Raw genomic sequence first — 60,291 nt, 5'->3', positions numbered from 1 at the left:
CCTGTCTATTGAACATTGACTGAATGCAGTGTTCAGCCACACTATTACTGGAAAGGGTTTGTCATTTGAAAAATAGTTGGTAATAAAGCCCAAGAGGCTCATGCCCCGACCTATGTCTCATATAGATTCCCACTGCACGGGGCGATTGAAGCTGAACGGCCATGCGTAATTTCCTGGAGGCAGCCTCTGTGTCGTGACTGTGCTGTGTGTTGGTGTTGCAGTCCTGACGCATTGAAGAATTGGCCATATTCAGGCTTTCTCTTCACGCTTGCTCACTCCTGCTATCAGATGTGAAATCTTAGAGGACTCTCCCTCGCTCACACTCGCTGAGTCTGTGCTGAGCTGATTTGTGCTGTAGAGGCGGCAGACTTTGGTCTAATCTTCACTGCAACACGAGTAGAAGTGTAGCAAGTTCAGTTAGCTGTACTGAAATGAAGGTTACAAGACTTGTCAAAAATCACTGAGGTCAAAGAAAAGAAAGGGCAGTGTTGATACTGAAGATTTAGTGTGGTACTCCTCTGAATACTGCTGGTTCTTATCAGTCCTAAACAACTAAAGCTGTAGGATTTCATAAAAATCACAGATAATTTATATATCATTCATTCCTTACCGCCTGAAATCTCAAACAGTCACTACTTTTATCAAAGCTAAATATGTATAAATTAAAGATCTCTCATACTCATCAATTCTGGCTTTGGTAGAACTCTGGATCAACTACTTTACAAGTTTACTGCTGGGTTTCATATTTGGTTAGGCTAAGGAGCTTGTAGAAAGCCCAGTCTTGTAGCTGCATCTTTTGCTGTCCTACTAGCATAGCTCTTGGGATAGTTGTCATTCAGACTATACATCAGTATCCGTTATACTGCCATTAAACTTTGTACTTCTTCAGGGGATACATTCTTCTTAGTCTGGTGGTCTTTCATCTAAAGCTACCATCAGGTCTTTTAGGTCAGGTTTTTAGTTTGTCAATATCTGAAGAACTAACACCAAATCCCAACAGGCATCAACTGTGAAGCACTTTGAGGCCCCTTTAAATGTATGAGTTCTTCATGCTGCCCCGTTGTTAAATCATCAAGCCTGCCTGGACTCAGATCCAGACTTGATCAAATCAAATGATGCACTGTCCAGGGTTCCCACGCTTCCTGGAAAACCTGGAAAACAGTTGACCAGTTTTCCAGTACTGGAAAACACCTGGAAAATGGGAGAAAAAGTAAAATGTCCTGGAAAATCACATATAGTCCTGGAAAATTATTCCAACATGGCTGCGTGTGACCTGACCCGATTAACAAAACACATCCCCATTCCCTGAAAGTTGAGTGCACTCTGTGCTGGAAAAGACAGCGACACTGTGCAACTTTTTTCACATCTTTTCTCCTTCACTTCATAATCATGCATTCACAGAAAACGGGGGTATATTGTTTATGTTTTATGGTACATTAACCTTGTAGAGTGCTCTTTTGATTCAAAGAGTCTTATATTTAAGTTATAGTGTGACCAGTGGAGTCGGGCAGAGAGCTTGGGGGTCTGTGCCTCACAACTTTCTCTGCAGGCTGAGAGCTCAATTACCGTACTCTAGCTCAGTTGTTCTCAAAGTGGGGTCCACGAACCATAGCGGGGGGTCCGTGAAATAATTTGAATACATTTCTAATGAATTATAAAATTGTGCTGTGTCATTACAAAAAAAGCATACACCATTGTTATGATACCATTTTGGGACCCTCTGTTTTAAAGTATACAGGTGGTATTTAGTTGATTCAAATTGAAGTGTTATCTGTTTATCACTATTCACGTTTTACAATACAAATAGTTCCAAGGTAAACTAAGGGTGCAAATGGTAGTTAGCATGTGCTTTAGTGATGGGAAGTTCAGCTCTTTTCAGAGAGCCGGCTCTCTTAACTCGGCTCCCAAAGAAGAGCCGGCTCTTTTGACTCCCGAACGGCTCTTAATTTAGGATCTTTTGTAGCCGTATGTTTTACCTTAACTTTGCAAAAATAATGGTTTGTGTTGAAAACCCTTTTACGTACAGTGTTTTTATGAGAAGACTTATAATTGACCAATTTTGTGCATTTATTCTGTTACAAAACGATTCTTATTAGGGTTAGGGTTAGGATTAGGGTTAGGGTTAGGATAAGGGTTAGGGTTAGGATTAGGGTTAGGGTTAGGATAAGGGTTAGGGTTGTGATTAGGGTTGTGATTAGGGTTGTGTTTAGGGTTGTGTTTAGGGCTCGGGTTAGGATTAGGGTAAGGATTAGGGTTAGGATTAGGGTTATGATTAGGGTTACTATTAGGGTTAGGGTTAGGATTAGGGTAAGGATTAGGGTTAGGGTAAGGATTAGGGTTGGGGTTAGGATTAAGGTTAGGGTTAGGATAAGGGTTAGGGTTAGGGTTAGGATAAGGGTTAGGATTAGGGTTAGGATAAGGGTAAGGATTAGGATTAGAGTTAGGCTTGTGATTAGGGTTTTGATTAGGGGTAGGGTAACGTTTAGGGTTAGGGTTAGGATCAGGGTTAGGATTAGGGTTAGGGTTGTGATTAGGGTTAGGATTAGGGTTGGGATTAGGGCTAGGGTTAGGGTTAGGGTTAGGGTTATGATTAGTGTTACGATTAGGGTTAGGATTAGGGTAAGGATTAGGGTTAGGGTTAGGATTAGGGTTAGGATTAGGGTTAGGATTAGGGTTAGGGTTAAGGTTAGGGTTAGGATTAGGATTAGGGTTAAGGTTATGATTAGGGTTAGCAATATGATTAGGGTTATGGTTATGGTTAGGGTTATGATTAGGGTTAGGGTTAGGATTAGGATTAGGGTTAGGGTTAGGATAAGGGTTAGGATTAGGGTTAGGGTAAGGATTAGGGTTAGAATTAGGGTTAGGATTAGGATTATGACTAGGGATACGATTAGGGTTAAGATTAGGGTTAGGGTTGTGATTAGGGTTAGGGTTAGGATTAGGATTAGGGTTAGGGTTAGGATAAGGGTTAGGATTAGGGTTAGGGTAAGGATTAGGGTTAGGATTAGGGTAAGGATTAGGGTTAGGATTAGGGTTAGGATTAGGGTTAGGATTAGGGTTAGGGTTAAGGTTAGGGTTAGGGTTATGATTAGGGTTAGGGTTAGGATTAGGATTAGGGTTAGGGTTAGGATAAGGGTTAGGATTAGGGTTAGGGTAAGGATTAGGGTTAGGATTAGGGTTAGGATTAGGGTTAGGATTAGGGTTAGGGTTAAGGTTAGGGTTAGGGTTATGATTAGGGTTAGGATTAGGATTAGGGTTAGGGTTAGGATAAGGGTTAGGATTAGGGTTAGGGTAAGGGTTAGGGTTGTGATTAGGGTTAGGGTTATGATTAGGATTATGACTAGGGATACGATTAGGGTTGGGATTAGGGTTAGGATTAGGGTTAGGGTTAGGGTTAGGGTTAAAACTAGAACTAAACCCAAGCAAACCCAACCAGATCTGACCCAGAACCATACCAGAACTGAACCAAAACAGAACCAGAACAGAACCGAACCAGAAACGTACCAGAACTGAACCAGAATCGCACCAGAACCGTACCAGAACCAAAGCAGAACCAAACCAGAACCATACCTGAACTGTACCAGAACCAGAACCGTACCAGAACCGAACAAGAACCGAACCCGAACAGAACCAGAACATAACAGAACCAGAAACGTACCAGAACCGAACCAGAACAGAACCGAACCAGAACTGAACCAGAACCGCACCAGAACCAAACCAGAACCGAACCAGAACCATACCATAACCGTACCAGAACCAGAACCGTACCAGAACCGAACAAGAACCGAACCAGAACAGAACCAGAACAGAACCAGAAACGTACCAGAACCGAACCAGATCCGAACCAGAACCGAACCACAACCGAACCAGAACTAAACCAGAACAGAACCGAACCAGAAACGTACCAGAACCGAACCAGAACCGAACCAAAACCGTACCAGAACTGAACCAGAACTGAACCAGAACTGAACCAGAACAGAACTGAACCAGAAACATACCAGAACCGTCCCAGAACCCTACCAGAACTGAATCGAACCAGAACCATACCTGAACCGTACCAGAACCAGAGCCGTACCAGAACCGAACAAGAACAGAACCAGAACAGAACCAGAACAGAACAGAACCAGAACCGTACCGGAACCGAACCAGATCCGAACCAGAACCGAACCAGAACCGAACCAGAACTGAACCAGAACAGAACCGAACCAGAAACGTACCAGAACCGAACCAGAACCGAACCAAAACCGTCCCAGAACCCTACCAGAACTGAATCGAACCAGAACCTAACTCAAGCAAACAGAAACAGAACCAACTCAAGCAAACTGAACCAGAACCAAACTAGCGTAAACATTATTAATGTCCTTAGGTTGGCATTGAGAGAAATCCGATGCGTCAGCTTGGATGGGCTGATCCAATTTCTCCTCCTAGGGTTAGGGTTGGTATTAGGGTTAGGATTAGGGTAAGGATTAGGGTTATGATTAGGGTTAGGGTTAGGATTAGGGTTAGGGTTAGGATTAGGATTGTGATTAGGGTTAGGGTTAGGATTAGGGTTGGGGTTAGGGTTATGATTAGGGTAAGGGTTAGGATTAGGGTTGGGGTTAGGATTAGGGTTAGGATTAGGGTTGTGATTAGGGTTAGGGTTAGGATTAGGGTTGGGGTTAGAGTTAGGGTTAGGATTAGGGTTTGGGTTAGGGTTGGGGTTGGGGTTAGGATTAGGGTTAGGATTAGGGTTGTGATTAGGGTAAGGGTTAGGATTAGGGTTGTGATTAGGGTAAGGGTTAGGGTTATGATTAGGGTTAGGGTTAGGTTAAGGATTAGGATTAGGGTTAGGGTCATGATTAGGGTTGTGTTTAGGGTTAGGGTCAGGGTTATGTATAGGGTTAGGATTAGGGTTAGGATTAGGGTTAGTAGCAGGATTAGGGTTAGGGTTTTGATTAGGGTTAAGAATAGGGTTAGGGTTAAGATTAGGGTTAGGATTAGGGTTATGATTAGGGTTAGGATTAGGGTTAGGACTAGGATTAGGGTTAGGATTAGGGTTAGGATTAGGGTTAGGGTTAGGGTTAGGGTTAGGATTAGGGTTAGGGTTAGGGTCATGGTAAGGATTAGGGTTAGGGTTTTGATTAGGGTTAGGATTAGGATTAGGGTTAAGATTAGGAATAGGATTAGGGTTATGATTAGGGTTAGGATTAGGGTTAGGATTAGGATTAGGGTTAGGATTAGGGTTAGGTTTAGGGTTAGGGTTATGATTAGGGTTAGGTTTAGGGTTAGGGTCATGGTAAGGATTAGGGTTAGGGTTAGGATTAGGGTTAGGTTTAGGGTTAGGGTTATGATTAGGGTTAGGTTTAGGGTTAGGGTCATGGTTAGGATTAGGGTTAGGATTAGGATTAGGGTTAGGATTAGGGTTAGGTTTAGGGTTAGGGTCACGGTAAGGATTAGGGTTAGGGTTAGGGTTAGGGTTAGGATTAGGGTTGGGGTTAGGATCAGGGTTAGGATTAGGGTTGCGATTAGGGTTGTGTTTAGGGCTAGGGTTAGGGTTGTGGTTAGGGTTAGGGTTAGGATTAGGTTTAGGGTTAGGGTTAAAACAAGATCTAAACCCAAGCAAACCCAACCAGATCCGAATATGAACTGAACCAGACCCGAACCAGACTCGAACCAGAAACGTACCAGAACTGAACCAGAACAGAACCGAACCAGACACGTACCAGAACCGTACCAGAACCGTACCAAAACTGAACCGAACCAGAACCAAACTCAAGCAAACAGAACCACAACCAACTCATTCAAACAGAACCAGAACCAGAACCAGAACTCAATCAAACAGAACCAGAACCAAATTTAAGCACACAGAACCAGAACCAACTCAATCAAACAGAACCAGAACCAGAACCAAACTCAATCAAACAGAACCAGAACCAAACTCAAGCAAACAGAACCAGAACCAACTCAAGCAAACAGAATCAAACCCAATCAAACAGAACCAGAACCAAACTTGAGCAAACATTATTAATGTCCTCAGGTTGGCATTGAGAAAAATCCGATGCCTCAGCTTGGATGGGCTGATCCGATTTCTCCTGTCAGTGAGTATTTGCCCGGTCTTCAAGAAGACTCTCTCTGAAGGAACAGATGTAGCCAGGATACACAGCCTCCCCTCCATCACCTGTATCCTATCTCCTCACATGTGATTGGCTGCATGGCTGCCATGCTGACCATTCAAAACAAAGTTTTGCTGTGAGCAGAGCTGGGGCTGAACACTGTGAGAGCTAAGCAGTGAAAGGAAAAAACTGGGAGCTGACTCTCGATCGAGCCGGCTCTTCTGATTTACTATAAAGCATCGGCTCTCAGAGCCGCAGCTTTTGATCATGACACATCACTAATGTGCTTAATCTGTGTTACAATTATGAGGGGGCCTTGGACAATTTTCTCACCTGTAAGGGGTCCCTGGCTCCAAAAAGTTTGAGAACCCCTGCTCTAGCTAGCAGGAGTGATAAATCCCGATAGTGAAAACAAACGGAACAAAAAGAGCGACACAGCTGCAACGAAACTCCACATTGTAGACATCGCTGATCATAATAGACATCACCATGCAGGAAGACAGTTTACATTTTTTAAACCTCTGAGAGATCTTCAAATACAGAGTGCATCTTTACACTGGTGTGATTTTTTTCAGAGTTTACGGTAACTCAAATAAAAAAACGTGACATTTGCTTTGTTTTATATCGACCACTTAGCAGGATGAATATCATGATTAAGCAGGTATATTTTGAGTTGAGTTGAGAAACATTTGTGGCCATTTTTGTCATTCAGTTCTATTTAGGTCATTAATGCACTGATCCTCTGATCATCATTATTATTTAATTATTTCAGTAAGGCAAGACCTTATTTTTTAGAACACAAAGCAGGGGAAGACACTGGAGAAGACGCTTTCCATTATTAAAATGTTACAGGTTTGTGATGGGATGTTTTTATCTTTAATGCTTGTCAATGAAATACTTACATGTCCAACTGTACAGTGAGAGTTATTAGTCATTGTGAGCACTTTACTTGTCCATAGGTTGGGAATCAATCTTCCCAATGTGATTACAATTGTCAGGAACGGGGGATTGGATCCAGCACTAAGTCTGTATGGGAATCGATTCAGCTGTACGTGTCAAATCAGCATGCTACCTTCTAAAAATGTGTCTTTATAGCTCAATTTGTAAACAGGAAATATGGTACCAGTAAGACTATAATGTTGGTTTATTACACTGTCCCCTTATCCTTAACACATGACAGCCTTTAAATTTGTTCCATCAGTCCTTGTGAACTGTTCAGAGAAATATGGAGGTCAAAGGCGATCTGAAAGCATTAGACTGACCAGCAGAGGTTGAGTATCGGGCCACTCGAAACAGTCTTTGCAACCGATCTGTCAAAGAGGACCTCATAAAGCTTGGAGCATGAATTTCCTATATATCAAATTACAGTCTAATTTCTATTCTAAAAAATATCTGCAAAAACGGACGTCCCTCCACTGACCTCCAAAAACTCTGATATGTTCAGAACTCAGCTGCCCGGTTACTCACCCACTCCTGCTCCAGAGCTTACATCACACTTGTCCTTCAGCACCTCCACTGGCTTCCAAATCCACTTCAAGATCCTGCTCAATCCCTCAATAACCTCGGCCCCTAATAGCTGACTGACCTCATCAAGCGTCACTCCCCATCTCACCGCCTCAGATCCTCAGATGCTAATCTCCTGTCCCCCACCACCAAGACCAAGCACCGCTCCCTGGGGGACAGAGCCTTTGCCATCGCTGCCCCGAATCTCTGGAACTCTCTCCCTCCAAACATCCGCAACTCTGACTCTCTTCAATCATTTAAAAACACCTCACAATCTACTTGTTCAAAAAAGCATACAACACGTGGCCTCTTCTACCTCCCTATTGCTGCTTTTTGTATTTTATTTTCATTTTTCATACTTCATGTAAAGCATATTTGAGTACTTAATGAAGCGCTATATAAGTCCTATCAGTTATTATTATTTGGATCAATTTATGTAACATACATTAAAGTTCATGTGAGCAAAAAAATCCTGAAATAAAGTCAATCCAGAGGCAGTCTGTCGCTGACAAGACTGATGACCAGTAATAAATGCTGTGGACTGGAAAATGACCAGCAACAATCCTGAAACCTGCATTTAATTTCCTGTTCATGAGATGATATATTAGTGCTGGTTAGTCACTGTAAGCTCCACGATGCTAGCTTTATTAAATCTCAGTAAAAGACACACCAAAAAATGCTCGCACAGCAGCATAGTTTGACTAAACTTTTATTAACCAGAGGAACACACTCAAATGTTAGCAACTCAAAGTCAAATGGTGAAATAATAAAATAAACGAGTCCAACACTTCGTAACCCTTAAAAGATTAGAAATTCATGTCAAATTTTAAAACAAGTGAAAAGCAAATCTGGTTTACACCACCATCTCTTACAGAGGTGACAGTCGAATAAACACATTTAAATACACAGGAAACAATAGTTGGCCCTTCGGTTGATGGTCAAAACAAAAGGCATAAATGTTAGCTCTACCTGTGAATGAATACAAGCTCAATGTCTACATATCAAGTTGAACAGATTAGACTCCGACATAAAGCAGCAGTAATCCCTTGCATTTCATTTCAGCCATACACTCAGTAAAATGGGTTTTCTCTGTCATGCCTGCAGGACCCGAGCATTATCACATACAGCTCGAGAAAGTCCCACTAGATCTCTATACACACTCATTTCAATTTCAATGTACGATACTCGAATAGAGCTCTTCTCATTCACGCTTATCTCCCTTTATGTTTTGTTTCATACGCAGTCTATGAAATCATATTCAGTGTTGGTGAGATAAAAGCAACTCAACCCATAAAATGATAGACATTTGTATCCCCCAATTCTCTGCTGCAGCAAAGTGGCTTCTGCCTATATGTTGAGAGCACTGCAGTCAGGGGGTCCAGAGTCAATATTATCATGTTGTGGCTGCAGCAGCTGTTGCCATTACAGACTCTTAAGCGCTTTCTCTGTCAGTGGGAGTCCTCTTTCAGAGCAGAGCGCACTCTGGATTCTAGCTGGTTTGCTGTGGGCCGAGCATCAGGGTTCGAGTCGAGCATTTCTAAAAGCAGGGTGCATACAGCTGGACCAGGGGGGGGTGGCAGCGGGGGGGCTCTCTTAAACTTCATAGGGATACATAGCTGAAGGTCAGCGTTCTCCCACAAAGCTTCCCCCAGTGGCATCAACCAGCGACCCTTACACACGTAAGCACCTACAGGAGAAACACAAGGGAGAACACAGTTATATCATCATGCTGGAGGTTCCTGACTGCCAGCAACAGCAGACGCCACGGGGAGCCGGTTGATTACACTGATTGTGGGCCACGCATGTTTCTGCGCCTACTGTTGTGACATATTTCAAGAAACTGCAAACAGAGCCCAAATACCCTTGAGGTGAAGACAAACATTTTGAGAACATACTGGGGCACTTAGGCTCAGAAAACATTTTGACTACGCAGGAGTAATTCAATAACAATCAGATAACAATTAAGGAAAGATAAAACACACAGTTAGAGGCTAGAGCTGTCTTAAAAACAAGACACTTCAAACGTCAATACTTGGTGGTGCCCAATGAAAGAAGACCAAAAAAGGCCCTTAACCATGGTGAATATGTTCGAATCATCAGATACTCTTTTCATTTAATTAATTGATCTCAGTCTCTCAACCAAACTCTTTTCTATTTCTAAAGCACCTTTCATTCATTCATTCATTCATGCATGCATGCAGCTCAAAGTGCTTTACAAAAAGAACAGAGGCAGAAAACAACAGCAACAGATACAAGGCTAAAACAAGACAGAGGAATGTGCTGTTAAACACTTATTTTATTTATTTTATTTTGAGGTATTTTTTATAATCACCATCTACTCTTTTGTTTTAGTCTTTTTATTATTCTAGCCCTCTCTCTCTTCTATTGTGAAGCACTTGTTGCATGCTTGTATGTATAAAAGGTGAGATATAAATAAAGTGGAGTTGATTAACAGGGTAGCTTAAAAACCATGCACCCACTGCTGAGGTGTGCAGTGTGGAGTAAGTGTAAGTGTGGAAGCCTTTGATACCTCTCCATAACTATCTCACAAAACAGGAAAGACTAGAATATTAATTGGATCTTAGAAACGGGTCAAAGTGGAAGAAGTACCAAGATGAACTTTCTCGTCTCTTTTCATGACGGGATCAAAGTGAAGTCTTTGGAGTTTTGTTTCTGATAAGAACAAATAGGAAAGATAAAACTTAATAAACTTGAGCTGGTCATATTTCATCATTTGACATTATGAGGTGATGATTAATTGAAAATATCAGGAGATTAATAAGGAGAATTAAAATGATCAGCTAAACTCCATAAATGAAAGAGGATTATCTGTGTGCATAATTGAAATGCATCAGGTCTCAGGACCAAACTTTCTTACAGCCCTTCAGTTCTTTAGTACTGTATCACTGTTGGTAACACAACAGCCATGCAAAAAGTTTCATTGTCCCCCTGATAATGGTCGGCACTGAACCTTGACCTGAACACTTGAGTCCTGGTGAAAAGCCAGTAATAACTCTCTAACCTGATCGCGCACAAGGCCAACAAGAGCTTCAAAAAGCACACACATAATGTCATGATGTCCTACTCCCTTACTGAATTCCCTCCTCTCCTCAGCCTATTCAAATAATTGAGTGGGTCTTGAAAAAGAATATAGAAAAATAATGAACCATTTTATCTCTCTGTGACGAGCCATCTCCTCTCCCAATTTCTCTCTGACAGACAATTGTGATCAGGCTTCTAAATTCCATTTTGCTTTTTTGTCTTTATTTGAATCCACTGAAACCTTTCCCTGACCATCCAATCAGAACGATTTGATTCAGCCTAATGGAGTATCAGTGACTCAGGAAGGTTCTCAGGCAATAAACTTGTGGATGATTGCCCATAAGTCCCCTTCTCCAGGTCGGCTCCGGCCGGTCCCATTTTTTGTGATTAAAATGCATTTCAGCCATTTCATTACTCTAACAGTGAGGCACGGAGAACAACTGCTCCATTAGGATGCTACCTCATCCTACACATGGGGGTCTGAGAGAGAAATAGGACAATAAGAAAAGACATTCAATTCTCCATGCTGTTCTGTAGAGATAAATTTGAATGCTCAGCATCTTGACTCTCCTGGCTAATATGGAATTCACCTTTGGGGGGCTTTTCTGGGTCCAATCATAACATAAAAGTGCAGTGCTATGGTAGGCAATTTACCACAAAGACAAACAAATCATAAAACATGTATGCATCTTTGAATGACCTTAAACATGTATGCCCTGGTTCTTGTCAGCAAGTGTCTAAAATGACGAAAAACATTCCTTGTTTATTACATGCTCACATGCTGCCAAGAGCTCTACTGGAGCAGGAAAGGTTTAGTCTAATGTTATTGTGTCATCTTGCATTATTAGACATAGAGATAGTATAATTAATCTAAAAATGTACATAGAATAAATCATTCATCCGTTTGCCATTTAGATTTACGATGTTACCAGCCACTGTTGACGAATGTATGATGTACCATATGTGACACTTTAATATGTTTCAGTTAATTACGTCAAACTCAATTCACTGTGATGCGTCATCAACCTGCCTGATACACACTCGACCTTTCCGTCTGTGCTCTGGCCCCCGACTGGTGGGTAGGAAACAACATGACATTCCTATGCTCATGCTGATAAAATCTGTATCTACATTTATGCATATTTATGTTGTGTTGGTCTAGATCAGGGGTTCCCAAAGTGTGTGTTGGGACCTCCTGGGGGGTTGCGAGACACAAATGGTGGGTCGTGAGATGTCTTCCAGAATGTTTTTTTTTTTAAGTTATCAAAAAATAGTACATTTGACCTATTATAGTAAAAAATATTGACGAAATTAGTAGCTAAATTTGAAATAAAAACCTTAAAAATAGAAAATGTAATGAGTTTTTCTGCTGCTTTTCTGCCAGATTACTCCTACATTTAGGGTTAGTGAACAGTTAATTATGAAAAGCATCAGCAGTAGTAGGAAACACAGCCACGTGCTCATATAGGTAGGAAAAATTTCTGCAGACCAGCTAAACGAAGACACATTAAATCACTTTGAGGGACAGTGGGGGTTGCGAGTCTTTGACACTGGTATTTTGGGGGTCGCAGGCTGAAAAGCTTGGGAACTCCTGGTCTAGATCACCAAAGCCCTCGCACTGATGGTTACAAACACTACTTCATCAAATGACAGAACAAAATGGGTTTTCTTGAGCTGTTTCTCCAAATCTACTGAATCTCTCCTCTGTACTAACCAAGCTGTTCCTGAGTGGTCCCTTCCTCTACAAAGGTGATCCTCTCCAGCACGGCCCAGAACATCACACCCAGGGAGAAGATGTCTGCCTGGGCGGTGTAGGTCAGTCCACCCCACACCTCTGGAGCCATGTAGAAGTCAGAGCCACAGGTAGAAGAGAAGTGCTGCCTTGTGAGATCGCCGTCCACCAGACCTCCACTCATTTTGCTCAGACCAAAGTCTGCCACCTAGGGGTCGGACAGGGAGACAGAGAAAATCCCTTAAAATTAATATTACATCACAAACAATACACATGAACTATTGGACTACATTTAGTTCACATCATAGTAGCTTGTACAATCCTGCCATTATTTTTGGACCCCTGTGTTTAGTTAATAAATCCTCAAATGCACAATTGATATTTTGTTTATGACCATTTGGCCCACAAGATTTATTTCCCCCTTATGTTCAATCATTTTTCTCTTAAGTTTATCAGTGTTGTAATAACCAAACACCCCTGACAGAAAAAGCAATACAACAGTGTTTCTAATTCTAACAGTATGAGTTTCTAACAGCTGTATGTACTGACTCTGGGATGATGCCACTTGATCTGACGTAAACATTGTCCCAGCTTACCTTGACAATCGGGCCCTTGGGTGTCACACACACCAGCACATTGTCAGGCTTCAGGTCTCGATGGGTAATACCCAGACTGTGCAAAAAGGCCATAGCACTGCAGAGCTGTTTGACCACGCTGTGATTTCGCTGAGCGTCTGGTAGGCTGGAGAGCAGGTACTGATTCAAGTCGCCCCCGTCACAGTACTCCATCACAAGCCACAGTGCCAAGTGACGCAGGGGCACCTGCTGCTCATCCTCACTCGGCACTGGTCTCTTCTTGCCTCTGCTCCGAGGCCTTTGTGGAGTTGTAGGATAACGTTCATTTGATTTAGTCTTGTCATAGGGCTTAACCCTGGACTGGACATTGTTAGTCCTGTCCTTGAGTGCAGAAACAGTGACGGCCTTCCTTTGGGTGTTAGGCTGGGAATCACTTCCTTCCTGGCTTCGAGGTGCACCGGATACATTCCCCTTCAGCACACTCTCAACTAGACGTAAAGGCAACTTCCCTGGTTTTAGAGTCTTCAAGCTCCTTGGTCCTGTCTGCAGAAGGCAGCTGTGGAGAGCAATGACATTGAAGTGGTTCTGAGCTGTGGCTCTCATGGCCCACAGCTCTTGCAGGTAGAGTTCAATGCACTCTGGGTTGCTGCAGGGAAGCCGCTTTATGGCCACCCTCTCTCCTGTTTTGGCCATGTGGCCCTCGAACACCACACCATAGCTGCCTCGTCCAACCTCCCTCTCCAAGGTGTAGAGCTCCTCCATGACGCACTAGGGATAGATCCTGGTCTACGTGCTGGAAAGATAACAGCAAAGTGCCATCAGTACAATGCGCTTCAACAACTGAGCAGACAGACCCTGGAATTGAAACAGGTAACATGAGTTAAGGATTACAAACGCCACGGTTAACCTTTAAATATAACGTACCTGTAGTGTTGGAGCTAACGTTACTGTAGTTACATGTAATCCCCAAATAACGAAGCTCCACCACTTGTTTGATAACGACACAAAGACAAAAACAACATTTTCTAACACTAACTAACACAGTTAAGCTAATGTTACTGAGATGCGACATGCTGAGGTAAATAACAGAGTAATTTTGAAGCCCTGTAGGCTTTGTTTTGAAGAAGTTAGACGACACACAAAACTCTACTTCCGTGATTTCTTTCTTCAAACTCACCGTCTGGACTTCAGCATTAATACCAGCGAAGGACTGACTTGAATCTCGTTTCTACCTAAGAGATGAGACGTCTCGCAACATCGTCCTATAAGTTATTTTCTTTAATTGTTAACAACTGCTATTAAACGGCACACAAACACAGGACGGACTTCCGTGTTTTAATTTGGAACGTCCCGCTCTGTGCCTGCGTGCTTTGTGATTGGCTACAGCAATCCTGCCGCGTGTTGTGATTGGTCGGTAGAAAAATCGTGGGATGTAATATGATTCGAATTGTTCAAGCCAATCACAACAAGCAGCAGGTCGCCACTGTTTATGAGGAAATGTGTCTTCATCATAGGGTCTTGATTTCACGATTAACAAATTTCTATGACATATTTTAAAGATGTGTATCCCTAGAACTCAGCTATTTTATAAGTCTGTGGTCTTTTTAAAATAATTATATTAATAATACCTTAATTTATATAGCACCTTTTAAAAACCACGGTTTACAAAGTGTTTCACAAACTGGTACAAAAAACAAACAGTGCTCTGCAGCAGGGGTTCCCAAAGCGTGGGTCAGGACCTCCACGGGGCGCGAGACACAAATGGACGATTGTATGTCCTCTAGAATGTTAGTAGTACATTTTTACCCATTATAGTAATTTCAAGAAAGACCTAGAAAATAGAAAATGTTATGAGTTTTCTGCCTTTCTTTGTTGCCAGATGACTCCTAAGTTTAGGGTTAGTGAACAGTTAATTATCAAAAGCATCAGTAGCAGCAGGTTAATTCATAAAGGAGAAGGAAACACAGCCACCTGCTCATATAAGTAGCCCAATTTTCTGCAGACCAGCCAAATGAAGCCACATTAAATCCCTTTGAGGGACAGTGGGGGTCGCGAGTCTTTGGCACCTCTATTTTGGGGGTCCTGGGCTGAAAGGTTTGGGAACCCCTGCTCTACAGCAGGCAAAGTCTAAACAAAATTAAAATCAGACATTAGGAAAACAAACACACGAGACCCAAACAATGGTTCAACCCAGGCAACCCAAGAACCCAAAAATAAGAACTGAGACCAAAGGGACCAAGAAAGTAAGACAATTAGAAATAAGAAAGGAAAGAAAGAATGAAAAGTAAAAAGGAATAAATCATTAAAAGAGGGGTTAAAGCAATATGGTGAAATAAAAGCAAAAAAATATATTAAATAATAATAATAAAAAATATTACATAAATAAATACAAATATTTAACAAATAATGTAGTTTTCTTAATTTTAAGAATATGCAGATAAAAGTAGTAAAATAAATAAATCAAGATGAATAAAAGCTATAAAGGCAATAAAGGAGATATTAGGAGAGTAAAACAATTAAAGGAAAATAAAATGGGATATAAGTAAAATGATGATAAAGGCAGTAAGAAGACGAAATAACAATAATAACATGACAAATGCGCAGAATACTAGAGAGAGAAAGCAATTGATTAGTATTACATTGATATACTGGAAGACTTTTGCCGTCAAGTCGTTGTATCTGGTAAAAAAAAAAAAAGGTAAAACATGTATGTATGTAAAAAAAAAAGCGCACCACTTTCATTGTCACACATGCGAACAAACACGCACAGCATACTGCATCAGTATTGACTGCTTCTTGGTGGTGAGTGCAGCAAACAGTGCTGTTAAAGTGTGTTTGTGCTTTTTCTGTGTTTGTTCTGTAGAGACAGTGATTCTCTGCACTGAAGCACTCTCCTTGAGGTGTGTCTTATCTGTTTGTGTGCATGATCCATAGCTTTTATCAGTGACGCCAATCATGAGTACTCTTCATTACTGGAGGAAGATGGAGTCAGTCACACTTGACTTGTTTTTATCTAGGAGCAAATGCCCTCTTTTCTATTATCATATCTCACTTGCTTTGACAGATGTCTGGATGCTGATATTTTGGCATACAGAGTGGACTTGGACCAGAGAATTTATTAGGAAATAAATATATTGTTGGAACGGCATAAATACAGCCTGAATTGAATTTCCTGGCAAATCCATTAAAACATTCTAGGCACCCCAAAAAGATGTTAATGACTCCAATAAGAGTTATAGTTGTAATTACATGTGTTTCAAACCAATTGTGTTCCTGTAGGGGCTTTGCTAGCTAATTATGGATTCCACCAACAGGGAGGCAACAGTAATTATTTCCTTGATTGAGGTCGAAACCCTTGCATTTAATCCTGAGGTCTATCCTGCACTCCCCACACATAAAGAGTAAACATCAGTGAGCAACTTCTCTGCATCCTATTCAATTTCACAGCTGTCAGTCTTTAACAAATGACGTCCACATCCGTATGTTTGTAATGTTTAAGCCTGGTAGTCTTATGTTTTAGTTCTAAAACATTAAGTCTCAGTCTGGTTTCAGATTCCCCTTGGTATCAACAGCTGGCACTGAAAGGAAAATATCTGAAGGGAGTTATGCAATAGGATCAATGTTAAGAAATATATGAAATATAGCCTTACAGACTACTGAGTGCTTACGCTCTGAAATAGAACTTTCATTCATTCCTTGGTGGTTGACGCTGCAGATTTCTTGAGCAGTAATCGAAGGCGTAATCATTCTTCCAAGCAAAATTATGGTGGCTTTTGGGATGGAGATGCAATTATTTGTTGGTACAATTCATTTTCAGCCCTGCTGTTAATAACAGTCACTTGTGTCACGACAGGTGAAAGCCCCAAGCTGCCATAAACCCTCAGAGACTCAACCCCACTCCTTTGTTACACATCACTGGGTTTCATTGTGGAGGGAGGCGGTTTAACACCTCAGGTGGAGAAGAGGAGCCAAGTTCAGCTTGAAATGAGCAGCGGAGTCAAGCCAAAAAACGGTCAGTTTCTGTGCAGCTGTCTGAGTTTTGCACATTATTTTGGCAGGGAGCCCACTAACCCACAGTCAGCATTTTTTCACACCTAGAACCTCCACCAACATTTTCTATATCTAGTTGTTGGTGAAGAAAGGAAAAGTACAACTTAATAAGACAGTCATAAAAAACAAGTGCGCTGAAATGTCAATACAACTTAATGTATATGCAAATTAATGTAACTGCTGCTAAGTTCCTATGTCTCTTCATTGGGAAATAGAGTTTGTTATATGGCACTGTCTTGGGATGGATAATACATTTATACTGATTGGAAAACAATTTCTGCATTTATACCAGCCATCATTCTCTCCAAATCTTCAAACGGTGCAAATAAAAACACCTCTCAACACCTTGTAGGTTATAAAAGCTGTTTCTTTCTTATTACAGTATTTTTTAAGACCTCTCATGTTCATTGAAAAGGGATGAAGTTAAAGAGTTATTCAATAAGTTTACATTGGTACAAATCAATTTGTTCATTTGTTTTATTAGGAACCCTCTTCATCTTGTTGCATGGCTCTTAGGAAACAAACACAAATTTCAATGGAGGATGATTTGTCTTTGAATTCTTGTTGAGATTTACTGATAAAAAACAACAACTTAAGTCTGAGACAACACACTTTTCACCATTGAAGCAGGTTTGTGTTTTTGTTTTGCTTCATGCATCCAATGCATTTTTTTTTTAGAATGCTTATATTTATTTAATTTCCATTTCCATACTATTATTTTCCCTTCTTTGAAACTTCTTGTCACTACACTTAATAATGATAAAAAAAACATCTTGGGGTGTATTTAAGCAATAAGTGTCTACTGGTATCAGATGAACCCCTATATCTTCATTACAATTTTTTTGAAATTGGGAAACTGCGTATTTCAAATAAATTCTCCCAAATGTTCTGACAGAAAAAGTGTTCGCTTCACTTCATTGGTCCCATGTTCATGCAGCAGCCACAGGAAAATATATAATCCATTCATACCAAATCCAGGTTTGGAAGGTTTTAATGTGGGCCAAGTTAAGCATGACCTTCTCTGTCATCAAGGTAATCACTGCGTCCTGGCCACTAGAGGAAGCTTGTGAAACCTGGACAGCAAGTGGGTACAGCGATATCAATGACAGACAGGCCTCACAACGGCTGCATGTTCCTTTGGGTGCCTTATCTCAGCCACACCGAGGGCTCTGTCTATGTATCCTATTCATTCATCACTATCAGACCTCACACAGGTTCAACACCCACATTCACATGTTTGCAGCGAGCTGAAGCTAACGTCACCTCTGGAAGAGGGAGCTGAATTTCAAGTGTAACTTCAAGACTGTAAAAGTAGGATTTCACTTTGAATATTGCTTTTAAAAGAAACAGAGTCACCGCCTTTTCAGGCACATATAGGCCTTGCCTTCTCACCAAGTCTGTATTTACACAACCAGTTTGGCACCATGTCAGAGGGAACCCATCCAGCTTTTTTGAATCAACAGCCATTTTAATGATTTTAATGGTCACCTGACCAAGTCTGATATAAAATATTAAAAATAATGTGCTACGACTTCAATTTCATTTCTCTATCTGAGGAAAGTTGGCTGGACTGTGTTAGCAGCAAGGCAGTATAGGAATTGGTACAAAGCAGCTATTAGTATCAACCATTTAAGCAACTTGTCCACTAAAGAGTGGGCTGAATCCAGGACCTGTGGTAGAAGTCGGAAGTTTCCTAGTACCCAGGATCAACAGGGTACAGAAAAGAGAGATTTAAAAAGTCCCTTGTTGGCTGCTCATTTGTAATGTGACAACAGGTAACCACATCTGTGACGTCAGTGAAACATCAGAAAATCCCATCTCAAAACTGAGATATGTCACATCTGAAAGTCAGCTCTCTGCTGATCACATAAATGAACAGTTTTCCGTATAAGATTATACCTTTCTTTACAAGTTTTTCTTACATCTGAACACAGCAAGTAAGGTTTAATTCATCCATGTCTTTACATAGAAAGCAATTATTTTACTCATTGTTACCTAACAAAGCCACTGCACACACTTTACAAGGATGAATCCTGAACAGTGGGTTTGCTGCGCTCCTTTATTGTCCAGAAAACAAACTTAAAGAGTTTTAGAAATACTTTTTGAAAGGAGACACTTTGTACCTCAACACTGATACTTACAATAAATGTAACTATAAAATTAAAAAAGCAGCGTATAGTGTACTTCTTAAAAACATATCAAACCTTTAAAGTAAAGTTTCAGATTTCATAAATGATTTAAACATCAGTAGTTTAGAGTATTGTTACTTTTGGTCTTTTCTATTTGCATTCTGCAAAAATAAGACTAAGGCTGCAGGGGTAAATCTGTATATCAGGTAAAATCTTCAATATTGTCAAAGTAAAAGCTTCTTCTTCTAAGAACAATCTACACTGTCATTCAGAGCAGCAATCTCAAATGATTAATTTGAAGGTTCCTTGAACAGGAGGCACTGGATCAAACACATTTCTCAGTGCAGAATAATAAAGTTGATCTTTACCTGAATCTCATTTTGAAACCTTGCGTTGTAAACCTTGCTAACCTTGAGTATTCACTTTCTATCACTTTAACTCTTCAGTAATCCATTGTTTTAGTATTCCAGTAAATGGTCTGACTCAGCTTCTCTCAGTTGAAATCATTCACACTGCTTTTGATACCTTTTCTGAGATTCCTTATGAGCTGAGCTCATACTAATGAAAACAGTGAGCTGAAACCAAGCAGTAAAGTTTCTAGACTTTTTGTGGTATGGCTTTTGTTGACATGTCCTTGGGTAAGACCTGAATTGGGCAGACCAGCTCCTTTTTTCCATCACTGCTGTGTGAATGTGTATGTGTCCTGATGAAGAGCTGAATCCTGGAGTGGTTTGTCCATTAAGAAGAAAAAGCCTGATGTAGGTTCAGCCCACTCGTTACATTTCATGCTAAAATTATCCTCATCATCCTAAATAAACACAACATGTATCATAGGACGTGACCTACTCAGAAAGCTCTCAGGACCTTCAATCAGGTCTTGTTTTCTGTCTCCAAATTTCCTGTATGACTCATGTCAACATCCAGTCAGCAGTCCCGGGCTGGCTCCTTTTTCTCTCGATTATCTGTCCTACTCTACATTGTTCAGTCTTTCATTCATAAGAGGAATAAAGTCTCTTATTCAGGTGTGTCATAACCACCATCAGACCAGGATTCTTTTTCTCTGTTCCTGACAGAACAACCTGAACATTCCATGATCATCTTCATGGTAGTGCTTTTCTTTGTTGAGCACAGCTTACATTTTTTCAGTTCAATCCATCTCGAGGCGTTCCTGTCTACCTGACCTTGGCAGCAGGTCAGTGTTGAGGTTGAGGGTTTTATGGACACCTTAGACATCGAGACTCTGGATCAATCTTTCATTGGGTGATGCATATTTTTAGTGCCCCATTAGTCGGCTCAATGAAGACGAAACTGGTGGCGTAGGCAAGGGCTCCTACGTCATTGCAGGCCATGTTTTGTGTGTCTGTTTGGGGTTTGTGCGTAACGGAATGGGGGAATCCACCCTCTCTCTTGCTCTCCTCTATGATGCGAATGGTGATATACAGGAGGAGGGAGGGGGGAGAGATCTGGAGGGTTGAGCCAGGAGGGAAGGGGTGTGCCATTATAAGAAGCCTCAGAGGAGGCATGCATTCAGTTGTTGAAACCCTTAGCCTAAGGATACGAGCTGAGCCACCAAACTCTCCTGATCCACAGGGAAAGGACTCTGAGAGAATATCTTTACGTCACAGACACAGGTAAGGAAGAACTCAAGTTTGACTTTTTCATATGAGTGTGAGTCTACCTGTGTGTGGGATGTAGGAAAAAAAGATAGGAGCAGAGAGAAGACACTTGTTCAGGGATGAGGAAACAGTTAATTAGGAAAGCACTTGTTGTTTCTTGTATGCACAAACCAGTGGGTAATAGATCCTAGGAGAATACTGCTGCATGTGGAAAACCTCTGAGAAGATTCTCCCTTTATCTTCCTTTTATTTCGAGTCTGACGGTCGTGATTTATCTGCTTCTGGATCTGTGGTTTTTGATTCTGACCTCAGGTGACTCTAGAGTAATCACTTTTTCCCCAATTACCTTGTTTATCTCTGTGTGGCTCCAAAGGTACCACAGCCACAGTCAGCAGTGCTCACATTGCACCTGATTACTACTTAATTAACTAGAGAGAAAGTCCCAGAACGTGCAGGAAAGCAGTTACTTACTCAGCTGCACTTTATATTGGGTGAGGAGTAGCTGACTTTAATGTAACACAAGAAGGGTTTTATATTGTAAAATATAATGTATGAAATTTAATGATATCTCATAGATATAAGACAGCTGATACTATTAAAGCTGGTGTAATAATGCTTTAAGGAAACATTCAACAGCTTATTATTATATTTGGGCTGAGTGTATTTATTTAGTTCGTTTAGTAGATTCCTCATGTTGTGCTCCTTTGATTGACCATGGAGTATTGAATGTCAAGTTAAACACATCACACAGACGCTTCAAAGAAACATTGACAAAAGCTGTTTTATTCCACCTAAAGCAGCCTCAGTGTCAACCAGAAACAAGGGAGAGAAACGCTGGAGAAGGGAATCAGTTGAGCGCTGTTATTATGCTAAGCACATGATAATGATGATTTTGATGATAATGGTAATGAATGTGCATAATCTTTTCCCATTATCAGTAAAGAGGATACTCGCATAGACAGGGGAGAAAATGGGTGGTTAATGTGCCATTCACAGATAAATTACTCCAGACTGGGGAAATGTTTTAGGAAGAATAGAATGTGTTATAGGACGGTGCCAAAAGTGTTTTAAAGATGCTTTAAATAAACCCCACAAATGGGATTTATTTTAAATTCATTAATGAAAAATAAGTGGTCAGAATAAGACATTTTTTGTTATTAAAATGTCTTTATCTTTATTCATCATGTGTAAAAATGTTCTACATTTTAGATTAAGCCACTGTTGTGTCATGAAGGAAAAATATTTAAGAGTTATTATACTCACAGACTTTTTTTAAGTACCTTAAATATCATATGTGATTTTTTGATATAGGTCTCTTTATCAACAGAGAAGGGGCCATAAAATTAATCCTTTTTTGTATCTGGTCCACTATATCTCTAAAATAAGATCATCACGTCATCTACAAAGAATGTCACAATTTGATTTGATTCTACATTATTTATTTATTTATTTTTTAAAGAAAAAAGAACGATACATTTTTTGCTATTGCATCATAGAGCAGTGTCCGTCTAATAAGCTAGAACAATACTCTTAACGCTGCTGTTGATGTTATTGATGTTATTGGTTACACCATTAACAGGATTTTTTGGCTCCACTGTCAATACTCATACATCTCATACTGTTATAAATATCCAAACCAATGACAGGATCAGAAACTGGTTTACTAAGGGTTAAGAAAAGCAATGTGTCCCGATATTCCCATATCGGCTGCTCTCCGATGTTCAAGTATTTTGCGCCTCATCACATTCTCCAGCGTCACTGTCCTCACCTTGATAAAAGTGGGGAGCTTGTCTGGCTGTGCTAGATTGCATTCCTCTGGCTCTGTGTCCAATGGATTAGTGCAGGTGTCAATGCAGCTTAACAGCAACCAGATCAACGATGACACCATGTCAGCTGACGAACACTCTGCAGATTTTCAGCTGTACAGGGTCGTGCTGATGGCATTTAACACTGCAGGACAAAGTGTATCATAAAGGGTGTGATGTCCCTCTTGTGTTAAAGCCTTTGTTTTTCCCAAAGAGCTAATTTAGCTCCAAGAATTGACATTTGATGTTCATGATGGGTTGAGCTTTTCTTTTTCTTTTTCCAGTATGAAACGTTTATGTGAGAGGATATCTCTAGGACCAAACAACCCGAACTCTCTGTTTCTGTGGGAAGTAGCATTGAAATGTCAGAATTCAACTGAATGCACTTTTTCTTTAATCTCCACCATTGTCCAACCATTTCTTTTTCGAAGCCTCTCTCACAGACTCTCTCACTCGATGACAGTTTATAAGAGAGTAAATGTGTCTGCACTGTGATCTGCTCTCTCTCTCAGTGTGCTCTCATCCAAGTTGTACTGCACTTGCAAAATATGAGTTTTTGGGCTATTAACACAGTTTTATGAAGACTAAATGAGATAATTGTTGGGTGTGATTTCTCCCCCTTGAAGGACGTAGGCTATCTGATGCTGGGAATGATTGCAAAGAAGATGTCATCCACTTGAGTGTACGCCCTCAGGCACAAATGTGTTTCAAATTAAAAGAAACCCTACGAGTACAATTGATGGAAACAATAGTAATGATATGCTCAATTGATCTGATATCATGGTGCCTCGAACACACAGAGTATGAATATCAGGACAATCACATCTCAAACTAATATTTGCACTAATGTGTATGTGACTGTTATAGCCTTTGCGGGATACGATGAAGATAAAAAAGACTGTTTGCTCTACACGCTACACAAGATAAGACTTCCTAAAGGCATATCAGGGCTAATGATTCTCTCAGTAGATATGATAACAGTATGACCAAGAAAATCTCTGAGATGGAAGAGATAAAAAGTTTCTCTTTTCAATATTAATGCCCTTCTTTTTAATCTTCATAATCTGCCGGAATTTAGCTTATTATACAGTTTGATGTTAAGCTCAATGCCATTTACTCTTGGTCTTTATCCCATCCACAAAACTAGAGTCAATGTTTGTGGGACAATAACCAGATTTAAATACAACAAAGAAGGTAAAAGGTATACTCATAAATCTGGAACAGCTGGGGCCAACATGTCTGAATTATATGAGACAATTTAGGATTCCCTCTGTGATGAGGGGCACAACAGCAAGTGTAGCTTTACTTGGCATTAAACCCTCCACAGTTTGTCTGCGGCCTTTCTGGTTGGATCTGAATAGCTGTGTGAGAGAGTATCCTGTGGCTGTCTTTGAATCCTCCTCAATCTTAAGGTTTTTGGAGGAGTGACTGATTATTTGTATTTTTACAGTACAGGGTTCACATTTGGTGACATTGTGGTTTTCTGTAGGTGTGAGTTTTGAGTTGGTTAAGGTAAAAATAAAGCATGTATCTGAAAAATAATATAATAAAGACTCCCCAGGGCTTCTGAAATTATCTAATTGACTCTTTCTGAAATGCTTTTAGTTAGGTTGTTTGGAAGTATTTGCCGGTGTCCAGTTTCCTCTGTAGATGTTTTCTCATTAATGACACAAAATGAAAAAGTATTTTGCCTTCTTAATAGAAATATTAAGTCGTGAAAAATCTTTTTTTGAAAAATTGGTACACTTGATTTCAAAGCAGACACATTGAGAGCCCTAAGAAGTGTCTCAAGGTATCCTCAAATAAGATATGACAACCTTTGATGGCTCAAGAAGTGGAACCCAGAGCTGGAAAAACCAATCTGAAATCCCTTAAGCACCAGTCATTGCTGCCTGTTAAGCTCTTTGCTCTGGGTTCATGGTAATAACTGACGGAGACTCAGCATTTTCATTAGCTCAGGTGTTCTGACAACTGGATGTTGGCAGCTGGACATCCAGATAAAAATGCGCAGAGAACTATAAAACCAGACGTAGAGGAAATTAATCCTACTGAAAACATCATGACCAAGAAGTGGTTTGGGATCTAGTTGAGGACAGCGTTACAGGTAACTATTACTGTGCCAATGTATAGTCTGCAAGACTTAATGGTATTCAGGATTCATGTAACTTTTCAAACATGATTAATTTGAGGTACATCCCTCTTTGCCACAAATTATTTGTATCAAAAGTTGGAACTAACGCAGGTTAGATTTATTTTTCCTTGTGTGATCGTTCTACCAATCTTTTCATTTCACAACTGTTGATGAGATGCAAAGAGTTGCAGCCAATCCCAGCACACATTTAGCTTTGGGTATGGTACACAAAGGTCAGGTCTTCAGCCTGTGACAATATATTGATAAGCAAAGTAATGTTCAGGGATAAGAACTCCTGACAGAAGTAAAAAAAAAAAGGATCAGAGTTAAATGAGCGTCCAGTCACCAATGCATATACATAGTAAACTTAGCAACCAATCGGGGTTTACTTTTCAAACCACAAACGTGTGCTGCTTAAGTTGTTAGCCAATACATTAACACATTGTAATGTAACAAATAATGTAACCTCCATCTTTTCTGATTGCCTCTGATAGTCTGTTGACCATAGAGCTTAAGTTGATGATTGTGAGGGTTCACCAACAGCCCAGTCCACAGGTGGTAATGAGAACTTTCAACAACTTTTTAAAAAATGGAAATAAAAACTTTTATCTTAGTGCTGTGCTTTAATAAAATCATTAACAAAGAAATGATTTATAGTCTATAATCCACAATGTCAACATTTTTCACTATTACTGCTTACAGAAATCAGAAATTCACAATCAGATCTCTCTTGAAAAAAGGTTTCAATATTAATGGAACTGCCTGGTTAAATGAAGGTTATAAAACAAGTAAAAAGTTATCCTTATAAAAGTCCGGGAAACATGTTTCTGTTGATTTTTGAAACAATAATTCTTCAACCCCCATTTAAAGGTGCAGTGTGTCATAATTAAGGGCATGTTGAACAGGTAGAAATGGAATATGAGATTCAAAGTATGATTAAATTAGTGTATATTAACCTGAATATGAAAGTCATTTAGTTTTTGTCAACTCAGAATGAGCCTTTCATATCTACACAGGCAGTCAGTCCATTTTTATGGCAGCCACTACCTTGCATTGCTATGTTTCTACAGATGCAATGAAGGGACAAACCAGTAGCACACACGTTTTTGTACTGAGTGACCATGCAAAATGCAACGACTTACTGATAGACATTTTTGATGGTATAAACTTGACAAACTAAGATCACTCTTATGCATCTTAGGGGCTTCTTGTATTTGAAAGCCATTGTTTATTCACCCACAAGAGGGGTGAGCACCCAGAATCTTACTGCTAAATATTCCTGTCTAACACTGTCCCTTTAATGAGGGTGTTGAGTGCGATCTTTGAGGCCACTGTATTAAACTTGAACAAGCAAATCAAGCGCGTTTAGTAAAAAACATCAGAACCAGATTAGAAAAACAATGAATTCTGAGTCTGTATTGTGAAGCCCCTCACAGTTTTTTCTTCTGCCACCATTCACTTTCATATTAAACCCAACTTTCTTACTCAATTATCTCAAAGCACACTTTCAACAATCAATTAGAAAGAGTAAGGGGATAAAACACTCGTGATTCTCCTCAGGTTATAAAGAATTAATCAAGTATCATTAATGGCCCATGAGATGTAATAGGTAGAACCAGAATTCTAGTCATTTACGTCCTATTAAGTGTCATCCTCATGTCATCCATCTTTGGTGGCTCCTTGCTTTAGCTGGGCTCTAATGAGTTAAGATCTTCAAACAACCTCAAAGAAACTGAAAACCTCTGCAACATGTCATTGAAGATATATAATCGTATCTGTAATTCACTGATGTGGAAATAAAGAGGAAACACTGGGGGATGAGTGGAGGGAGACAAAACAAGAATGGAGCAACAAGAGGAGGGAAGTGGATGCATGAGAGGGAGCAAAAAGAAACAGAGACAGAGAAGGACCCCTGGGTTATCTATGCATTAGCAGACTCCTTTCTCAGCTTCATGCAGACACTAATGGATGAGATAGAGTGAGTCAGAGCTTTGTCAGCGATGGACACGGAGCTTTTCTTCTCCTCAACTCACATTCATGACACCTTGGCCCCTTCCCCATCCTTCATTAGAGTCGCTAATGCTAATTTATCTCTCTGTTAGCGATATATATATATATATATATATATATATATATATATATACATATATATAGCCAGTAACTTTGTATATGGTGCACAGACCAATCGGACCCTGCTCTTATTCAGTAACTTACTGGCTTTTGCAAAACACATGAAAAAGTCTTTCTTATTGACTGAACAAAGTTGGGTTAGCGGTGGATGGGGTGCAGGGGGGTACTTATCGTTCTTCTATTTATTTCATTATAAAGAAAGACCTTGGCTTTGTATCCTTTCTTTCACTTGAAGTTACACACACACACACACACACACACACACACACACACACACACACACACACACACACACACACACACACACACACACACACAACAGTCATACGGTCGTACACTGCTCTTTTATATTTTAGACTCAGGATGTATTCGGGAAACAAGAACCAGATGTATGAGACAGCGTGTCGTATGTGAAAGTTCTGATTTTTTCCTCTTTGATTGAAAGGAAAAGAACATTTGAACGGTTTTCAGGGTCTTGGTTAACTCTAATGGAGCCACAAACAGTAGGCTACATTTGTTTTGGATAGAAGTGGGTAAAAGCATTCATTTGTGAGAGACGGAAAGACTCATTCAAAGGAAGAGGGACATCAGGCTCCTCACTATAATCCATTTTCTTTTTCCTTTTCGTTCATGCATCACTTCAAGGGGCAAGGTTGTTTATCTTTGCGGACGATGAAGATCTATTTTTGAATGAAACTTCCTGTAATAAGTTCACAGGGTCTTGGTTGAAATCCTTTTTGGCGCCCTGTAAGAGGCCTTGTGTGAATGGTTTAAGATGTCACACATGTGAAAAGCACAAGTTTGAAGTTATAGAGATGTGGAGGGGGTGGGACGCTCTTTGGCTCCTGGTTGTTGTGAGCAAGATGACAGACCTGTTTGGATGGAAAGTTTGAGAAGGCATGAGTGTAACTTTTAGAAATGCTAGCCCGAAGGGACAACTGGTTACCTACCACACTGATTTTAGTCCAACATTTTCATGTTACATTTATGAACTTTAGTTTGCTTGTCCAGTGGTACAAAGCGTCTTATTATTGTATTTGTTTATTGCAATATTTCCCCGTTTACACCACAGTCTCTGTAATCTAACTACAGTCTTATTACAAATGATTATTTCACACCTAATAAATGGTCATTTTACAATTTTTGTCAAAATGGATGTTAACTAAGTTGGTCAGTCATTGTCTGACGGAACAACTGAGATATCAGCATTCACGTCCAAAGCCAGGGGCCATGCAGCAAGCATTCATTACTCGTTGTAATTGGTGACTCACAAATAAATCAAAGCCAAAGGGAGGAAGCTCTGGCAGTATCAGACAAGTGCTTTTCATTTGTACTTTTCAAGAACCAAGCTATGCTCAATACTTGAGCTAAATTCTTCCACCCTTGATTTTATGGCAGGTAAAACCTCACCAAAGCTTTTCTACTCTTGAGGAAACATTGGTCAATTAAAGGAGCACTCCAGCAATTTAGTACCGCACTTCTTAGTTGGTGACTCACAAAAGACGTATTAAAAGAGAATCAACAAAACTGAAGCAGAGGCAGAGATATTCAGACTTTTACGTCCCACTGGAGCAAGAAAAAAATAAATCCTACACTTCTGATAATGCAACCAAATGTCAACTTTTATTAAAATCTCCTATCCCTGTAAAACCATCTCCTGTTAGTATAGAACTCCCCTTTTAAGGTAACAAGCCAAGGTTACATCAACCTTGGTGACATCATCACGTCTTCTTTTTTCATTTCAAAACTTTGAAACTCCCCCATTTCTTCCAAGTTTCTAGATCTGCTTCCTATAATGATTGAACATATTTGAATCTGAAAAATAAAAGGAATTAATTGAGTTTTACAATGTGCAGATTTCAGAACATCATCTAAGATTGACAAGTTTTAATTATTTTGAGTGGATAATGAGTGGGTCTGAATTTAGCTTTATGTTCTGCTAATTACAAATAACTTGACTGTCTTTCTTTTTTTTAAAGTCATGTTTTTGGACATTTTGCCTTTGTTGGATGGGAAAGCTGGAGAGAGCCTAGCTGTGTGTTAATTAGCATGCAGATTATAACACATTCATATGTAAATTAACATGTTAATGTTGTGATTTTGCTTTATTTCAGTGCATTAGTTATATTATCATTATGTAAAGTGTATAATTAGGCTTTCATTTGTAGAAGAGCAACTCAAAATATTTCACTTATTCCGTAGAGGGATAAAGGCACAATTATTTTAAAGAAAGCAGCAAGGCTTTAGAAAAAAAGTGTGGCTCAATGGATTGTTCTTATTAGATGGTCATTTCACTGTTTGGTTGTTCTGTTTGTCTTTTGGTTGACAGCAGAGGCAGAGTAGGAGAAAGAGCAGGATGGAGACAGGGAGAGGGAGAGAGAGAATCATAATGTCAAGACAGCCTCTGTTGCCGCAATAACTACAATGAAATTGAAAACAACTCTGATTTTACATAAGAAAACAGAGCAATGATGTACTGTTATCAATATGGATCCTCCCCCAACCTCTTCTATTTGCTTTTCCATCATACTGTGTGTAATTTTCTAGTTGATTATATGTTTGTGGATGAATGTCCGTGCAAGAAGGAGAGAAGGGGGAGGATGGAGAGAGAGAGGACAGAGAGAGAGAGAGGACAAAGAGGGAATACGAGGTGCAAGAACCAGGTGAGAAAGTGCCAAGGCAGCTTCTGGTTTGCCCTTAGTCACTGCAGTGAAATCCACAGTGATTTACAAGAACTAGGCAGTACATTACCAAATAATCAAACATGCATTCTTCTCAAATCCCTTTAAGTTTATTTCAGATCATTGTGCTTTTTGTTAGTTTGTTTATCATTTTTAAGTAAAACAGTATAATTGTGATTGACATCGGTTGTTCAGTGCCTGAAAGTTCATTCTTAGTCATGCAAAAAAACGTATTTTCATATGAAATATCTCATGTAACCTCGTAAAAATGGTGTATGTAGGTAAATGTTTCTTGTTCAGTGAAGTGAGAGGGTTATTTATTCCTGCAAGGAACACTATATGTTACAAACTCTTTAAAAGCTGAGCTCCTATTCAGATCTGATTCTAAATGGGTCTACTGTAAACACAACATTCAATCTGCATGGGTGGTGTTGTTATTTTCTGGATCACATCATGATTTAAGATTAAGGCATTGTGACACTGCTGACAGGGGGCCCTTGTGTGTCCATGCATGATTGTTGTGGGCTCGGCCCGGTGAGAGTCTAGGGTTTTTTTCTCCCTGTGTGAGTGTGATGTATCAGTGGAGAGTATAGAGTTAAGTGTGTGAATAGATAAACAATGTGGAAGTGCAGCCACTCGAAGCCATACTATGTCAACAAGTTGACCGATACAAATCATTATAACCACAGCTCTCTTCCGTCCAATATAAACACCTCCAAGCTGCAGATTGATGACATTGTAGCCCATTAACACTTAATATCCTTGTCAATTGTTTCGCACTAACAAGAATGGCTTCTATTCAAAAGAGAGAAGGCAGCAGGCGATGTCTTGATAACATATTCTCTGAGTCTTTAGAAGCTGCTCTCCTGCCCATTCAACCAAAACCACATGCAGCGAATCTTTGTTAAACAAATCTGCAGGTTAATTAAAATTAATTCACAAATGCAGCCAAGAGCAAGATTTTGGAGAAAAAAAACTAATTTATTTGAAGATTTTAAGCAGCCTTCAAGACAAAGAAGGTTTTCTCTCAGATACTTTTAAATTAAAAAGTTTCCCTTTTAAGAGTTTCACTATCCCTCACCTTCATGCTGTGTGCCCTTTAAACAAAAGGAGAAAAAACAAAACCACTTATTATTTGGCTAAAAGCTGAAACCACAATATTTGGATGATTCTGAGTGTGTGGAGGCAACCAAACCAACATTCACTGATTATAATAACAGATTATGACACACATTGCACGACTTTATTCATCAGAGTTATTCAAGACTGATGAGACAAAAAGCTCATGATGAACCCAAGAGCCAGTTCATATTAAAAAAACGGTGAAAGCTTCATCCATGTGATGCTGGAGTGTATCCAGGGCTGACACCATCACGTTCGCTGTGCTGGTTTACTCATTTGTTTAACTAACTAAGTACGGGCCAATTGAGAGAAAACATAAAAACACCAGAGTAGCTTTGTCAGCATGCTGGCAAATGATCATTATACAAAACATTTCAGCAAGGGAAACAAACATGTTGCTTTAATGATTTCCCATAGAGCTATTTATGTATTTTCAAAAGGGCCCGAGTCACACACGACCTGTTTCATCTGCTATTGACTAAGAGTGGTAATGTGTTTAAGTGGACATGGTCACACTGCCGCAATTTTTACTTATTTATTTTCACTTCAGTGCGCCCATCAATACAACACCCAGTCTGTGAGATGTTAATGATTTTCATTCATTTTCATGATGTCTTCACTGCTAGACAGTGTTCCTGCAACTTTATCATTTCCTCACTATTTTAAGCTAACATATCAATCAATCAATCTTTATCTGTATAGCACCAAATCAGACAAATGTTATCCCAAGACTCTTTACAAACAGAGCAGGTCTAGACTGTACTCTGTTATATTACTAATGAAGACCCAACATCAAGACAGGATAAGACAACTGTGGAATCACTATGAGAGAAAATTTATTTTGAGGCTTGTGAGCACATTTAACCGATATAACTTATGACAAGTATATCACATCTTCATTAATTTGCATCTTAACTTTGCAGTTATCTTGGAAATCGGCCCTTAAATGCCAAAGCTCTTACATTTCAATTTAGAATCGATCATCTTTAGTTTTTATTTCACCCTTCATATGAAACTATGTCCTCTGAATAGAAGATTCAACACCTGCATTTATGCCTTTAATGATATGTATAGTATTTGTTTTACTATTGAAATTGGAAACAATTGAAATTGATCAAACCACAAAATCACAACAAAAGGAAAATCTCAACATATCCACAGATGTTCCTTTATTTTGAATAGCTAAAATGTTACTCTTAGTTAGTTAGAATTCTTCAGCTGAAATGTGTTCTTTGAGGGTTCAACAGGTATTACTGTATAGTACAACTCTGTTAAATGTAGGCATTTTGTGTATAAAGAGGTAATGCTCTATGTTTTTATAAGATACAATTTCCCAAAAATATCTTCAAACATGTGATTTCACTCTTTTCTAATAGAAACAAAGTCTTGATGAGCGAGTGTGTTTACATATCTTGGCGTAGTTTTAGTGAATCTAATTTCTTAATTTAAAGAAACATTAAGAAAATGCTAAAAAAAAACATCAAATACAATCTGGTAAACTTTAGACACATAAGAAACTGTCTCTTAGTGGATGCAGCCAAGGCCTTTATGCATGCTATGATTCTTTCCCATATGTCATACTGTATCATAATGAAATCTTGATATTGCTGCTTGTATTGTTTGTGTGTGTGTGTGTGTGTGTGTGTGTGTGTGTGTGTGTGTGTGTGTTTTTGTGTGTGGATGGGTGGGTGGGTGCGTGTGTGTGTATGACTATCGTTCATACTGGAATTTGATGTATCGTGATGACTGTTGACCTTTAGTTGTCCTTTAGTTGTCCGGAGTCCATTACATAGGAATAACTCAACAGGATGTAATGGACAACCAAACCCCCTTACAATAGTGCAATTCAAAAGGATATGTATATATCATTTTTCCTAGTTGCAGATAGTAAAAAGGGTAAAATAACAATTTTCTTGAGTTCAGAGAGTGAGGACAAAATGAAGGAAAGAAGTCATTGATTCATTTTAGGCGTTGTCTTTGATTATAAAGCTGTTTGTGGTGGGGCAGAGGCAATCTGTGATGTTGTGAGTGGATCTTTTGTTATCTCTGTTATTGAATGATATATCAGTGAGTGACAATAGATTGGTGTCAGGGAGTGGAGGTCAAATAACAAATACAGTGCACCTGATCACAGATAGCAGCTAGTGTCAGAGACAGACTCAACCCTGCCGTTATCTTCTTTCAGCCTACACACACTTTATATGGCATAAAAAAATAACATGGTTTAAATGTACATGTATTTTTGAACATGCAAATGCTCCCCATATTTAAACCAACCATCTGAATATATTCAGGTCTCGGTTCTCTACAAAGCGGCTCCTGTGAACCACGAGGACCCTGTTAGTTTCAGACAAAGACAAACTCATACAAATCTCAGAAACCAGCTGAACAAGCTCCATCAGTAAGCAGCGTACTTTCTGCACACTGTAAGAATATAAATGTCCTCACTTGTTGCCCCGGGTTTTGTTCTCTCTTCATCTAAATCACCTGGTATTGGCTGAACACTCACCTGCTCACACTGTGACTGAAGGCTAAAGTCAATCTAATGATCCCTGTGATTTAAGAATAACACAAGGTTTCTTTACTTTGTCTGCTTTCTCTCTGTAGGCCCAGACCTCAAAGGCTTTATTTCTTAGGTCCTCCATCTGTTGACCCTTGTTGTAGAACCATCTCTTTGACCTGCTGGGCTCTCGTTGGACTCCTCCTGTCTGGCTGTGCTGAGCGATGAAGATCCCTCTGTGGTTCCTGGTGGTGCTGCTGGCAAGTCTCTTCACCCCTGGACGCAGTGACTGCCAGGGGGACTGTGTGGCATGCGGTCTGCTTTTGCAGCAGCAGCAGCAGCAAGCCTTCAACACCATGGTGAGCATGTATGTGTGTCTGCGTGAGTCACAGTTGATAAGAGCAACCAAATCATGCTTATCAACACAGTAGTGTGTTAGTGTTGGTACAGCTGCCCCAGGCCTTCAGCACCCTGATAAAGGAGTGTTTGTGGGATTGATTGTCTTACAATGTTTTCAATCACAACAGCAGCTTCTGGAAAAGTGTTCAGTTTGACAGTTGTGTGCACTTTGTTTATCCCTTCATAAACCACTTATATGGAGAAGACTTTTAATTACCAGTTGCCAAGAAAATATTTTTGTTGTCTTCTCGATTTAACATTACACACAAAATAATTAGTAAAAAACTTTTGTCTGGTAAAATGTATGAATCCTTTCATGAAATCAGAGAAACAAAGTTGTGAGCATGAATACACTTTTCTCAGAGAAATTAATTAATTCACCTTAACCTCTTGACTCTGTACTTTCTGACCATGGCACATAATGTGGTGAAATTATATTATATTATATTAACTAACAAAGGTGTTTCAGGTTTTTTTTTATGGGGCACTGTTTGTTAAGTTGTTCACACTGAAAATAACATTAACATTTCTTCACATTTAGCCCCAGAACATCATAAAAATGTGGCGTGAATTTTTTTAAAGTCACTATCTTTTACATAATTAGAGCAATATTTGTATTCATTTTCACATTTATTTTGTCATGACCAATACATTTGAGATAAACTGATTTATATATAGCATTTAGATTTAACATTTCACAGATTTATGTTTAGCATTTAGATTTAATGTTGAACAATTAGATTTAAATTTCATATTTATATTTAATATCTTTAAGTTATATATTTTTGGCTTTTACGCTTTCTTTAGAGAAGAGAGGACAGTGGATAGAGCAGGAAACTGGGAGAGAGTGGGGGAATGACATGCGGGAAGGGAGAAACGACACAAGGCTGCCAGCTAATTCAACCATTTGGCTAAATCTGCACCCTTAGATTGGACATTATACAATTAGATTTACACTTGGCATTTAGATTTAAAGCTGATTTTATCCAAAATATATGTGTCACGACAAAAAAAAATGTGAAAATGATCCAAAATATTTCTCTAAATGTGAATAAAAAAGCGACTTTTAAAAATTCACACCACCTTTTTTAAATGTTTCAGAGCTAAATGTGGAGAAATGTGAATGTTATTTTCAAGATGCACAACTTTAAAAAGGGTGCACCATAGTTTTTTTCCAGAGAAGAAATTAAAATAATTTAGCATATCAGGTGACTGGGTTGTGTAGAGTAGAAGTTTGGTGTGAGGGCAACAAACACAAGGATTTTCACATTTGATATTACCACATAATATTCTGATGTAAGTAATATACCTAATGACCCAAATCACAGTCTTTTCTAAATTTAAAAAACAAGTTTGAAGCCTTGTAATCCAAGCCTCTATGCTTTGGTATAGCTGGGCTGGCTGCAGATGCATGTAGGTGTATGTTTTTGTTTATTTCCATGAAAGCTCTCAACACCCCTACATTTATTCAGAGACAGTGAACGATCTCCCACAAAACCATGGACAACAGACTGCAGTACAGATCTAAACGCAGGCGGCAAACAGATTAATACCACAGTTTAAAACAACATTAAAGCATCATTTTGATTTTCTCAAAGCTAGCATTAGTAGGAAAGCTTCTAGGCTAAGAATTATGTGTCTTACATCGAGGTTATTTGAAAGACTAAAAACTAGACTTGAGACATGCATGTGCTTGAAAAAGAGATTTTTATTTTTTTTCTCAATGTGACTTCCTGGTTAAATAAAGGTTATATAAAAATGTAATTAATAATATTGGAAAATCCCTCAACATAATATAACATAATTTCTCTATTAAAAACTGTTGATTAGTTTATGACAGACGATTGCTGGTCTTCTGTCTGAAAATATTTTGAATATGCTGGTAAAAAAAATCTCTGGACTCATGGATTATTTGCATGAGTAACTATCTCAAGCTTCTGCTCGAGGCTTCATCACTGACATGAAGACTCCCGCCTCTGCACCGAGAGGATGCGATAGCTCCTTTAACTCAAACCAAAACTTCAGTGAAGCACAATCTCATTCCCAAACAGTGAGAGACATGACAGCAGGTATAAAAATAGTCTGTGGGCGTCCATGAATAGCTGTAGGATGGCTAATTTAGCTGATAATGATGCAGGGAAAGACAGCTGGGACCTTTTTGGGAGTTGTAATGGAACTCTGTAATTGACTGCTGCTCAGTATCATCAGCCAGGGCTTACATCGGTGACTGACACATTTTATCAGCTCCTCATTGTGTTAGCGGCTTTCCCATTGAGCCACAGATGGAATCCGCTGAGCAATTCCATTGTTTCCCGCTCCAGACTGAAAGAGTGCGAGCAGGCTGAAGGTGTGTTTCCTTTATGTCAAGAACCACTGATTTATCAGCGCACACACCTTCACTCTCATTCACAAATACACCCACATACCCATACAGCAAACATATCATCCCTTCCACTGACTTCATATTCATGTGGAGTGGCAATTTCAAAGGAAAATGCCAGCCTTTGTTTACATTTGTGCTAATTATCTGTGCCACAGATATTATTAACATAATCCCAAGCAGTCTCTTCATATTATCTTCTGTATTTATATATATATATATATATATATATATATATATATATATATATATATATATATATATATATATATATATATAAGTAGTATTAGTAATTAGGCATTACCAAGTTCCATCAAGACTTGAATTTAAATATTCTCATTACACTTATGTGCAAAAGCAGACGGATTATTACACGGATTTACTCATCCTACAAATTAATTTAAGTGTAATTTCACATAGAAAGTAGAAGTATATTGAAATCAGTGGTGGACAAAGCACACAGCTTCATTACTTGAGTCAAAGTATAGATCCTCCTGGTCAAATATTACTCCAATACAAGTGAAAGTTGCTCTGTCAAATTATTACTTGAGTTAAAGTCCTGAGTACTTGCTTTTAAAAATACTTAAGTATTCAAAGTACAATACATAAGTCAAGAATACATAGGAGTACATTCAGTTACATTGTGTTTATTTAGAAACCATTACTTGAAACCTCTAAAAACTATACCATGGAATAAAAACAGCAACTAAGTTACTCCAAACACAGACAACTTAGTTTGAAATATTCATCTGGAATGAAACAAATGTTACATAGCTCAGCACGCTTTCTCAGGTTGGACAGTGAATGTTTGTTTGTTTGGGCAGAGTGGGAAACAAGGTGAACATTTCAAACGATACGTATCATTCTTCATTTCAAAAACCTCTAACACGGGCTGAAGATATGAACATGGGTGGTCAGATGGAGAATTATAGCCATCATTACCACCTCTAAATGAACTGCCTGATCTGAGTGAAATCTGCTCTGTGTTTGCTCCACGTTCAGCCGTGGACGATACTTGCACGATATACAGGTACGACTAAACCACTGAGACAAACAGAACTACACAAACACATTTTACTGTCTTAGAGATCAGATTCCAGAAAAGAGCAGGAAATTCATGAGCTGACTTCAAAGCTAAAGTAGTGAGTAACTAGAGCACTGAAAGAAATGTGGTGGAGTTAAAAGTACAATAATTGTCTTCTGAATGTAGTGGAGTAAAAGTAATAAGTATCCTCAAAAAATAATACTCAAGTAAAGTACAGATACTCAAAACATGTACAGTACTCAAGTACATTTACTCTGTTACTGTCCACCACTGATTGAAATACAGTTAAAGAGGTGTTATGCTTTTTCATATTTTCGAGCAAATATTAGGTTGAAATGTTGCATGACAATTCTAAACATGGGCATAGTTTCAATTTGTGAGGTAAGTGTGTTGATTGTGACTCTCTTGAAAGGGCATATTAATGTAACACTATCCAAACAGAAACGTCCTGCTCCATTCAAATCAAATGGCCATATTTCATAATTGGTCATTTTTGAATGAGAAACACAACTTTGTAGCATGATGACAGTGGAGGAGGCTTCTAGAGTGTGGGGTTCTGGTGTGCTGCGGGGTCACAAGCTAAAACGAAATGTTTCAGATACAAGCTAAAATTGGGGTTTACAAAGACACCAATCTGAGAGACGAAGACTGGAAATGAGCAGAAAGTCCTCTCTTTGAGCGTTTAACCTCATAGTGCTAAGAGTCCTAATAAGGAAAGAGCTAGAAGTGAATGTAAAGGAAGATGTAAATATCAGGTTTAAAGTAATTCGAGTTATATAAAAAATGTATGCAGCATGATCCGAACCAAACAGATGTAGCAGAATAGGACTTACTGTTTCAAATACACCAACCAGAGCCTCCATCATTGGGTTTTAGGGTATTAAAATTGCTCAAGTGGTTCTCATACCACTCTGGTTGGCATGCATCTTTTCACTTTTACAGTAACATGTTTAGCAAAGTCACCTCCAGTTAAAGCTATGCATCCATCCATCCATCCATCCATCCATCCATCCATCCATCCATCCATCCATCCAGTATCCTTATCACTCAGGGTCACTGGAGCACTGGAGCCAGTCTAAATACTCTATTTTTTATTATGGTACATACAAAATTAAAGATGGAAAAACACATTTTAGTGGAACAATGAAGGGATGTTAACATGTTATCCCTTCACACTGTGGGTATTTAAAGCAAGATTGCCAATTTCAAGACTGCCACTACCTTAGTCCAGTCTTCCAGTTTCTGGATTGGCTGTTCGGCCACGTAAACCTAGTTTGGAATTATACCAAGGGTTAGCTAGTATTCAGGGTAACTTCTGCAAATCCCTGCTCTGTCAACAACATCACGCCAAGTATTGTGGTTTCATGGCAGGGAATTTGATAAAGACACCTCTTTTTTTTTAAAAGTTGTGTTTTGAGTAAATTTAGCCTTTATTTGATAGGAAAGCTGGAGAGAGACAGGAAATGTGGGGAGCAGAGAGTGGGGGAAGAAATGCAGCAATTGGTAGAGGCCGGGAGTCGAACCTGCGACTCCTACAACACGCGCTTAAACCCCTAGGCCAATTGCACCTCAATAAAGACTCTTAGTAAACTCTCCAGCAGACTTGATGGGTCTTCTTTAAATTAACACCTCTAGAAAATAGTGAAGAGGACAAACTCCAGCTGAAGATAAAAGAGAGTTAATCTTTATTTGTAGTATCGACCTACACCTTATTGAAGATGTGATTGTGATGATTTGAATGTGCTCACTGCACACACACAACACTAACATTCATACACTAAATTCAAATTCAGAATTGTATTTATTTGTTTGTTTTACATTTTTTCATTACCTGCTTAGAACACACCAATCAAAGGAAATGAGCACACAACAATGTTTGAACAGAGATTGTATGAATGTGATAAGAGAACCAGAAAAACGGACTAACATGCCCGCAGCAAGAGTTGAACAAGGGATTTATGCCCCGTTTGAACTCTAACACAACATTAAAGAGCCAGACTAAAGCCTTTGAAGACACGGAGGAATCTTTAAACCTTTTATCCTCAAGTATATACATGGACAACTTTGTGTGCACACTGTCTCTCTCTCTTTCTCCCCTTTTCCCTGTTTACTCTCACTCTCTCCTCCCTCTCTCTCCTCTTACTCTATCTTTCTCTCTCTGTCTGTCTCTAGCTCTCACTCTCCCTTTCTCTTACTCACTCTCTCTATCTCACACACACACATTCACACACTTGCGTGCACACACTCCCACACACACACACACACACACACACATATCTGCTCTCACTCATAAACTCCTTTAGATAGCTCCATTGATCTGACGTGGAGAATCCCCTGGTGTGCTCATTTCATTTACGATGGATAATTAATTTCCGTTGATAGATTCACAGCGGAACTCCCTTTTCTCTCGTTCCTTTGATGTGGGCAGGTTTTCTGATAACAGTGCAATTTATCTCATTTGAGTGGGATTTGACGAGTAAATAGGATTTGCTTTTTACCTCAGAGTGAAATTGAAGGCTCGTGACTGTAAAAAAAACAGGAGAAAATACAGATTTGATGCATACATCTCTACGGCCCAATAGCAGGAGCTAATTTTCCAACATATTTATACTGTCTGAAGGAAAACTGATGCACAGAGGTTTAATACATTAAAGGTAAAAATGATAAATTCAGGCTTATTTAGAGGGCAGTGAGTACAGATAACACCATTAAACATCCTCCGATGATCAAACTGCACTTGAAATGGTTTTCAGAGTTTATACTTGCCTTGAGGTTACACTACGACTGTATCAAGGTATGGGGCATGACTCAGCTGTGATACATGAGGGATGACAGGAAGGTCATTAAACCGGCACAGAGTCACTGATTCAGCACTGAACAAGTTCATTCTACTTCAAAAGTTAGATTTGAAAACACTTCATCATTTTCTCTCCAAATGATTCTTTCTGGAAGTTAAAGAGTGAGTCTGAAAAACACCATTTTGTCAGCAAAGGGCATAATTTACCCACTGTCCTTCAAACTAATTTGTAATTTCATCCAATTTGGTGCTGTCAATCACTTTGCGGAAGTGGACGTCAAATGCACGGAATGATGGACATCCAAATTAGCACTTACCCTAACTTTCCATATACACTGAAATATAGCAGTGACAAGGATTCCCATGGCACATGAGCCATCCAATCAAGAGACTGCATCCAGCAAACGTAGTAACACTTGTGATATTTGAACTTAATTGGCCCACGTATGAGAGGAATAAGTCAATTTTGAAAAACTTACCACACTTCCTGATTCATCTTCCTTCATTTCTGCCTAAAAATACAGAGTCCCACCTCCAGGCAAGCTTTAAACCTTACCTACCTTTGATTCTTGAGTGTTGAAGGGTAAGGTGACACCTATGGGTGACACACACAGTAAGGAAGTTATGCAGTTCAAGCTAATGATTTTATCGGATCATTAAAAGTGAAATACACAAGTCATGTTTCAAGAATTGGTGGAGACCGAAACATGACTTAAGCTCTTATTGGGCTTAGATTCCTCAGAAGGACGAAATTGTTTGTCAAAGACTCTGCTTGTTAATGTTACTCTGTTTCTGCTGGATGTCTTATCTATGTCTTTTAATAAGCACACAGCAGCAAACAAACACATATTTTGCTTTTTATGTCTATTTATAAAATTTTTCTGTTCATTTACTTCTATTTAATGTTATAAATGCAACGTGCCGAGTTTATTCTGAATCTGATTTTTGGTTTTGACATGTGTATAGAGAGTGGAAGTTGTGTTGTGACTGTAGTTACCTGTCTACACTGTGAATGTTGTATAATTTACAAATGACAAAAGCCTTTTGGTCTTGTCTTGCATTCACAGACTCTCTAGCCTTGCTTACTGTGAGTGCCTGTCCTTGACATTGCTACCATGGCTTATTATGTGCTTCTATAGGCCTTTATTGAGTGCCTGTTGGGATTTAACTCAAATGAATTGCCAACGTCTTTCATTGTGTTGCCATAATGAGGGACCAGAATGCTTAGCAGCCTAGTTAAAGAGCGGGTAAATCTATGCATGAGGTCTGAAATTGCTTCTCGGATGTTAAACCTGGTTGACACCTAAATCTATTTACATAAACAAAGACTAACAGCTTACCTAAACACAAATGACAGGTCTTCGACCAGAATTCTGAACTTTGGTCAACAAAAAAGTTGGTTAAATCATTGTTATGTAACCTTAACTTATAGAGACAGTCATCTCACCATCGGAAGGTTAAGAGTTGGATCCCAGATCCCGCGGTCCACATGCCGAAGTGTTCTTGGGCAAGAGCTCTAACCCTGAACTGGCCCCAGTGGCTGTTCCAGTGGTGTCTGTGTGATTGGGATTAGTTAATACTGATGGCGCTCTACACAGCAGCTTCTGTCATCAGTGTATGAATGTGGTGTGAATGTGACATGTACTGTAAAAGCAGCCTGAGTGGTCCAAAGACTACAAGAGTTATATTAACACAGTCCATTGCTCTTTCTTCTCCCTCTGCAGGTTTGTTTGTTGGAGTGTGAGGAACGTGTCTCCTCTTCTTTCACATTGAAGGTGTGCAGACAAGCCGTAAAACTATCACACCGCCCTACAAATTCTGAGGGAGGTGATATGTTCAAGAGAACAGGAGGGGGACTGGAGCTCACCTCTGTCGACCTGAACTCAGACAGCGAGCTGCTGCAATCTGCAGTCGCAGAGCACTTCCAGGAGGGGGATCAGGATGAGGCACCCTTTGAGCAGCGCAGTGTCCAGTATGACTCATCACTGCTAGAATCCTCTGAGGAGGGGGAGGGCCTGCAGGGTTTGGATCTCAGTCTGGTCGACGAAGAGAGGCAGGCAAGGGAGGAGAGGAATGTGGGGAGTGACAGCCTGCTAGAAGCAAACGAGGATGTCGACTCAGAGGCCATCACCTTATCCAAACGCTTTGGTGGCTTTCAGAGGGGCCGCCATGGATACAGGAAGCTTATTGGCTCACCCATGAGGCCCCTACAAAAGCGCTATGGTGGGTTCATAGGTGTCCGGAAATCCGCCCGCAAATGGAACAATCAGAAAAGGGTGAACCAGCTGCTCAGGCAGTACCTGGGCATGAGAAGCAGCCGCAGCGGCAGATTCAACAACATCCCTGTAAATCGGGTTTGGAGGCAAAACAAACTGTAATGTAATTAGTCTTGATCTCCCAGAATCCTCCCCTCGTTACCTCAACCAGTCATGTTTTCAACAACTCACTCCATTTTTAAGTCACCTTTGTCATCAGAAGAAAAGACTCTGCCATCTTATCGCACTTGCTCTTTGTGGAATGTTTTGACCGTAATGTTCATATTAAGCATATTTACATGCCAGTCTTTGAAATAAAAGAATTAGAGAAGTGCAATTGAATATTTTTTGTGTTGGTGTAATAAAAGGGGCCAAATGAGATTGCTGAACTTGTTCATCGCACGTTTTTCCTGCAGAGATGACACCTTCGAGTTTGACTGTCATGCATGTGTGGATGGGACTGAAGACATGGCTTCAGTAGATTTTTGCACTCTGTAGTTTGCGTCATGAGAATTGTTACTTATTCCTCCACTTTGTTTTTCTGTGTAGGTAGCTCCTTTGTAGATTTGGTAAGAGTGTTGAATTCAACCGGCCTTAGATTTCTATCTAATGTTAAAGGAAGAGATGTGCAGAAGAAGCACATGCGGTCACACGTTGCTTTAAGTCAGATGTAAATATGGTCATAAAGTTGATTACTAAAGATGAAACTTTAAAAACTTAGTTGAATAAGTATCAACATTTCTGATGAAGGATCTTACTGAAGAAAACACAACTGACTTCTGGACTCTTACTGAAACGCTTACTAAAACAACATTTCAATTATTTATTCAAAAATTATGCCCCTTACCTTTTTATTGAACATCAATGTTATAAAGTCCTGTTTTTAAAGTGGTCTTTATCACGGTAAACATTGCAAGTGACAAATTCCTCTTATAGGAATGAGCAGATGATGGGAGGCTTCTCGATGCTCCTTGCAGTGGGACAACACTGCCCTCGTGTGTTTGAGAAAGAAACATGATGATCTTTGACACTGAGTTGGGATCACTTTTGCCAGGCTCAATTATTACATACCGTAAATCTCTACATTGTCCCCTCTTTAATGCAGTAACAATAATAAACATCACAATGGGGGGCTGAACTTAATGCTGTCCTTAAAATAAATTAAAGTCTTCTACAGAGTTTTTAACTTCCCTGATTTTTTTTGATTCAGGAAGACAACCTTCACCCCATGAGTAATCAATTATTTTTTTTAACAACATAATGTTAAATGTTACCAGAGCACCTTAATTTCAAATATCAAAAAATATTTGAAAATGAATCATGGGATTATAGGATAATCGTCATACAATCAGCAGCTTACCCTGTTTTACAGTAATAACAAGAGGAGCCCAGGAGTTCTGGTAAATCAATCCCTCGTCAGTTCTAAAACATCCATGAGGGGGGTGCAAAGCTGTTTGTGGACCTTTAGAGCAATCGTTCTTAAGTGCACAAAGCTGAAACTGGCAGGTCCTTTGGGTGCATATTGCACTGTAAGAAGTGAGAGGAGGACTACACAGCACTGGCCCTAAAGAGATTTAGAGCAGATGTATTAAATAAGCTGTGCATGTCATCTGTGGTCTCAGAAGGTGTTTCAAGACAGTTTCCTCAACTAACAGATCACATCTCTTTGGATCCAAATATAAGTGACGTATTTACTGTTTGGCTACAAGGTGTAAAGATGTATGAATAGAGATGTAGGATGATTGCAGAGTGTGAGTGTGACTGTGCACGTGCATGTGCGTGTTTCTCTGTCAATCCAACACAAAAAATGGAATCTGTGAATACAGTGTACGTTTCAGATTCATTCCTGACATTATACTACTGTTCTGAGTCTCCATCACAATGTGTATAGAGAAAATACAATAAAATAGTTTGCTATTTCTATCGTGGACTGTCATGTAGAAGTACAACAGAAGAAAACATATTTCAAATTGTCAGTGCCTTTTAATTTTTGTTTGACAATATATTTCCTCTTTTTTATTGCTATTACAAACTCTGCCCTCTAATGCTAGTCCCTTTGCCATGGTTCCATAGCTCTGGGGATTAAACCTTTAACACTGGTTGTTTGTCAACACATGGGCAGGAAGAATATAGGAGCTTGGTTGAGGCAAACCAAATGTAGCTTATTCATGTGAGTTTATATTTCAACAAAGTGCCAAAAAACATGAAATTTTCCCAAAAAATAATCTGCCCATTACAAGGGCGGAACAATATGATAAAAAAAGGTATAAAATACTCATACGTAACTCAAAGCACACGATACCAAGTACATCAGAACAACTGTGTAACCACTGGAAGAGAGGGTTGGAATCAAGAAAACAGCCAAGTAGCAGTCAATTAAAGTAAGGGCTGAAGGAGCAATAGTATGACCTTTGGATAGTGTGGGAGTAGTATAGGCTGAGCACATCACATGGTCGAAGTCAGTCAACAGTTAGCACCATCGACGTACGTTTTTAGGATCAAGTTACAAAGATACAGAAAACTCCATTTGCTTTTTTTTTTTAGGAAAGAAACAAAAAGAGGTCAAAAAAGGGTAAAAAGACATGTAGTAAGAGAACAGTTGTTTTTCTTGATGGCACTCAGGCCCTGATTTACATCCTTTTGTGATAAAACTCTCACTCATTCATTCATCCACCACTTTAACTCTCACACTCTCTTTCTCTCTCCATCATGTAGCTGTTTAGTCAGGGAAGCGCTGGCAGGCCTTTTTCCAGCGGCAGGCGGTGCACCACTGATCCTTGCGCTCTATTCCATACACCTTCCGGCACTTTTTGGCCTCTCCACGACCTTTCCTGCAGGTTTAAAGAAAAACACACATGCATGAGGAGTGAAATGTGAATGTGGGAAATAAAAGGGCAATGCTACACACACTTAATGTGCCCAATCTTTTTGAAAACAAAAGTGGGGGAACATAAACGACTAACACATAGTGAGGGGAATTAATCAGTTTTATCTTTTCATGTGTAAACACAACTTAAGAAGAAGCTGCAAAGTGGGTGAATCAATGATAACCTTGGGGAGAAAGAGAGTCGCCTGACCTAAAAACAGATAACAAAGGAGAAATGTGTGGAGTGGAACCATGCATATTTCACTCAACGTTTAAAATATTTAAAAGGCTCATTTTAACAACAGCATCACCTTCCACTTTAGACTCAAAACATTCAAGAGTGTCTCCACTCCTGAACTTACTGACAGGTATTCCGAGTACAGCTCCAAAAATACTATCAATTACTCATCTTCATTAATCAGTTTTGGAAATGTGAAAGCTGTCAGACAAGGGGAGGGCCTTGTTTCTATATTATATAAAAAGTAGTTAACACGTCAGTGATAGTAAAAAGTGATCATTTTAATCATTTCATGATCTTGAAGTTCATTTCAGTTGTTTTTTTTTTGCTTCAAATCTTTCATTTTAAACAAAAAGCATATTAAAAAACTAACATAAATATTGATGTGTTGAGGAACCACAGCTGGCACTTTTTTTTTAACATGTTGAGGGATTTTTGTCTCCTGAAGAGATACATGAAACACGCGGGGCAGAGAGTAACCAGAAACCCCTGAGAAGAGTACTATAACCTGTGCACATGGGACGCTCAAACCACAAGGCCAACTAGTGCCCCCCCACAGCTGGCAGCTTTAAAGTCATAGTGATGAGTTCCTCCCAAAAACAGCTTCATGACCACACATCTGTAAAACTTCAAGCATCCACTCAACTTTACGTTTTATTTAATGCTAATTAGCAAATGTTAGCATCTCAACATTCCTAAACATGCAGCATGTAAGGGTTCAAGAGCTGCAGAGGGGGGCAGTGGGCTTTCAGTGTGAGATCACATGCTCATCAGATTCACTGGTCACTCTAAACTGTCTGTGGCTGTGAGTGTGGGTATGTCTAGTTATCTGTCGATATGTATGTACCCTGCCCCTTTTCAAATGGCAGCCGAAATAGGCCCAACCCTCCCCACGACCCCAATGGGACAATGGATGAATGTTGGCATTAAGGTTTAAGCTGCTAGCATGGCTGTTGACTCTTTCCTACATTAATAGCACTTCAATAAATTAAACATCAGATGCTGAGCAGGAACAAAGGTATGTGTGCCTCACCTGAAGGAACAGTGGTTACGGGACGGCGACACGGTCATAGGCTGCAGCCGGTTCTGTTGGAGCCACTGTTCCCCAACACTGACTGACCTGCAGCGAGGTTTCACCAACTGAAGACACACAAACCACAGATTAAGAGCACCGTCTACTTTATAGGAGATGCAGAGGATGACATCATTTCATTCTCAGTACAAAAAAACAAGAATTGGATTAAATTATCTTAATACCCATATCAATAACTGTTTGTGTCAACGTTATTTCAACCCACTTCATTGAGCCTTGGACTCCCTCTTCTAGTGTTATACATTATAATTCAAACTTTTTGAAGCTATACATCTGTCAGGTAGGCAAAACAGACACACACAAGACCCACCGGAGTGTTACTGTGGCTGGAGATGGGGGCGGAAGGTGTCCACACCTGGCAACCAGGACTTCTGGAGGCCACAGGTACCTGGACGGGGCTACAGGCCTAGAGAGAGCAGGGTGAGAGGGAGAATACATGAATCATCACATTTAAAGGACCTCAAACTGAATAACTAAATATTATGTTGCTTAACTTTCTGTCTTTGGTCCCCTTTTCACATGTTGGTGACGGTCTACACTCACTGTGAAGCAGAGAGCTTCCTCTCCCTGTAACTAAACATCAATTCAGAGGCTCCGTGGTGCAGGGTGAATGAAGGTCAGGGGGAAGTAAACTACTTTGTGATCATATATATAGTTGTAGCTTATTGTCTTGTTGAGGGGTATCTGCACGGGGTCACTGATCATGTGACAAGAGCCAGTTAACAGCACAGAAACTCAGGTAAACAAATATCATCCTTTGAGGTATGTAGCAGAAAACAACATCTACTGTACATTCAACAAGTTCTAATGGATCCCTTTTTTAAGAGCCTTATCAAATAGAAAAGATGACAGAGGGAAACTGTAATGTTAAGAGGGTAAATGTAAGTATCTGCATTCCCATACAAAGATCTACACATGATATTAAATCATTCTTTTTCACAAGAAGTGTGAGAATGAATGATCTCTTCATCACACTTTAACATAACAGGCCTCAAAACACAGCCTACTTTTGGAGACAAACCCGTATATGGGGTATTAAACAACGCTAGCAATCAGGAACGGTTTAAACTAATATACTGTTTGACCCAAACTCAATATGATATTATTAAATCTCAGACAATACACTGTATACCCAGAATACATTAAGATGAGATCAGAGTCCTGTCTGTAAGATCGGACTGGATATTATCCTATCTTGATGTTGGGTTAATAATATAACAGAGTACAGTCTAGACCTGCTCTGTTTGTAAAGTGTATTGAGATAACGTTTGATGTGATTTGGAGCTATATATATAAATAAAGATTGATTGATTGATTGATGAACAGAAATAACAAAAATAAACAAATTATAAAACATATTTTCTTGTGGTCTGGGAATAACCTTTGACCTATGTATCAAAAACTAAGATGATATAATATTTTGTGGAAGAAAAAAAACGTTTATAAAAGTTAATTCACTGCTGAAGAATGTGAAATTAGGTTGAAGGCTTCAGAATAACACAAACCATTCAACAATAAGTTGGAACACAGTCCGACATTTTAGCAAAATGTTTGTTTTGGTTTCTTTCTAGCAGTTAAATTAGAGGATCAGTAATACTCTCATATCCGGAGATTAAGGAGGAAGCCAAAACAAACAGACAGTTAGCTGAACTGGAACTCCACAGAGACTGGGAGGAAAGTAGTGTCACCCACCTGATAGAGATGCTCTGAGTGAATCTGCCAGAAGCTGCTGGGGGCAGACTGGCTGAGCGGACTAGGTTGGCTCACACCAGGCCCAGAACTAGAGTTAGACCTAGGCCTGTACGCTGGAGAGATCTGGATCTCTGAGGCAGAGGGGGAACCACAAGAGGCCCAGCTGAGATGAGTAGACGAGGCCTGGCTGAGAACTGGCTGAGGGGGAGCTGCAGTGGAGCTTGTGTCTGCAGCCTCACAGGAAATCTTGGTGTAGTAGAAGTCCTCTTCCCTCTGGGACTGATCTGACCCACTGCTGCATAGGTGGAAGTGAAAATGTGTATAAGATGTTTGAGCGTGTTGGAGGGACGAACCAGAGGATTGACAAGAAAAAGAGATAACAGAGTGAGTTAATTGCTCAAACCATCAGTGAGTGCAGCACTCACTGTGGCCCAGATACAAATCTGAAATATGTTTCATCACTTTCTGAATCTGGGTCAGGGCTTTTCCACAATCTGAAACTTGATTTCTTCTTCATTTTCAATGCTCCCTTTCAATTTAGAAATATTGAAACAGGCTTGACTGTCCAGCTCTAGTTTTCCTCAGTGGAGTGTTTTAGAGGGTTAACGTATCTTGCTGATAAAATCCCCTGATTCATATCAGGAGATTGATCTCTGTTTTATCAACTTAGATCGAAACATTTTACTATTTAAAAAAATATGTTCACAAAAGAATCTTGCAAAATAAAAACCAACCACAGACCAACAATAAAGACATCAAAGGGGAATTTAGTTTCTTGGATATCTAAGTAAGTACAGTTTGCACATTTGTGTTCTTTTATTATTAAAACCTTTTATGTTTAATCTGCATTTGGGTCCTCCTTCCTTCCTCCATTTTTTCCCAACGTGACAATTTTGCCTCTGACTGAAGTACGTCCATATCACCGAATTTGATAACAAGGAGTTTAAAACTGGTTTAAAAGGTGAATAGTTACTTGCCCCAAAGATATATAGAGTGCTAGATTCAGCAATCCTTTGGAACAATTCATGCTTCATACATCAGGTCATAAAATTCTCACACTGAGACAGAGGCTGTTTTCGAAACGGCCTGCTACATACTACATACTGCATTTGAAGGTAGTATGTATGACTGTTCTGTTGGATCTGTTCTGCTGTATGCTGGGTCAGGTGTGGCTTGATTTCCAGTTTCGGAAAGCGGAAGTAAACAACGGCCAAGCTGATCGCGAAACTGCTTCTTTAGCATCACTTGTGATCTAAAAAGTTAAGAAAGTGGTTTATATGGAATTTAATAATTTACACAGCACCTAAAAACTGAGTGCCCCCCTGTCAGAGAGGAAGAAAAAAGAAAAAGCGAAACGAGTGCTGTGAATTGTGGGAAACAGTATGAGAAGGAGACTGGTCCGATGCATACTGAAAAATTTCCCTGAATCAGTACGACATCCGGGTAGTTTTGGCATACTGCAGATTTTGCTCTTTTTTAACATACTGCATACTACATAATGAATTTTGGCCAAATTAGTACGTACTACTAGATAATAGGGGCTTTCGAAAACAGCCAGAGCCTTTCCTGGCTAGAGAAAGAGATGATTGAGAATAAACAGGACACCTACTTGTGTAGTGTTTTTGTCTGTGCTATTTGATCAAAAAGTATTTTACTACAAGCAGATATTCACGTTTTAATATGAAAATCACTCTTCATTTGTAATGATTAGATTTTTATTTGAAGATATTTTGTGTGGTGTGTCTTGAAAAGTGGTGTAATTAACCTTTAGTTGGGCTGATTCCTCAACACAACAGTTCAACACCAGCTCTCCTGTTCTCACTCTGTTAATGTCATCACCCCCCCCCCCCCCCCCCCCCCCCCCCCCTCCTCTATATCTCTGTTTCCTGCCCTATCAAATGAAGGCCAAACTAAAAATGTTACTATACAGAGCATTTTCAAGAAACCTCCTTCCCCCTCAACAGACTGCAAAAGTACATCGTTATTTCAACTCACCCCAGATGAAGCACTCGAATGTGTCTCTTAATTCCGACTGAAGACGTTAGCACCTTGCCACAACTAGGCCACAGGCATCTGTACACACCTCTGAAAGAGCTCTTTGAGAGAGAGAATGCAGTGCAGGTACAGAAAACAAGAGTGGGTGACAGGGTGGGCAAAGAAGAGGAAAGAGTAGAAGGAGAAAGGAGAGACAGAGGAAACAGTCAAAGTCAAGCTAACTGTGCTGATGAAAGACTTCTGATGATTTCCACTCTATGGTGTTCAATATAAGCAGTAAAACTATTCATGGAACATGTACAGCTACACACCTTTGGCTTTTTGGCATTGAGCTCTTCTCCTTGCTCCAGCTCCATGTGCAGGCCTTCATCAGGGCTGCTGTCCATCTCAGTGACAGACGGCGAGGGGGCGGGACTCACATTGCCGTGGTCCCAGCTCCAATAGCCGCTGCTGCCGCTGTCAGACAGCTCGCCACCACCGCACTCCATGTCAGCTGAGGACGATGAGCCACCTGGACACAGGAAGGTTTACTGAAATTAGCAAAAGTGAACTCTTGCTTGTTGTACACGCTGAACGACAGAGTTTCCCTCTATACTGCAAATATATCAGGACTGTAAACGTGATGGTAAGATAGCAGTAACTATGCAGGTCTTGTGGTTTTCTTTATTAAGGCCTAAGCAGCTACAGAGGCCCTGTTGTTTTTAAATGTGCTCAAATTAAAAGCATGTTTGAGGAGCTAATGGACAAACCTTTAAGTTCAAACATACCTGTTCCAGGATCCGTTCGAGGAGGACTCTGGACCACTGGGCTGCAGGACAGACTGGTCAGAACCATGGCGGCCATGATCTCATCCATCTCTACTGAATCAGGACTGCGGAAACTGGAGACAAGATGAATAAACATGATTAGACTGTTAGGTTTTGTAGCTCATGCTCCACAACTCATACACAGTTATCCATCCCTCACCTGTATGGAGCCTCCCTAGTAGCTGCCGGGTTGCTGATGTGCACTGCGTGTCCCATAGCTTTGAGGGGGGCAGCCAGGTTGCTCCAGCCTTGATCCATCTCTCTTTGCGTCAGTGAAACTAAGGTCTTGTTCTTTTGATGTCCTCTCTCCAGGAAGGCTTTTTCAGGCTGGACACGGCTCTGTGTGCAAACCTTTAGACAGAAGCCATGAGAAATAAGCTTGGAGTGTGTGTGTGTGTGTGTGTGTGTGTGTGTGTGTGTGTGTGTGTGTGTGTGTGTGTGTGTGTGTGTGTGTGTGTGTTCTGCCTTGATCCAATGCACTCTGAGAGGTACAGAGAAACCCTTACTAATGGCTTACTGTAATGTCTTTCTTATCAAGTGCACCAATAATCCAGAGAAAAATAAAAAACTAAACTTTGTAATCTGGTACATTTCACCAGGTGAACATGTTTACCCACATAAAACAAACTGATTGAATGCACAGTGCCAGTTGAAATGTAAAGTAACACATTTATCAACTTAGTTCATCTTAAAATGAGTCCCATCTCTTGCTGCTCACCATATTTTTCTGTCTGTCAGGCCCGCTGCTGTTGTGCGATGTTGCTGAGATGCGACCCTGTAGCCCCGATGGGCAGACTGCCGTCCCACCTTCTTTTGCTCCACCTTTGTCATCAGGTCCCATAGCTGCCATGGTGCTGCTGCACACAGTGAGAGGACACAGCAAAGTGTCACAACTCCCTGCAGGAGACAACATGAGATTTGAACCAATCAAAATATCTTGAAATCAAACTACAGAAAACAAAGACACCAAGAGAAACTTCTCCTGATGAGCAAACTGAACAAATCAGAGGATTTAACAGTGAAAATATGACTCTGCTTGACAATCCTCTCAAGGTTGCAATCATCCCTTCTGCTTATGCACCTTTTCCTACCACACTTTTCCCCTTCCGGTCCACTTTCCATGAATATTCTTCAATACAGCACTCTGCACACAGCCTGCCTTTTCAGCAATGACCTTCTGTGGCTTCCACTCCTTGTGCAGGGTGTCGATAATCATTTTGTGGACTACTGTAAAGTCAGCAGTGTTTCCCATGATTGTGGTTGAGATGTACTACGAGATAAACATTATTAATTATGTCAGAACATAAATATATTTAAATTTAAATATCCAAATATTTTGATACATGCATTTTTTATATATATATTTTCTAATGTTTATATGTATATAATCTCTCTTTCTCCTTCTCTCTGTCTCTCTCTTTTACACGCACACGCACACACACGCACACGCACACACACACCATCTCTACCTAAATCGTCACTCATGCACTCATTCCATCTTTCTACTCCCTGTCTTTCTGTCTGTATGTTCAGAGGAACTACCACAGGTCCAGAGGGAATTAAAATTACTGCAGAAATGTTATTTGAATACTTGAGTGGATTTAGGTTCAGATGCTTGCTGTAGTTTCGTCGTCTGGTGAATACGTGACCAAAAACGCGTTCCACAGACATAATCTGACGTTTCGTAGCATTTACTGTGGCCCGTCGTCCAAACAGATGAAATGGGGGCAATGTTGCATTCAGGGCACACTGGAATAACAGTGATTAAGATGACGGAATGTCCTAAAGTGGTGAATGCACAGAGTCTAACATAAATTGTTTGCTTTGTTTTTAGTAATGTCGCAATTTCAATACGGGACTCTTTCAGACTCACCTTAATTTAAGGTATTTTGGCCCCAGGGTCCTCCTTCAGAATAGATGTTTGTTTGTAAATACTTCATTATTTATTAAACCCATGACCAAAATAATCACATTTTAGACTAGTCTGCCGTTTAAAAGAAAAATCATAGTATAAATAATAATACATGTTAAGGAATAAGGATCATGAATCTGTTCATTCAAAGTATTTTATGACTTTTACTTAAATGAATCAAAAATATTACAACTATTGCTCAAAATCTTTAACAAATCACAGCTGAACCGACATTAAATAGTCTACTGTTTGTATAATGTGTGGTATGATATTTATCTGTTGTGTCATATATTGAATACAGCAGAGTATGACAGGTCCATCTGCATTAACATTGTTAACTCGTTGTAATGAATTCATAGTCATAGTAAAGAGGTGGAGGTCTGCTGTATCTGTGCCATATTCCTGAGTCATTTAACACCTCAAACGCTTTCCTTAAAGTACTTTCAAAGAGAAATCTCAACTCTCCCATTCTTGCCCTGGTCCACGAACCCAGCATAAAGCCCGATTTTCCCCACCCTTTCCACCAATAAGCTTCCAGCTTTGGTAGTAAACAAGTGCCAAACTGTGGGCGGGGAGCCGCCGCTGATTGGCCGAGCCCTGATTTTCAGGTACACACCCCCACTCAGACAACGTGTTCAGGCACGAGTTTCACCGGGAGGGACAGCTCGGGACGACCAAATAATACTGAAATAAAGACATATTTTCAACAAACAGACGACCTGAAAGCACTTAAATATGAAAATGAACACGTGACATGCGATGCAGAGAGTGACAAATGTAACGCAGTGTTGCGTATTGTTGATAATATTAACAAAATTAGGATTATTTTAAAACCATGTCCACTCGGTGGTGTAGTGAATGTCAATGCAAACTCCTGTTTACATGCATAAAGAGAACTTGCTGCATTTTGAGTCATGCATTATAATTAAATTCACACGAGCCCTTCTCTGCAGGCTACAGACGATGTAATGCAAATGTAACACAACGATGGATCATAAACAGAAGTAGTTACACTTTTCCAATCGATAAGCACCGTCTATAGCGTTGGTTTTTCAACTGGCCGTCTACACGTCCTGATTTGACTCCCTTCAAGCTACATCACTGAGCTCACACCGGCAGCGTAGACTGAGAGCAGGAGAAACACCCCCCTCCCTCCCTCCCTCCCTCCCTCACCCAGCTCACCCCGCTGAAGAGAAACAATATCCTACTTTGCTGGCTACAATACTAAATCTAACTGAGTAGGAAATAAACAACTTATCGTTTGAGACTTACTCGATGGTGGAGACCTCGGTCCTCTCCGTCCCGTCGGAGCTGCAGCAGCGGGTCGTCGGTGTCTGGCTGTCCCGCCGCTTGCCGGCTCTTCAGTCTGCCGGGGGAAGAGGGGGTTGGTCGGTCTGATACGCGCCTACGTGTGTCTGCTTGGTGAGCCAATGCAGGCGGTGACAGCTGGACAGAGCGCAGAGATATCAACCTGCAGCACGCCGTGCACTAAAGGATGATCTAGGTGAGGGGTTACCAGAGCAGCAAGCATCCTCGCTATCTGGGCCTGCCTATCTATTTATGTGTAACAAACACACAAATCTGAATGCTAGTGCATCTGTCTCTTTACCACAAAAGCATCAGACAAGGTCCAGACAAAAGGTCTTTTTAAAACGACATTTCGGCCATTTCAAAATGTGAAAATATACATGCATTTTTTTTCATTATATAATAAAACGCGTTAAGAAAGTATATCTACCCCCCACCCCCAAAAATAGAAATTTAAATAAATAAAATCAATTAGAAACTGACATTATGATATTAGTGCAAATAGCATACAGATAACATAAATATAACATTCTAGAATATCATGTCATTAAATATCATAACTATTTACATTATTTTGACATGTAGCTTGACCTTTTTGTAATTTTCTGCTGCTTTGAGCCTGATTCTGCACAGAGAGATCAGACTGGTGATCATTCCCCTTCAAGCAACGTTTACAGTTTAAATTAAAAAGCCCAAACTAATAAGGCCTTGCTCACCCTGGTATACTTATGCATATTAACCCCCAACATTGCAGGACAAATTCCCTGCATAGAGACCAAACAAGACTTGGTGGTGTGCTTCCAGTATGTGTATGTGTGTCGCAGGCCCTGTGCCTGTGAGTGATTGCCTGTGATTGTGTGTGTTTGAGAGACCGGATTAGTGTCGGCTGTCTGCACCCTCTCTACCAGACATTCAGTCAGCAGGGATTTTAGGGTCTGAGCACCAACACATAGAGAGAGAGAGAGAGAGAGAGAGAGAGAGAGAGAGAGAGAGAGAGAGAGAGAGAGAGAGAGAAGCCCAATCCCAGTCCCAATCTGATTCCTAAACCAGACAGAATTCCTCCTCTTCCTGTTTCATTCATTAATGACAGCTTGTAAGCTCTACAGGCCTTCTGGCAGCTCATCAGACTGGTTAGACAGAGATTTACACAATGACCAGGTAATGAATATACATAGCAGGAGCTACAGAGAAACTGTTACAGACCACATTAGTATAAACACATTCTTTCCTACTGTTCTATCCAGTCTAAATCCAGTTTTTGGTCATTACAAAAGGAGAAATCTTCTAGATATTTTACTGAAAACCTGAAAAACAACTGTAAATTGTACACCCACAGTAGAGGGCAGCAAATAAACCATGCTTAGCAATTTTGATATGTATCTAACTGACCATTTCTCTCTTTGTCTTTGTCTCTCTCTCTTTTTTTATTCCCTTTTTGACTTGAGGCTCATACTGGGGTGCAGACTTTTGTAAGGGGGTGCAGGTGTGTTAAACTTACCCAGACCTAGGAATGTTTTCTACACTAATAACATCAACTTAAAATGCAAATATAAAATAACCCAAAGTGTGCTGTATTCTTCTATATCGTTTTTAACTTCAATGGGTAACTCAACAGAGTGGCAACATGTCGATCTGCTGACTCTGATTCTTTTTTATTTTATTTTGTGTAAATAATATTTAATAATATTTTGTTTTTATTAAGTTATATTTTTGGTTATTGATACAGGACATTGGATAGGTAGTGGAGTTGGAAACCAGGAGAGACTGGGGCAGTCTAAACCACTCTTTAAACTCTGGTTTGTGTGGGCTCTTCCAGTTGAGGAGATCAGCCTTGCTGCAGTAATACAGCCTGTTACTATCAGTGCAGATTCTGCTTTGGTATCACCTGGTGGCACCAGAGAAAAGTCGACTAACGGACACAACTGAGGAGATTCTGAAAGAGGCTGTTTAAGCCAGCTTTCAAGACTCTTCAACGCCAGTCTTACAGCACTTCTTAAGTTAATATGGTGTCAATAGCCAAAAATAGAGGAAGGCAAAGAAACCAGGCTTAATGAGCAAAGTTTCACAGCTTTGTTTAGCAGGTTAGCATGCTGAACAACACTAAAGATAAAGTATCAGCCGTCAGTCGTTACAGATAGGAATGTAATTTCATTTATTAACAAATATCTGCAAAAAATGTATTAGAAAAAATCTAAATTTGAACAGAGTTTTAACCAAATGTGTTTTCCTCAAATCTCGATTCTCACTGTCTCCAAAATAAATCTGTCTTTTAAAGGTGATTCATACAGGTCAAACTCCAAGGGCTAAATACACAGAAACTGTCTCACGTGATATCAATATCATAACAAACTTTTCACGTTATGTGGATCATATTGTAAATTGTTTGGACCTGCTCTTTCTGCAAAGTGTCGTGCAGCAAAACCTTTGTAATGATTGATGCTTACAAACAAAGATTGATTGATTGAGATTGATTGAATCAAACTACAGCACTGCCTCTATATGTCAGACAAAAGCAAACAAGACCATCAGCTTGATGATCAAATAGTTGTTTGTCCTGCAAGTCACACATGACACGGGGTCCGATCCTGACAAAGCAATTTACGCAGTGGAATTAAAAAGTGATTCACTGCAGGCAGACTGAAAGAGACTCTGCTTACATTTTCCTTGGCAGAGTTTGACAGCGTGTAGAACACACGTACAGGACATAAGAGACATCAAAGAAATAAGATGAACCACTTTAACCAAAAAAATCAAATCCAAAAGAAAAGTTCTGCACAGTTGCTTTGTGTGAGTTTTCAGACGTATTAGCACCAATTAGCACACCCTTTATGTCTTTTGCACGTCTTTCAGAGACCTGTGCCAAGCTAACACCAACAGCACTTACAGTCTGACTACATTCACAGACTGTCTAGTTGTGAATAGAGAGTGAGAACCATGGCCATTATGCACAAGATAAAAATAGACCAAAACGCCAGCAGTAACAAGACATTAATATAAAGAATCAAAGAAACTTGGGAACATTGAGTGTGGGGAAAGCATCCCTGTGTACCTGCAACCACATCATCAACAACCAACCTATCTTCCCAAGGATGGTCAGGGACTGTTGAATAGTCCTGTTTTACTTATGAAGATTCCTTAAGAAGCAGACATGATAAGAGCTTTTTGATTTCTCTAAAGGCAGAGGAAAAAGATGGAGATAAACCATTACTGTAGAGATGGAGATAAACCATTACTGTAGAGATGGAGATAAGAAACATAATCAAAAGAATACAATAATTAGTGGAGGAAGATACAGTATATTTTAAAAAAATGCTCCTCCAGAATACAGTCAATTTTTTTTTTGAAAAAAGTAGAAATTTCGAGAGAGCAGCTGAAATACAATTTCTTGAAAATGTTGTTTTGGGGAGAAAACAGGTGAAATTTAATTTTAAGTTGACAGTTGTTAAAGCTGCTGTGAGGATCTTTTGTTTTGTGTCAATTCTGGCGCCCCCTTGTGGACAAAGTGATACCTCTTATCTCTTGTCCTATACATGCAAAAGTAGTGTTTTCAACAAAAGCCTCATCCTGTTGTGTTCAACAGTCAACTATATCAGGCAATGTGATTATTTTCCATGAAAAAAGTCAAAGAAAGGCTGTTTCTTAAGCAAGATGTCCATTATCTGGTCTGGGACCTACCCCCCCAGGGCGGTTTCAGGCATTAAAAATTACAACAGAGAAGGTGTCAGTGTTGTTGTAGATGGTCTTGCTTGCTATTGAAGGTTATAAAGAGGCATCAGTATCATTTTCAGTCTGTTTCTCAGCCAGTTCAAAACTCCTCACAGGGCCTTTAAGTTTTGAGGTCACTTTTCAGCATAAAGCTCTTTCTGGGTCTATGCACTTCTTCGCTTGCTAGTAAACATTAACAAGGTCCCCTGCTTGTATGTTGATTTACCTCAGAATAAAAAGCCAATATTTAATCAAAACACACGGTAAGTATGTTGAAATTCACATGTCATCTGCTCGTCAGTGCAGTCTGTCACCCAACATTTTTAAGGTGTAATCCGGCACAAGATGCTACATGAACCTGCATGCTATGAATTATATCAGCAGAGGGAGAAGAACTGGGCACAGACTGTGTGTGATGTGATCATTTACACCTCACTGTGTGTCAAACTGTGGCTATTTGTAACATCATTTTTAAAGATCTCGTTACTAATATTAGTGTATGATACATCACTATGCCTCACAGCAAGAAGGTCCCTGGTTCAAATCCCTGGCCGGGCAGGTGCCTTTCTGTGTGGAGTTTGCATGTTCTCCCTGTGCATGCGTGGGTTCTCTCCAGATACTCCAGCGTCCTCCCACAGTCCTAAAACATGCTCACCAGGTTATTTGATCACTCTAAATTACTCGTCGGTGTGAGTGTGTGCGTGAATGGTTGTCTATCTTTCCATGTCTGCCCTGTGATAGGTTGGCGACCTGTCCAGGGTGTACCCTACCTTCCGCCCAATGTCAGCTGGGATAGGCTCCACCCTTTATGCTAACTTTATAGAAGTTTCCCTTTCAGTCATTTAAGAATGTAACTGATGTGATCAACTTCATGGGGACAATCATAAGTGGAGATGTATGGATACTCTAACGTATTTTATCCAAAATGCAGGAGATACAAATACATTTTGCAGAAACCAATTCCTGGAGCACAAACACTTTCAGTTTATAAGGAGTCAAAGCTCAAATAAGTCCATTAAAACTTTTTATCAACTGAATTCATACAAAATGAACTTTGACTCTAAAGAGACCTCACATAATCTGCTTCATCAGGTCTGCATGGATGTGGTCTGATTATGTTTACAGTGAAAGAAACCCACACTGGTCATTTTAGAGAAGGAACATTTTATTTACAGTGAATCTTTCTGCATGGCTGCTGCCAACGTGTGACATCAGCACTCCCTGGCCTTCTGACTATCAGATAAAAATATAAATACAGATATTTTTCATTTGCAATATATAGAAAGTCTTACCGTGAGCGACACATTCTGTGCTCATTAGATACTGGTCTTTTCTTTCTTGGTGGAGCGGTATCACTGCAGTTATTGTCATCTTACCAGGGTGTGTTTTATTTCTACAGTTCAGTGGATTGAATGGGAGTGAGTGTCATGTCAACAGGCATTACAAGAATGACAGCTCCACCCTGCTTGGGGTTTTGTAACCTTTGGTTTGCTCTGGATTGTCAGAAAGGCCAGGTGCCACTCCCATCTCATCACAGTCAACCAGGATGGGATGAGGGCTTGCTTTATTTCCAGGACAAACATATCTGAGAGAATCATGAATGTCAAACATGCTCACTATGGGTTAAACTACAAAGACTGTATCTGCACCAGCTGGCCGGACCAGTCCCTGCTCAACCATAAACTAAGTGACATTGGAGCAAAACAAGATGAATACAAAAGAAATAATGCAAACAGATAGTTGATCTCATCATTAAAATTAAAGTGCTATCACAATATCTGTGTTGACACAACTAAAATATAACAAAAGTAACTTCCACCATAATCACTGTGTGTTAAAACAGTTTCATCCACCAGGCTCCTTGTTCTATACATTTTACATTTTCCTAAACCACTCTGATAATTCTGCTGTTAGTTTCAGAGCTGTGGATGCATTTTTCCCTGTTCAAGTCTTTTGTATTTCCATTTTATTATCAACATGAGGTGGCAACTTTTGAACTTAACTTGATTTGTGTAACATTATGTTGACATTTCCCTGCCAAATCTCTCAAGAAAAACTGCAATTCACATGCAAGCCTGTAATATTCAAGTGAGAGGATGTTGAAGAGATGCTCACACAAATCAAAGTCATAAGTAAATAGATAGCTACTATCTATTCACATCTCGTTTATACTTTTTTATTTAAATGAATTAAAGTAAGCACAACACCAAGGGCGCTTGGTTCTGCATGTTTGTATATTATTATTTAAAAGAACTAGTTACTCTGAGGTTATGACAGGAAGTACCCAATAATATATTTTCTTCAAAACTATGGTTATACTCTACATTACAGCCCCACATATTACAAGAAATTATTATAAATAAAGACTTAAAAAAATATGACACTAAGATAACACGGTAAAAAAACACACATAAGTTATCTGATGTTAGTTTTTAACATCTCCAGTTACATGATGGGGTCATCTGTTCTGTTTGATGGAGGCAGACTGAGAAGACACTCGTGTTGATCTGAAGTTTATGATATCTCACACTAACTTTGATCTTTTTGAAAGCTTACGTTACTGATTGCTGATATAAATTATGACTTCTCTGATAAACAATTGGTATGTCCTCACGAGATTTGGCAAAGATATGCCACCATATGACATAAACTGATGTTCACTATGATACCCGTATTTCCAGCAGCTAATTGT

At 39.7% G+C, this 60,291-nt stretch overlaps 3 protein-coding genes across 9 annotated transcripts; 1 reads left to right on the top strand and 2 right to left on the bottom strand.

Annotated features, from left to right (window-relative positions):
* Positions 1 to 8,288: 8,288 nt before the first annotated feature.
* si:ch211-63o20.7 (uncharacterized protein LOC566836 homolog) lies at positions 8,289 to 14,307 on the bottom strand. 2 transcript variants are annotated; one of them, XM_034699110.1, is made up of 4 exons: positions 14,122 to 14,307; positions 12,966 to 13,799; positions 12,352 to 12,577; positions 8,289 to 9,282 (listed from the first exon to the last, which is right to left on the bottom strand). In XM_034699110.1, the coding sequence occupies exons 2-4, from the start codon at positions 13,704 to 13,706 to the stop codon at positions 9,044 to 9,046; spliced, it is 1,206 nt and encodes a 401-aa protein (XP_034555001.1). In that variant the 5' UTR covers positions 13,707 to 13,799; positions 14,122 to 14,307; the 3' UTR covers positions 8,289 to 9,043. The 2 variants fall into 2 exon arrangements, with proteins under 2 accessions (XP_034555001.1, XP_034555000.1); XM_034699109.1 differs by having other exon boundaries at positions 12,966 to 13,737; positions 14,122 to 14,306.
* Positions 13,025 to 42,365, top strand: pnocb (prepronociceptin b). The gene is made up of 4 exons (XM_034699111.1): positions 13,025 to 13,814; positions 16,798 to 16,956; positions 33,216 to 33,467; positions 41,454 to 42,365. The coding sequence occupies exons 3-4, from the start codon at positions 33,333 to 33,335 to the stop codon at positions 42,105 to 42,107; spliced, it is 789 nt and encodes a 262-aa protein (XP_034555002.1). The 5' UTR covers positions 13,025 to 13,814; positions 16,798 to 16,956; positions 33,216 to 33,332; the 3' UTR covers positions 42,108 to 42,365.
* Positions 42,366 to 43,947: 1,582 nt separating this feature from the next.
* On the bottom strand, positions 43,948 to 54,081 carry znf395b (zinc finger protein 395b). 6 transcript variants are annotated; one of them, XM_034699103.1, is made up of 11 exons: positions 52,266 to 52,368; positions 51,756 to 51,944; positions 51,393 to 51,531; positions 50,835 to 51,025; positions 50,636 to 50,748; positions 50,180 to 50,379; positions 49,869 to 49,969; positions 47,874 to 48,168; positions 46,492 to 46,587; positions 46,122 to 46,228; positions 43,948 to 44,815 (listed from the first exon to the last, which is right to left on the bottom strand). In XM_034699103.1, the coding sequence occupies exons 2-11, from the start codon at positions 51,794 to 51,796 to the stop codon at positions 44,704 to 44,706; spliced, it is 1,395 nt and encodes a 464-aa protein (XP_034554994.1). In that variant the 5' UTR covers positions 51,797 to 51,944; positions 52,266 to 52,368; the 3' UTR covers positions 43,948 to 44,703. The 6 variants fall into 6 exon arrangements, with proteins under 6 accessions (XP_034554994.1, XP_034554995.1, XP_034554998.1 ...); XM_034699104.1 differs by lacking the exons at positions 51,756 to 51,944; positions 52,266 to 52,368 and adding an exon at positions 53,859 to 54,081 and having other exon boundaries at positions 51,393 to 51,571; XM_034699107.1 differs by lacking the exons at positions 51,756 to 51,944; positions 52,266 to 52,368 and adding an exon at positions 53,859 to 54,035.
* Between the last annotated feature and the right edge of the window lie 6,210 nt (positions 54,082 to 60,291).

The sequence above is a fragment of the Notolabrus celidotus genome, chromosome 13 (genome assembly GCF_009762535.1).
Source record: "Notolabrus celidotus isolate fNotCel1 chromosome 13, fNotCel1.pri, whole genome shotgun sequence".
Lineage (NCBI taxonomy): Eukaryota > Metazoa > Chordata > Actinopteri > Labriformes > Labridae > Notolabrus > Notolabrus celidotus.
This window is presented reverse-complemented; position numbering and strand designations above follow the sequence as displayed.

Bases quoted from the DNA above. Each gene is read 5' to 3' on its own strand.
- si:ch211-63o20.7 (XM_034699110.1), bottom strand. From the start codon at position 13,706: ATGGAGGAGCTCTACACCTTGGAGAGGGAGGTTGGACGAGGCAGCTAT. The intron at 12,578-12,965 runs GTAAGCTGGGAC...TCCGACCCCTAG, and splicing joins CCAAGGGCCCGATTGTCAAG to GTGGCAGACTTTGGTCTGAG. The intron at 9,283-12,351 runs GTTAGTACAGAG...TTTCTCCTGTAG, and splicing joins GACCACTCAGGAACAGCTTG to GTGCTTACGTGTGTAAGGGT.
- pnocb (XM_034699111.1), top strand. From the start codon at position 33,333: ATGAAGATCCCTCTGTGGTTCCTGGTGGTGCTGCTGGCAAGTCTCTTC. The intron at 33,468-41,453 runs GTGAGCATGTAT...CTCCCTCTGCAG, and splicing joins AGCAAGCCTTCAACACCATG to GTTTGTTTGTTGGAGTGTGA.
- znf395b (XM_034699103.1), bottom strand. From the start codon at position 51,796: ATGGAAAGTGGACCGGAAGGGGAAAAGTGTGGTAGGAAAAG. The intron at 48,169-49,868 runs GTGAGTTGAAAT...CCACCTATGCAG, and splicing joins ATTCGAGTGCTTCATCTGGG to CAGTGGGTCAGATCAGTCCC. The intron at 46,229-46,491 runs GTGGGTCTTGTG...GTGTGTCTTCAG, and splicing joins CCAGCCACAGTAACACTCCG to TTGGTGAAACCTCGCTGCAG.